Consider the following 72,089-nt stretch of genomic DNA (forward strand, 5'->3'; position numbering starts at 1 on the left):
TGAGCAATTACTTAATCCAGCTTGGAAATGGTCATGTTTTAGCTTTAAAGGGCTGAAAGAGGGAGTGATGGAGGACAGGGCTCTTGCAGCAATTTTTGAAGCAGACAGCAAGTAGGTGAGCTTCCCAGCAGCAGTGTCTATGGTGGCAGGAGTCAAAGGGCCAGAAGAGAGTAGAAGGAGGTCTGTGCATGAAAATGGGCTAGTGACGGGGCCTAAGGGAAGAAGTGCTGCCTAATATCCCTTATGCAATGTGTATGACATCAATGCACAACAGAAATCAGCAGACCACAACAGGACGGGGTAAGTGTTGTTTTGACAGTGTTCAGTACGTTCCTGCAGCACGAGCGGAGGGCAGCTGCCAACACCCTCTTCAGGCAGGGTCACCACATCAACAGCACCTGATTGCACTAGTATGTGTATCCATACCCGTACGATTAGAGGAGATAGAAAAGGACACAGTGAGACGACACTAGATTTTTTTACATTAACCTTTTAATGCACTCAGCAGTAGCACTGGTAAAAGGCAGCCCCAAAGACTGCTTCTAGTCCCACTCCCTCCCTTCATCTCTCCAACCCTGCTAGTCTGGCAACAAGTTAATGGAGCAGGAGAAGCCCATAGCAGCAATTTTAATTGTCATTTCTGCCTTTTGCCACTTTGAAGCAAGCAGAAGGGCTGGCAGCATGTGACTAGAGAAAGGGTATTACCATCTGCCCTCAAGGAATAACTCAGGAACCTCTAAGATAACAGCATGGACTTGTTTCTTATTAATTCCTAACTCCAGGATAGCTGTTGAGAGCCTTTAGGCCCATCTCTGAAGAGAAAGGCTGATGCTACACGAAGAAAATTAACCAGCTGGCATTTAGAAAATGAACCTGCCCGTGCAGCCTGTGGCCCCCCCTTACATTTGGTAACAAGCTGCCTTTCAGCTGCATGCTGACATGGGAGCATCTTCTCCTTGCCACCTATGGCATTAGGGCTCACTGCTGAAAGATGGTACCAAAAGGCTCAGGCAGCTTAGGATGGTTGACCATATCCTTGACTATACAAGCTGTGGCATGGAGATGCTGGGGAATGAGTAGATGAACTAAGACGCTACCACTGACTACCACTCTATCACTGAGAACAATTTTTTATCTTACATTGTAACAATTTAAATTCACCTTCAAAAAACTGGCACAGAAATATTGACTTTTCAAATAATTTATTTGTATATATCACCAAATCATAAAAAGCCAATGCACTGTCCAGCAAAAAGCATCAATATATAAAACACGTTAACTCATTATCAGTAACACTAGAGTGTATCACTTATGCTGAACCCAGTCCAGCTCCTACTAAAGCCAAAGGAAACTTTGTCAGTGACTCCATTAGCAGAAGGATTGGACTCAGAATTTTTATTTGCTAGGTCTTTACAAAGGGTTATATTAAAATGCTAGTAAAAATCTTCCCTTTTGAGACTGTATCAAAACAATAATAAACCTCACTCTAATTCTATTTCTGTCAAATGCATGCAATTAAAGCTCCAAATCAGCATTCATTACACTGCAAAAGACCATACAAATCAAGAGAGATAATATTCAAAAGAGACCAGGCTCTACCCTCATCTTGTCTGGACTGGCGTGGCTCCAGCACGGCTCACAAAGCTAAGCTATATACACCAGCAAAGGATCTGCCCCTCTACTGCTTTCAATGGTTAAACAAATTATGAAAAAGTGTTCAGTTTTGTCCCCAAATACCCATTACACGGGGACCTCTTTAGCAGCATAACACAATAGTTAATCTAGACTCATAAAGCTTTTCCCACATGGCTATAAGAAGAGACAGTAGCTCACGAATACTTAAGTCACAGGACATATATTTCAGAGAGGCTGAAATGCTTTCAGGCTCTGCACTGATTTATAAGCAAGAAAGATCTGCTTCAGATCTTTGCAGATGGTACCACACAAAAAACCCAAACCTTTTAAAACTACAGGTGTTAATGAGCTACTTTCAAAAATGGCAAGTCTACAGAGACTGGGAAACAGTCTTTCCTTCCCCACACAAGCCAGGAGTTGCGCAGGGCAAAGGGCCAGTTGTAGGGTATCTGGATCTGCCAACACGGAAAGAAGAGGTTTCCAAAGCAGCCCCTCCAAACCTAGTGGCAATGCCAGCACCTTTACACGAGATGTCTGCACAGCTGACACAGGTGGCTCTCTCCAGAAGCTGAGTTTAGGCCAACACAGGCTTCAAGGAGCTGCTCTGCAGTTTGTGAAGCCACATGGGCAGGCAGTGGCTGAGCGGGCCAAGCAAAGGCTGAAATTGGTGTCAGCGCTGCCAGCACAGGCACTGCCATGCTGGATCCCTCACATCGCAGCCTGAAAGCCGAAATCCCTCACAGGAAATGCACTGACAGTTCTCCTCGCTACCTATTTGTGTTCTGATTTATGGCACTCTCCTGTCCCCCTCAGCAGTCCTTGTCCCCAGTAGCAAGAGACATGAGAAATAAGGCCTGATCATCTTGATGGCAATAAAACCCTCTCTGAAGTTTGCAGGAATGTTTTTGGAGATGAAAGGATCCAGGGGAAGGAGATGTCAGTGGAACTGCTGGGGTTTTTTGTAGTTGTTTTGTTTTGTTTATAAACCTTCAAAAACCTCTTAGGAGTGTACTTCAGATCACAATATATTGATTTCTCAATTGTGTAGCTTGGGCTGAAAAACAGCAATAGTTTTATTCAGAGAGTATTTGACCAGAATTGCTCTGATACCATCAGTCTGCACTGGCTGTGGACCCCAATGCAGTGGTCCTCCCCCTGGAAGGATGCTGTTCAGCACGGAGCTTCTTGGCATCATTTAGCAAAAGGACTGCTTGCAACTCTGGAAGGCTGTGGTTTAATAAGGAGACTGTTAGCACCTTTTGAAGTCAAATGTGAAACATTGTTTTAACAATGACAGTTAAAACTGTTGCAGCAGCCTAGAAAGTGGAATGGGTTAACTGATGCAATCAAGATCCAGTGTGTTGCAGGAAGATGTGCTGTATTTCAGACACAAACTATTGGACTCCACAGTGTTAACAGGGAAAAATAATTCCCTCTGCTGCAGGAGTGAGGGAGTGAAGAGCTCTGGACTGTGTTATGTGGGATACCATGACAGACAATTTTCAAACATTTCCCTGCCTTAAAATCTATGGTTTAACATAGCACTCATCTAACTCCACCAGGTTCCTTGAGGGACTGCTGGCACCAGCCTTGGGAACCTCCTAGAGCAACATGTCACGCGAATCAGGCCTGGCTTATGTAAAGGGAAGGGTTTGACGTTATACCCCAGAGAGCCCAAGTGAGAACAGGGAAAATCTGCAACACTTTTTCTTATTTTTTGACAAAAGGTAAAGTTTGCCATAGGAGCTACAATTTTTCTCACATTCATAAATACTCTTCAGAACCTGTATACAAACTGGAGTCAAACTTGCCCAAATGTGGGGGGAAACGATGGGAAAGTAAGAAGGAGATAAAGAGTAGTTTTGTCACAGGAGTGCTTACTCGGTTGTGTGAGAAATCACCCAAGACATCAATAGTAACAATGAATCTTCATTCCCACCTCCTGGCAGGTTGTCTCGACCCTCGCTTTACAATGTAGTCAAGCGGAAAAGAGGAACAAAAACTTCTCAAATTGGGTTTCCACCATATACAAATAATTCAAGCTATTTCAGTGAGCAGCTCTTGCTGCCAAGTACTTTATCTCCTTAATAAACACCAGAACCACCAGGCTAAAACATTGTTATTTAGGAATTTCAAGCCAAGTAGAAGAGCTCCAACAGGAGGATTTGAGGGGGATCCAGGATAACACCATGGTAGCAGCATTTGCCGTGTAGATGGAGGCTTGTGTCTTCCAAGGCAGAGGGGGAGAATAAACCTGTGCCTCGCAGTTACCTGCCAGTGAGGAGGGCTAGGGAAGGACTGTTACAGGCATTTTAACAAGTAGCTCATCGCTTTCTGCCACCCCTATGAAATGCAACTTTTCAGGTAACATATAACCTTCCATGTCAAACAAATCATGGTTGCTGGTTTTTTGTTTTGGTGAGAAAAAAAAACAACCAACCAAACCCAAACCAAAATAAAATCATTATTTGACCAATCAAAGGGGCTATTCACACAGCCCTTCTTGGGTGCCTATGCCCATTTTTTAGGAACAAGGATCTGACAGGACACTAATAAGCATTAAATTCTAAATCCTTTAGCTATCTATGAAAATAGGATTTAGACTCTCACATGGATTCAGTTCTTTTGACTATTGTGTGCAATAACAGTTCAAGCAGTTATAGTAGCTATGAGAGGTAGAAAAGTTTAAGCACTCAGGTGAATACATTCACGTTAATCTATGTTTGCAATAGCAGTTCAGTTACACTCTTTGGCACGGACAAAAGAATCTAAAGAGAAAGCATTGCTATGTAAATACTCTTCCCAACAACAGAATGGAAAGACACTATCAATTACACGCACTGAAATAAGCAGTACTTCCTATATGTTAAGTAAATTGCTGTCTAACCTCTCAGAAACAAACGTTAAGTTTTCTGGGAGAGTGCAGTTGTGTTTTTCCCTTCTACGTCAGGAATACATCAAAGTGCTGTCTTCTATGCAGTTGTTAGCTTCATAAATTATTGAGTGGAATTTTGTCATTTCAAAAAAATTTAAAAAACTTTTAGGTGTGAATACTAAAATACAGCGCAGATTAGTTTTCTTCTTTCTTACGGAGGACAAAAATAGAAACATGCACTTCAAGGCGTTAGGACCACGAACAGAAATAATTCTAAAACAATTTCAGTGATCATGAAGCTATATGAGCATTTTCTCACTGCTTGCAGGTGTGGAAACTAGCGAGGCAAAACCTGCCTCTCTTCCCAGATTGCCTAAGCATAAGGAAAGGACATTTGCGGTCTCCAAAGCAAACATTCCAATGAGATAAAAATGGACTATTTCCATCAGCAAAGGAAATGGTCTGAGGTACAAATTTAGGATCTGGATACAGACAGGATTCCCATTAGTTAAAGGATGTTCACACCCAGGCCATCGATTTAGAAGAAAAGATGAAAGTTTTGTCAAAATCCAGTTTGGTTTGTCACAAAATACCATAAGTCTTGCCAGTATGAATGACTGTCTGGATTTTTGTTCAATTTATCATTGCAATAGTAAAAGTGATTTTAGATGCAATATGTTTGAGGTGGGGGGCTTTGAAGAAGGGAGATGATAAAAGCCACATTCACCCAAACACCAGGTTTGTATGTACTTTCTTGCACTGAACATTTTGCAGCTGGCATCCATTCTGAATTTGCACATTTGATATTGCATTTTCTGAGACCCACCACAGAGATCGATGTGTGATTTGAGGTTCTGCAGAAACTCTGTTTCCCACATAAAGCCTATGCAATGGCCTGTGGCTCACAATTCCCTAGCAAGTGGACCCCACGTTCTGCACCCAGATCAGCCTGAAGAGACTCCTATGCACATCCTCCATTTCTCAGGAGATGGTCTCCAACCATCAGCCTAAGGGCTAAGCTGCGTGAGGTGCTAACAATTGAGATTGGACCAACATGCAACGAAGACTAAAAGATTCTGGAGGACAAATGAAGGTGAAGCATGGCTTCTTATCTGACTGACGAGAGCCTTCAGGTGTCCAGGGGAATCCTGAGTGTCCTCTCTCAACCACTCATGCATTTCACATGCAACAGCCATTGCATCAAGAAACCCCAAAGCCCTCAAACCAGGAATCAGTTTGTCCAGTCTAGCCCTTCACTTCAGAGAATAACACAGCCCAGGTCATTCTAACCTGCTGTTTACTTCAGGGATTTAGAAGAAACAGGGCAGGTGCACATGTTTTCTTAAGGTGAGTTTTCAGGTTCCTTTAGATACAGGGGGTTAGATTGGTTAGATTCTCAGACACCATAAATCAGCTTAGCCCTTCTGTCCCTCAAGAACTACACACTGACTTGCTACACCAAAAATCTGCTTGAGTTTCTTCAACCATTAAGACAATAAATAAGTTTTCAAATGAATTCTCCCATCTAAACTCCTGCTACTGAATAACTGTGTTATAAATAGATCTTTTTTCCCCTTTGTCACCTTATCTTTTCTAAGAGCAAATAAATGACTGTTTACAAAAAGACATGCTGGCTGTTTTGAGCCAGAATATTGTACTGTGTTGCAGAAGAGTACGGTTTGGCAACCAAAGGATTGACACTCCTATCAAAATATGTTCTGTTTGTCGCCTGCAAGTCTGTATTTTAAATGAATTAATAACAGGACCATGTTCATGCCAGGGTCATTGGTCATTTAGGAGTCCATGGTGCAGAATTCCTGAATCAGGGGAAAAGCACCCCTTGCTCATGCAATATAACTGTAAAGTGTGTGCTCCTATTCCTTGCAGCTCCGCTTCCATCCTGAATACTACATACATTAAATCAACTGTGTTTTGTGTTGGTGAGGGAAGGCCTTGAAGGGAAATGTGACACTCTGTTCCTGACAGGACTAATACAGGCTAACATCAGGACATTACCCAGAGATAGGGGAGCAGTTAAAACTTCTGCAAACCCACATTAGAAACCCATCTCAGCCCTTCAGAGGTTGTGCACTGGCCAGTGCTTTCCTACTCCGCTCATGTCACATCCACATCCACCTCTGGGTATCATAACCTATGTATCATTGCACAGATCCTAATGCTAAGTAAGAAAAAGACAGTGTAGAAAGTCAAGGCAGCCTAACAACTGCTCCGACCTAAGCTGCCTGTTAAGAGAAAAGCCTGTATCCATATCACAGAAGAGCAGTGGAATTATTTCTGGCATATATCTGTGTACATTGTACATACACACATACACCACCTCCCTGACACTGAATGCTTTCATGACAAGGTCTGTATACTCAAGCATCCATCACTGGTTATTATAACAACCAGTTTTCTAAGGGACCACAGAAACATTGCCATAGCCCATATGTGTCCTTCAGTTTTTAAAGTAAATCATCATGCTCTTATTTTTGCGATTCCTATTGCGAGTTCGCAGCTGAAAGACGCCTCATGAATTAGTGGGATAAGAAGTTATGAGAATTTGTGCCCTCATGAGGAAATTCTATTCCAAAAAATGGCTTCGATTGTTTCTCCATTATGAAAATAATAACAAACAGCATTGATCTAAAAGCTCAGACGACGCTTGTTAGCTCACATTTTTCTAACCCGATGTGGACTGCTGGCAGGGAATTGACAGGGAAATTAACCACAGATGGTAGCCAGGACACAGGGAATACATTTGATATAACAGAATAATTGTGTGGCAACACCCCGGTGCCTCAGAAAGCAGCATCCAGTTGCATTCGACCAAGTAAGACTCTCCCTGCGTTACTAGCAATTTTCACAGGCCAAAACAAAGACCTTTTGACTGTGGTTTTAACATCACAGGGAACACAGTGACTAAACAACTGCATCCCACATTGTCCACCAGAATGGCTCACAGCTTTGTGATGGGCAGCAGCAGGAGGGGCTGCATGGGCAAAGGCCACAGAGATTTTTCCCCTTCCACCATGTAAAAATAAATAAATACAAGTATAAATACCACACAGCATTCTAGTTCTTTGAATACACCTCTTGCTAGAGTGTTCCCAGAGGCCTGCTTTTGGAGATGGCAAATTAAAGAAGGCATTGAAATATCACAGACTCAAAGAAACTCCTACTGCAGCCACACTCTGGGCTGGTTGGCAATGGATGACTAAAAGCAGGGGTCAGAAATGTACAAAAGAGAGATGGGTGTGAGAGAGAGCATAGGTATATATGTATGTATGTGTGTATAGATAATACCACTATTCTAACACATTTTCAGCCCGGCATCACCACATTGGCCCGAGTGCCCAAGCTTTAGGAGAAGAGGTTGCAGACAGCTAAACGCAAACAAAAAAGCCCAAGTGGGTCCAATAACTGGGCGTTGCACAATACCCTTCCTCCCCTCAAGTCAGCCAGAGAGCGTCTCACTGCGCGCTCTGCCTTCTCACCTGAGCAGGGGCTTCCTTCAAAACTAGCTTTGCTTTTAAGCATCACTGATGCTTGCAAGCTGGGTGCCAGCCTCACCTCACCTGGTCAAGTGAGGGAAGCTGGGGAAAACAGACTGGGATGCATGTGGGACTCAAAGAAGAGCCTCAGCCTCTTTTCAATTTGGATGTCAACTCCAACAGCCAAGATGCTTGCATTCATGGGCACTATAACGCAACTGGGGTTAGAAGAATTCACCCAGGTAAATGAATTAGAGAGGCTAAGCTTTGATGCCAAAGTTAACAGGTGAGTCTGTACATGTACTTGTGTTGGGCTGGACTTTCCAAAGGCTGAAGTATTTCATTCCTATTGACTTTTACTTTGAGGTGGGATCCTGGCTGCCCCAGGTGCTTTAAAGATCCCACTTTTTCTCTATTGGGCTGTAGAACAATGAAGATAGTGTTAGGCAGATACTGTCAGGGTGACAAATGCTAGTGAAAATGCTAACTACAAAGTCAACAAGAGTAGAAACCCCACGACCAGTGTTTGCTGCTTCTCATGTAAGTGGAAAGGAGGAAAAGACCCTGAGACAGGAGAAAAGAGAGGTAGAAGAGAGCATGAGCTCCGGACAACCTCACCAATGAGCAGCATCTTCTTCCTCAGAACCAGAGACAAGGCTTGAGCCCTGGTATCTCAGAGCAAGGATGAGGAGGAGGCACTTGCTATCTTCTGCCTCCTGGTTCTTCAAACCCCCAGGCAAGACCAGGAATGGCGATCCCAACCTACATGTTATTTCAGCCTAAGCCTGATTTGGCACATACATAAAATATATTCTACAAAGCAGCAGCATGGTTCCACGTGAGGAATAAGGCATGCACTGAAGTAATTTGTGAGAAGAGACATCACTGCTCAATTTTAAATACAAAGTGAGACTGGAAAAAGAAGCAGTGTCTTTTACAGTTGGAGAAACAACTGGGGAAACATAGGAATCAGGCTAACTTTCAGGACCCAAGCTCTTCTTCAGGGTATGAAGGGGAAGGTCATGCCCTGCAAAGATCTTAGGTACCTGCAAGAGTGTATCTCTTTTTAGACCAAATGAATAACAAAGGCACTCCAACAGTCTTGATCTCTGAATTTTAAATTGGTATTAACTAACTTGATCTCTGATTCCCTCTTCAGGAACTCCTCCTCTGATGTCAATTCACAACTACAAAAAAAAGCCACCACTGTAAAGCTTTCAACGGAATTGCATTCCCTTGTGGACAGAAATCATGCTGAAAAACAAGATCTCTCTACAGATAGCTGTGGCCAGCTGGGGCTATAAGCGATGTTCACAGGGCTGGCTCACTGCTTAGAGCCCATGGAGGTTTTTTCCTTAAACCTATGAGAACAATTTGGCTGTTAAACGTAACATTAGTTTTATGCCCTAACATGCTTACTAATTCAGGGATTTGTTATGACTTCAAATTCTGTTTCAGTCAAATGCTTAAGCTGATACTTAACTTTAAGCATCAGATAGTCCCCAGAAGACAACAGTAAATCTGCATGGTTGTGCTAGCCCCAGGCTTGAGCTCTGACTGGGTAGAAGCCTGCTGTCTTCTCTCCCCTCCTTCCTATTTACCAGGCAACATAGTTGTGCATGGTTTGCACTCGTGTTGCAATAATTTCAGTCTCAACTCAAACACAGCTGCCACAGGCAGTGTCAGTGTACTCCCAAAAAATGTTCTTCAGCCTAAACTTAACTGCTTGCTTAAGTTTTCTGCTGAATCGGGGTCTTCTGTGCAATGTGTACCTGGGGATAACTGCTTAATTCTAGCACAGCTTTAGTTCTCTGCCATGCAAATCCCACATTCATCTGAGTGACTCTTCTTAATTATCGGATCTACTTCTCATCTCAACCACCCACCTTATTTGTTGAAGCACTGGCCAAGCAAAAGTGAAAGCAACAACGAAGTCACTAGTGAGCTTTGTAAAAATAACAGTTCTTCTCCCTTTTCACAGCAAAATTCGTCAGCTCTGGAACTCCTGCCCATGAGTGGGGAGAATGGACCCCTTCAACACTGAACTACCTATAAAATAACTCAGCTGTTCAAGCTCCTTGCTATGTTTATAGATATATAGAGATACCTACAATGCAAATGTTTACAGTAATTTTGCATACCCTATATGAAACAAATATCACAAGTAAATTCTAATACTCAAAACTGAATAGTATACAATGTTAGGGACCAAGTTACATCTATAAATGTACAAGCATTAATATCTATTCAGCCTAATTTCTTAGTATGCAAGCTTCATCAATGGCTAGCTACACTACAATTCAGGAGTCATAATGAATGTTGGTCATGCCAAAATCTAAGAAGAAACAAAATTACAAAAATTCTCCACCATCCTTCAAAATGATACACAGCTTTTGACAGATACTGTAATAATATAGTGGTCTCATGAAATTCCTTAACACTGTCCAATACTAAATATCAAGTCTGGAACACAGGTCTCTATGTTCTAAATGAACTCAAAATCAGAGCAGGAGCAACAGGTTTGTCAGCACTGCGTCCATACATAGCAAAAGCAGAGACAGTGAGAGTCTGTACGTGGACCAGAGCTGCAATTACCCAGAATAAAGTGAGAATAGAGGCAGCTTTACTGGCAAAAGGGAGGAGAGGGAGACAAGAGGGACTGGTCACAGCCCCAGTTACAACTTGTTGCAGAACAGTTTGAAGAAATAGCCTGGACTCTGTAGCCTGGTCTTGCCAGCTCAGTCCTCAAAAATGGCCCTGCCCCGAAAGCCAGTGATAGCACGCAGGAGCTCTGCTAGCAAGAGCAGGTTACAGACTGTGCCTGCACAGGACAGAAAGTTTGCTGTGCCAATGGCATGTGGGGCCGTTCATTCTCTGTATCCTAATATAAGTATTTCTGCCAAGAATTTGTCATGGAGGAAGTGGGTGATTCGCAAGTACATCTCTTTTCATGAAAGAAAAGATCTCACACACTCAACACCCTGACTCAACTTCAGCTCACACTACTGAATAATAAAATCTAGATCCTGCCCTGGAAATTTGCTTACACTTTAGATCATGCCACTTTTCTCATCTTGCAAAGAGGTTCGTGAAGAGGATCTTCCTAGCAACAGCTCCTTCTCATGGATCAGGCTATCTAGCAGGTCCTCCTGTCTGTAGTTGTGATAAACCTTCAGGAAAGCCAGAATGGTAATTCCCAGCCAAGTCAGCCAGGCAGCCCAGAGACCAAACTAGAGAAGAAAAGAAATGATAAAGAGGTCAGTACTGTATTTTAAAAACAAAAAGTCAACTGTCCAGGTGAATATCAAAATCTCAGCTGGACTAAAACCCATGGAGTCACACCAAGTTACACCCAGTGAGGTCCTGGCCCCACTGTTCCTCAACTCTGTCAAGTTATTGCTAGCTTAAAAGGAAAAACTCTTTACGTACTAGAAATACTGAAGCAAAACTGTGCTGAGTACAATAATGAAAAAAGAAATATATATTTCTATTCAAAATATTGTTGAGAAAATCTTACAAATTGAACCTTCACATTCTGGGGTAACTGGTTCACATTAGCATGAACTCAGAGAGCAAGAGAAACCCACTACAATGCATCCGAGTGCCTGGTGGCTCATTTATACCTGGCATGAGAGATCTGGGCTTAAAGCCTCAGATCTGCAATAAGTCCCATCACTAACTTAGTCTCTCTTGCTTAACTTTGTAGAAATAATTACTCTTTGATTGGTTCCGGCACTTGAATGTTGGCCTCCCTGCCTCAGAGGAGGTTCATTTGTAGTAAGGCTTTCTGGCAGAAATTCCATTTTAATTCTGCGACACCTTTAGCAAAGAAACATTAATTGAATAGTGTATTTCAGTTTAGACATACTGAATTTTTAATTATAAAAATACAATTTAAACACTTCCAGACAGTAATACAGCTGTGTACTCTAATAGCCAATTTAGATAAGCAAGGGCCACTATTTTTTAAAGGGAGTTTATGTTCCTATATATCTTAGACACTTTGGAAGTTCTCTTAAGTATTTCTGCCCATACTTAGAACTATCTCAGTTCACTAGTAAAAAATATTTTTGAGTTATTCTACAAACCTTGGAAATAAGGAGATATTAATTTGGTTTATATGACTATATCTAGAGAATTGGAAGCTTTGCATTCATTTCTTAAGCACCACTTCATTAATGAAATACTATCCTAAAGGCATTCAGATATCTGCTACTGCTGTGCTCTTCTCAGTATATTTGATATGAAAGAATCTACTTAGATTTAGCCAAATTCAGTGAAACTCCCAGAGCCATTCTATTGTGTTGGAAGCATCTGAATGGAGGAAAGTGGACAGAGACAGGGACAGAGACTGCTTCTAAGTAAAGCCTACTGTAGGAAATTATTGCACTTATAAGGAAATGTTTGCCTTAGCCAGTAAGTCTAGTCTATTTTGGGGGTTTTATTTCTACTGTTTCAAAGAAACTTATTTGCTCTCCATAGACAGACCCATTCTCATACCTTCATCCAACTCTGCTTACCACACCCTGGATATCAGAAGACAATATTGCAGGATTTTTTTTCCCTGCTTGGTCCTTTCTTCAAACAGTCGCAACCAGGATTCACTTTGACACTACCAGATTCAGCTTTTGAAGCCAAACGGTATTTCCCTGGAGCTGTTATACTCCCAAGCTCTTCATACTTGGGTGTTTGCAGAGCTTAGTGGCTGTACCTTACATTCTAGCTCTACCCAGGGACATCTGGAGGGACATGGATTGGTGTGGGGAGCTGCATCCGACAGCTTGGGCTGATCCATGTACGCTGTGATATGCTAACTCTCCTCCAACTGAAGTGCTATGTGCATGGACCTTGACTTTTTAGGCGTGGCTCCCTGTTAGTGAAATGCCTTCTCTTGGCTAGAGATTACCAACTGTCCACCCTGAGATCACAAGGTGGACATGGTAATTTAGCTCCCATGAACTCAAAGCTATAGACTGATAACAGGTTTATTTCTGCTATCCTCCCACTAGCTGGCAGATTAGGAGCTAATGGCAAAATCTGCTACAAAATACAGCTTGGCCTTGGGCTAGCATCATATAAAGGGGTCACTTTTATGGCATATTTCTGTCCTACATGCAGATATGTCTGAGCTGGGTGTCTAGATGCCAGTGCTGGCAACAAAGACACAAAACTAGCTTGTGTCCAAGAGGCACGGTTACCCTCAAGGAGTGCCCCAGGCAAGCTAATGCCCCTTTCCGTGCGGGACAACATAAGCAGCATGTGTATGGGTGCAGCCCTGCATGGATGGGGCCATCCTCCTTGCAGAACTAGTATGTGCTCACATGCACAAGTGCTCAAGTCCCAGTGTTCACTGACTTTGATTGTTGACTTAGAGCTAGCATATTCAATAGAAAGGTCTGACAGACTTAGAGGTCTAGTTTTCAAAGGTTCATCAGAAAACAGCCCTATCTAAATGACAGTAATCTTTAATTATTTTCAATAGTCTGATATTTATATAGCTCAGGCGATCTCAGACAAACCCATGGAAGGCAAAGCTAATAGCCCCATGGTCTGGTACAGGTCAGACATTATTCCAAACAGCAATGAAGAGCTCCAGGACACCAGAGTGTTATGACTTTTGCAGAGCTCGTCCTTTGGAGAAACGATACATTTTCCATCATGAGTAACAAGATCAGTGGCAGAGTCAGGTTTTGACATGTCTGCATTCAGAACTATCTCTTTTGAATTTAAAATGCAAATGTGCCCATCATTATCATCCTGATTCAGCACCAAGTGAAGCCAGTGGAAACGTTCCCATTGATTTCAGAGGAATGGTAATTCAGCTCCAGCAATCCCAGATCAATGAGCAAATGGCAAATGAAGTGGAATAGAACCATGACCTAGTCTGACCTACCTGTGCAATAGCAAACTGGTCGTAGAAAGCAGAGTTTTCTAAGTTTAGTTCAAGATCTATATCCTGTAATTCTTCACAGCTACCCAAGGAAGGCATTTGGAGGGGAAAAAAGAAAATTATTTCAGAGATGCCAAACAGGCAAACCAAATATAAAATGAAGCAACATCTTAAATGTGTTTCAAACAGTCACAATGGCATATTCTATTAAAAGATATTTAAGTTATTGCAGTGACCAGGTTGCTTGCCAATCTTCTCTAAAACTAAGCTAAAAGAGGCATGTAATTACTTTCTTTAAAAAAAAAAAAAGTATAATTATGTAAGTGATAACACCAATCTTCCGTAAGTGGAATTGTAATAGTTATTATGAAAACAGTACACTTAAACCCCTCTTCTCCCACTACCCCCAAGCCTCCCATATATACACATCTGGCATCACCCCAGGTTGGTTGCTTCACCCCTCAATGAAACAAAGTGTATGAGCCTCCGTTACCTTTTGACTTCATCAGGAAAAGTCTCAGAAGAAGGAATTGTGTGGGTGTTTTTGTTTCGGATGCTCCAGCAAGGAGACGATACTCTGATGGTAAGATAGAGGCTGCCTACAGATTTTACAAATAACTTGGACTTTTACTGGTGTGAAAAAAATCCCAGGATTTTGAGGTTGTCTTTCTATCTCTTGGTTGATTTCTGCAGCCTCTTCTCTCTCCTTTTCAGTGCTGTCGGTCATCTCGGGTTCTTATCCGAATATTCGATTAGACGTTTTTTGTAATTGAATTTTTAACCGAATATTCGAATAATTCGATTAATCGTTGCAGCCCTAAACAGAACATTTACTATGGCATTTTACAACATATGACAATGTGCAACATAAATGTATGCTTTAAGTAGTACGTTTATTCAATATCATATGACATAAAATGTCACCTTTTCCTCTCTCTTCATTGTTACTTGTTTGACAGGAAAAAATCTGCCTCAACTTATCATGTTTCCTCTAAGGAGCGTAAGCATCGTGGGATACAGTAGACCATTTTAGGAGCTGTACATTTTCTGCACTGTAAGAAAGTATCGACCATCTGTACTTTGCACTTACAAAGTACTTTCCATTCTGCGGCTCTCAGGGCATCCACAGCACGCTATGAGGCCAGCATCTTTACACCAAATTTTGGATGATGGTGCATTGTGGCACAGGATGAGTGAGTTGCCTGCTGTCACACAGGGGGTCGGTGGCAGAGCCAGGACAGCAAGCCAGGAGCCCTGACTCCCAGTCCCCTGCCCTGCTCACAAGACCACACTCCCCCCATTCCTAGAGCATTTCCAAATCTAGCTCTCCTTTGGAAGTAAAAATTTTTAAACAAATGGATTTCTTTTGCATATGATCATGACTCTTAAAGAGACCATGAAATGCCATGGAAACGTACTTTTCTTTGTGGGTACTAAATGCAAAAAAAAGTTTGATTTGCTCTTTTTGTTCCAGATGAAAAAGATCTGGATTTCCACATTACAGATGCCTTCTCCCCTTTGCTCACCTTGCGTGTAATAACTACAGTTTGTAACACTGGTGTTCATTTGTGCATATATGAAAAAAAAAGGAAGAAAATGTATTCTTCAATACTAACCTATTCGGCATACTTCCTTTTTCGGTAATTGCATCACACCACATGTTAAATCCTACACTCACTATAGTGCTAGCAATAAATGTGATAAATACCACAAAGGCGCTGATCAGCAGATTCAGGAAGGCATAAAAGAAAGAGCTGCAATAAAAAGGAAGAAAAATGTAACTCATAAACAGCTGAAACACTACATCAGCAGTCTCTCTAAGTAGCATACACTGGGCACAAAGATATCAGTTTCCATTTGAAACACATCTGCTTTAATTAAGAACACCTAATACCTGAAAAACTATGGATTATGATTTTGAGTCACATTATCTTCATTTGTAAGTGCTCTTGATTTTGATTTTTTTTTTTCACTGTAAGAGGATGGGACTTTAAATCATAAATACTAAGTGGCGATTGTTCATACACAGCATGGCTTTCATTAACTGTAATGATGAAAATCACCATTGTTAAAATAAATGTCATTAGCTCAAATTATATAGTAACTGGAGCTAAAATTATTTCATGACTAAAGTGATAATTGGGACAAAAATTGCCTAGGAGAGGGAAACTAAAAATAAAACAACATAGTACTGATAGCTGTAATCATTTTAAGCAATGTAACACAAGGTACTGCCATTATAGGACACGAATCTCAGTTTTATGGGCAATTTGCAGAGCACGCCAGCTTCTCCTGGGACTTCTCTGGCTTTGGTGTCAGTATGTTATTTCTGCCAGCTGAATGTGAATTTACTTCAGCCCCGTTAAGTCTGCCCAACCAGGGCCAGCCCTAGGCACGTGCTGTGTTTGGAGTGGTAGGGTGTGGGATGCTTACAGTGGTCCCATTAGGCCAAGGAATTGTCTACTCATCTTCCAACCTTGCTGCTTAACTATCTCCCTTAATTCTAGTTAGTGAAAACTTTCTAATCCTTTTATTCATCTGACCAAGTCCTTCACTACTTGAAACTGCTCTAGGTGGTACTTGGAAAGTCTCATTATCTAAAAACTGGACATCTGCTCTAGATTAGAGAAAGACTCCAACTGCAGGAGGCAGGTCATCCTATTCAGGTTAGGTGGTAAGGATGGATATGATGAATTTCCCACTGGTGCCACTCTCATTATGCTGAGGTTAGAAGGAGTCTACTCACCCCAGAGAATAAAAAAACAGTCATTTCTTTTCCCTGGTGGCTCATTAAATGAAAAGCCAAGAGGCTTTTTGAGTTAGTGTTTGAATCCTGGGAAGGTTGTGGGCTGGTCAATCCTAATTTGTACAGGTGATACGTGGTGAGACATATGTGACCTCAGGAGGACTTCTTTAAAATGAGATGAGGAAACAATTACCAGTGGGGTTAGAATGTTTGTTTCTGGGTTGACGTGGCTTTAGAGGGGCTGTCTAGGCTCTCTCCAAAGTGACAGTCATCCCATCCCAACACTGATAGAAAAGAAGTGAAATAAACCACCTCCCTTCCAGGAGTGCCCTTACAGACTGTAGTGGGAGCTGGATGCCAGGACACCTGACTTCTAGATGAACATTGAGATGAATCCTACTTTTATCCTTTGGCTTCACTGGACTTGGTGGACAAGATCAGCTCACCTCCGCAGAGTGCTGGGGTCACCCATATAGCAGAGGAAGCTGGTACAAGCACACCACGGTTTTGCATGTTCACTGTCCCTGCCCTGATTTCACACCTAGCCTAGATTTCATTCCAAGTGTTGTTAAAGCCATATCCACTGGGTGTACCTTAGCATGGTATGCTGGCCTGACAGGCCGAAAAGACTTGAGCTGTCCACTGAATAATAACAGAGTTGACACCAGAATTAGTAACAGCTCTAGAAAAGGAACAGTTCCCAGGAGTATTCAGTAGATCATCACCAGCCCGGGACCTCTCGTCCTGCCTCTACTTCCTACCCTGAAGCACAGAAGAGGTGCCAAGGTCCAGAATCAGACCTTCCACTGACAAAGCAGGGCTGAGTGTTGCACTTGATTTGCACCGGGCAAGCAGTAACCAGCACCATGTGCTGGAGGTTCCTCAGGCCAGGGCATTCTGGTACAGAACTGTGCTAATTTGGCTCTCTACCTCGCCAATTTTTTTGCTTAGATCAGAATTTCAAGCTCTACATTCCAGATTGAGTGGAAGCCCTGTAATGATAAATGCTTACACTCAAAGTAGAAGTTGCTTTGCAATCCTAGCAGTGAAGTATCTAAGTTGTACCTCTACCTTTCAGCTGAGCTGAATAGTTCCAGGCCCAGAGTATGGCTGGCAGCCAGCACTTGCTTTCCTACTCGAGCAACTCGAGCTCAGTCTGTCCCTGAGGCAAGGGGTGCTGAGACCCTTTTAAGAAGAATTTTCAGCAGTCTTAACTATCTGACAGCAATCATTCAAAGCCATTGCACAGGAAGAATGGCCACCTTGCTAGGATGCATAGGGTGCTAACCCTGACTGCCTCGGGCCGGCTCACCCTGCAGCTGGCCCAGCAGCAGTGATCCTGTTCAATAGGATCAGCAGCGATGTCGTTCTGGTTCTTCCTCAACTGCCTCTAATCAGAAATGGTAATTATCATTTATGGTGAGGAGCTCACATTTATCTCTCCATCCAAACAGACCTGTTTGGACGCCCATTTGAAGCATTAAAAAATGGCTGTCTAAAATCAGAACAGCATGTGTCCTGCCCGCTTTTCAGACAGACAGCAGCAGATCTGGTACAGGACAGACCTTCCTTCTTGCTAGGAAACTGCTTTTTTCAAGCAGCTCCCCTCTCATCCTGTTTTACCCTTCTGTGATGCTCAATGGTTATCTCATCATGCCGACTTGCTCCATCTTTGCTCCCCACCACCCTGCAGCCTTCTGCCTGGAACAATTGTGAACAGTGTTATACAACCACTAATGCTCAGCCCAAAGGAGCCTGAAAGCAACTCCTAAAGGGACAATTTTCAGGGGCCTGCCCAACACTTTTGAACTAGCCACGTTTGGAAGCAGGCCAAACATGTGATCCAAATTTCACTATTACAAGGTTGTATTACTATTGTACACTATTACTGCTGGTTTCTTCCAAAAATTAACTAGTTCTGAAGTGCAAAACTGAAAAAAGCATCTAGATTCAGCTAAACCTCTACAGGTATCCGATTACCTGAGGAAGCTGAATTCAAATGTATTAAGAAGTACAGTTATATTTAGAACTTGTAAGGTAAGTTTTAACATGGAAATAAGTTTCTAGTCTATACTTACTATAGCATGTTTTAGTATTAGGCAGCTTGAGAGTGGTCGGACAGAGCCATAGAGACAACACTGCTACCAGTCCCCAATATTACCAACATCAGGTTGTTGTACAAGCCCAGATGTGAGTAACAGCCATTGACTCAAGAAACCTCTAGTCCAAGTAAACCTGGACACGAGTGATTTACCCTTGGCATGGTCCCCAAACCATGAGAAAATTACTTTCCTAGTCTAGCCAGCCACCAGTGCGTGCTCCTGCCTTCCCACCTCTGTGCAGCTGGGTGCTTGGACGGCCCTGGCCCCATAGCACCCGCAGGCTCGGTTACCTGTGCCAGGGCCCCTACCCAAGGTGGCAGGACAGGCCACCGGAGAGCCAAGCACAGAGCACAGCGCTCCCGAGCTGCTGCCTGGACCACCAAGCCTCTCACTGTTCCTGCTGGGGTCTGATGCCCCTTGGTTTGTCTGAGCACAGTAACCTGCTGCCAGTGCAGCCCTGCGGCTGCTGCAGGGAGTGCTCAGTGTTGCTCTCGTGTCGTAACCAAGCAATATTTGTTCTCTGCAATAGTTGCCATGTCCACCACAAAAGCAGGATAAAAATAGAAGGGGACCACCAACGGCTCCCTTCTGCCCGCCCCACACAACCATGTTCTTTCAAGGTTTTTCAGGTACCCGGTGTACATCCTGAGAAGGCTCCCCTTTGCAGGGACGTGTAGTGGGACCATGGTCAGGAGGCGCCTGCGAGCCCCAGCCTCCAGCATCACCCCACGGCCCCCAGCACCTTCCATGCCCACTGCAGCTGAGCTGGCCAGACACTTCTCCCAGACTGCCAAAGGGCAGCGGGTGCATAGCGGTGAATCTGGCCCCTCACCCCAAATCCCTGCAGAGGACCATCCTCCAGAGAGGGCCCTGGACACAGGTGGGGCTGTACGTGGTGTGTGTGCAGACAGATGCAGGGAATACACCGCCTCACCCCAAACCCCTCTAGGGAGCAGGATGATCTGGATGGTGCAAAGCCCAATGCTTCACACCCAGGCTGCTCCCACTTGCCCCAGCCTGCAGGAGGGATGGGCACCCCCTGCCCTCCCCAGGGATACTTACTCCTCGTGCCCTTTGCAGAGGAAGAAGAGGGTCCTCCAGGCCTGCACTGTGGCCAGCAGCAGGGAGAGGAGCCCGGTGAAGATGCTGAAGCGGCAGGCGGCCTCGGGCCCCCACTCCTGCACAGTGAAGCGCTGCCTCTCCACCGTCAGGTTGGCATTGAGCCACATGCCCTCGGTGAAGAGCAGGCACCGGCCATGGAAGTCGTTGCCATTCTCGGAGAGCGGCACCACCACAATGAAGCTGAAGAGGAAGGCCAGGAAGTAGCAGATGCACTGAGCGAAGAGGAAATTGCTGAGCGCCATGTCCGCGGCTTTGCGCAGGCAGAGGGAGGGAAGGAGGGAGGGATGGAGGGAGGGGTGCAGGAGGGAGGGATGCAGGAGGGAGGGATGCGGGGCGGAAGGGGGGGGAGGATGGAGGGATGAATGAAGGAAGCCTGCAGCAGTAGGGGGTGGGGAGGGAGGATGCGCAGTGCAATGCAATGCAATGCAATGCCTCCTCCGGGCACGGCTGCTGCCTCTCCTGCGGCCCGAGCTGCCGCTACTGATGGCTTCAGGGCTTGTGGGGGGAGCAAAGAGGAAGAGCTGCTGTGGAGGATCCTTCTTCTTCAGGAAAATGTGGCCGCTGATACACCCTGGCACCCAGGGGGTTAAATCAGTCCGTGCCTCCCCAGCAGGGCTGGGTACCACCAGCTCTCAGTGGGGTATCCCCCTAATGACATAGGACACTGATGTCACCCATGCTGGTGGCCGTGACATGCACCCCTCCACTGCAAAAAAAACCAAAACAGCTTCATCCTGGCTGCTGGATCCCAGCAAGTTTTGGCCCCAGTTTCTAAGAACCTGGCTACCAACCTCAGATGGTGGCAATAAGGGACAGGGTGCACAGCCACCCCAGGACCTGGAGACTGAGTGGTTTTGTTCCTAGCCCAGCTGGTCACCCCCCAACAAGCTATTGCATGTGGCAGCAAGGGCTCACCAGAAGTGGAATAACTTTTGTTGATCCTTGGTGTCAGTTAGGGGCTGCCCAGGGTTGGGATCACCTGCGTTGCCCCTCCTGGCAGACGGAGTGAAAGAAAATAACCCTAAGCTCCAGGTGGACATCGAGCTGAGAACGGACCAGCACAGCAATGGTACATGCATGGCAGGGACAGTTGCCGCTCACTTGATTCCCAGGGGTGAGCATCCACCCTGCTCTGCACTGCCGGGGACCAGCCCCCTGCCCCGCACCACTCTTGGAAAGGCATCAGAGCATCCCTTCAGCTGTAGGGCCCAAAACTGCATGGCCAGGATGCACGAAAGGAAAAAGCATCAGAGAGAGTATTGTGACTTGTGCCCAGTTCCCCCCTCAGCACAAAAATCCAAATTAAACTGACCCCAAATTAGAGTTTCCTCTCAATCCCAATTTCATTTTTCCATCTAAACATAAATCCTCTTTCCAACACAAGACACCGCAATTCATCTCCAGTTCCAGGTAATTTCCTAATCCAATTTCCTAGCCATATCCAGTCTGAGATCAACTGCAGGTCTCAGATCACTTCTTAATCCCAGGGCTGTTTTCGCTCATTTTAGGCACTGTGCCACTTCCTGGGTAGTGCTTAGTGGAGCAGATGAGGGACTGGGACCCCAAATATACTGCACATGGGATTTCAGGCTTGTGTTTCCATTGGGCAGCAAAACAATTATTTTCTATGCTGTTAAGAGATTACAGATACAGTCCTGAGGCAGGCGCTGGGGGGATTCTCAGAGAAGACATTAACTCAGCTTCATTGTAAATCATTTGTAATGCATATTATCTTGAAATCTTGCGCTATCTGTACAGGGAAAGTATTTTTTGTGCTGCTGGAAAGATCAAGAAGATCCTGCTTCTTGAATAAAAACTTTTGTCAGTATATATGAAATGTGTCACGCCATCTTTCTGATCCTTACCCAACTCTGATCATCAAAAACTGTATTTCAGTTTTGCAAGATGAGTTATAGAGCACTGACCTGACCCTGTGGGGCTAGACATGCACTCCTAACAGAAAAGATTTTGCTGATATTTCAGTCTGGTAGTAAGGAGGAAAGTTTATTGCTCTTAACCTTGCTTCCAAGAAGTGCAGGGTTCCCAAAGGGTTTTGTCCTTTATCTGGAAGGAAATCAGACCTGGATTGAGCTGGAAAACTCTTTTCTTTGAAACCTGACACGTCAGATTTGCCAGATAATGTTTTCTGAAGTTAACTTGGGAGGTCAACACCAACATAAAAGCTCAGTTATTGCTTACACTGGAGCCCACAGAAGGGGCCAGCAGATGCCAAGGGCGCTTTGCCTCGGGCAAGCCCAATGCTCAGATCTTACCACCAGCAACCACAGGGCTCTGTTGCAGGAGGGTTACTGCAGAGGTGAAACGTGAGGGTCACTTGTAGAGCATATGAAGCTGTCTTTGCTGGTGAACAAACTCAAGCGAGCATTTATCGGAGAGTTTCAGAAAATACAGTTAAGCATTTGCAAATGTTAACAGACATGTAAAACAGCTGCACTGAGGAGGCTGACAGCTACTGAAGCTCAGTACTTGGTCAGACGGAGCGACCACACACTGGAGCGAGCAAAGAGGTAGAAGTCAAACCTGTCAGCCGTCACTCATTTGGCAGCTGCCTGGATTTCTCATACTCTTCTCTCATGTAAATCCTAAAAAAAAAAATTACACTAGGCTGGAACTTGGTCTCTGAAATATACAGCTGGTTTAGTGGAGTAAATTTGATGGTGTTTTACAAAGAAGACTTGAATTGGCTTAGTTTCCTTAAAATGGTGAAACTGGGGGAGAAAGGCACAAGGCAAGGTGAATGATTATTCATTCTTTCTCATATCATAGGAAATGAAGGACATCAAATATACAGGTCAGGCAGAAATTTTAAAACAGAGGAAAAGATGCACATATTTCACACAGCACATAATTATTCTGTGGCACTCATCACAGGACACTGCAGAAGCCAAAAATAAATACTGGTTCAAAAAGAGATTAGAGAAACTAATGGAAAAAAGCCCATCAAGGGCTGCCAAACACGGAGCTGAGGAAGTAACCTTCAGCCCGGGAAGTCCCTGAGCAGCAGGTTGCTGAGAAAGTAGAGCCACAAAATGATCATTCTGCATTTCCCAGAATCGTCCATTCTTCCCTAAACCAAATATCTGCTATGTGGTGGTGCCACTGTCCTTGGAGATGGGATCCCAGGCGAGATGGTCCTTTGGTCTGACCCACTATGGCCATTTCAGGTTCTTGTTACAACAGCTGATGTTACTAGCCTGCTGTCTCAGCTTTGCCATCAAAGTAGGGAGAGCTGTTCCTTCAAAGCATCCTCCCATACCTTAGCTTCTGTAAACGTCTTTAGGAGGGGGTTAACACTGGAGCAGATGTGTGGTCAGCGTTTGGTCCCTTTTGCACTGTGGAGGAAGCCAGTGGGGTAGTGCTTGCAGTTGCCCAGGACAGAGAGAAGAGATGGACATGTGATGAGAGGAGGCTGCACATTCCCCCGGCTCTGGTGGTGCCAGCACAAGGATCACAATAGAGATGTCTTCCTACTGCAGCCCCACCATGACCAACAGCATCTTGAACACGACATCCCAGACCTCCTGCCCGCAGCTCAGAGGGGGCTTGCCTGCTCCAGGGCACCCACCTGGGCTTTCTGCACAGGAATTGAACTCCCATCTCCTGTAGGGAAGAAACCCCAAGGGGACCGTCTGCTGACATGGGATTGAAGACGACTTGCTCAGCATCAGGGAGGGTGAAGTCCAAAGTTTGTAAATTCTATTTGTCTGAAAAAAAGTCACAAAAAAACAAAACAGGCTGCAGGATCAACTGCCATGGCCACCTCAGTGATAAGCGAAAAACCAACCTGGATAAATCAAGATCAGATGTACCGTATTTGCCTGTATTCCCTTCAGCCCCATATCTCCTTCTAGTCGCCTGGCTAATCCTCTGTGGATCAAATAACACTGTATGAGTTGGACTGATGTGGAATGACTGATGGGGACTGTGGTATTGTCTGTGCTGCTCCATGGTCCCTCTCAAGTCATTAATTATGCCATCTGACATGAGCAGTGCTCTCAAGTTGATATTTGTGAGGTAAGTAAGTGATGAATTTCCCCTCCTTCTGATAGCTCATTAGGACATGTTTTATTATGGGAAAATTTGCTGAGGAATTAATTATTCAGGCAAAAATATTTTTGTGAGCAACTTTATTTATTTATATATTTATTTTACCTTGGATATATCATTTCTGTGGTCAAAGAAAAATAATGGCTGCATGTCTAGAAGGTGGCTACCATCTTGAAACCAGTAATGTGCTGTTTATTTCTGGAGAGGAGGCACAGAGTCACAGCAGTATCTCAGCAAAAGGATGCCCAGGGAGCAATATGTCTGTATTCTAGGCAGAGAGAAACAGTCCAAATGGCCGCTTTTGAGCCAGCCCTTCAGTCACCCAAAAGCAACTTCTCCCTGATCTACTTGAGCTCAAATGGCTGCCTCAGCCCATTTTACCAAATGGTTTAGCAAATGCAGTTTGCCCATTTAATGCAGCAAACCAGCTCCAGGCTCTGGAGTCTATTTTATTCAGACTCTCTGGTCTGTTTTATTATTATATTAATCCATTATTATTATTCCACAAGTCTTCACCTATGGAATTTGTCCTCTGAAACTAATAGAAAGGATCCAGGCATCCTACATATCATCTTATGGTAGTTACTGCAAGTACCACTTTTTGGGAGAGGCTTCTCGTGGTAATCACTGTCTTTAAGAAGGCATCTGCCACTAGTTCAGAGGGATTATAGACAAAGTACCCAACTGTCAGCCACCTGTCACATCTGCGTTTCTTCACAGCTACTACTGCATCATGAAACTCTCAGGGCATCTCATTTGGGAACGCCTTGACATTTTGCCTTTTTTTTTTTTTCTTTTTGTGCAAGCATTTTTTTTTAAGTATCTCCATTCTGCTAGGAAAGCTGTTTTGTCTGCGAGGAGATTATGGGCAGAGAAGGTGCCGTGCTGACAGACATTAATGGTGCGGTTATCAGGAAGCAACTGAATGTCATTAATGTGTCCGGACACAATAACCTCTGTATTTTGATACCCAAAGAAAAACAAACATATTCAAATCTATTCACATTCTGAACTGAACAAGGCCAGGCTGTGGCTAAAATATAAATTTAAAAAAAAAAAATGCTTGAGCTTTTCAGAGCATCATTAACCCTCAGCTCTGATTGACTAGGGCATGTCAGACTCCACACAGCACCTTACAGCCTGTCAGAGCTATAAGAGCTAGCAGGGGCATGGTCCCAAAATGGCACATTATTTGCTCAACTGCTTCTCCTGTCCTCTCTTAAGGAGGACAGAGGTAATGACAAGGGTAGGACAAACTCTAGCAAGGCTCTGACCCCAGGTTCTGCAGAGGTGAAGAGTGCATCAAAAAAACAAGCTTCAGGAGTGAATGTGTATTTTCTTCTAGCACCAAAAAGATGTTAGAAAAGCATAGGAGAATTGGAGACTGCTTAAAAGAATAAAAGGAATGAAAGGGAGGAAAAAAGATGACAGAAGAGAGATCAGCAAATTAGGAACCCACGGAGTCCAAGCAATCAAAACCCAGCCTGAGGATAAATGTAACTCTGCCCCACTTTAGATTAAATGGGGTCATTACATATTACATCAGTATCTTACATTTGCAGCTTAACCTCTGACTGCCAAAGACTGCAATATCACCAGATCCAGAAGTCAAGCAGTCACTGAGGTCTTGTGCATCTGAACAGCACTGGATCTGCTCAAACCTCTGCACTTCAGTGCTTGTGCTTTCTGCACTTACTGATGTTCAGCATCCAAAAGCCCCTTATGGGCATACCACAAAGTTTGTCGCAGTGTTCTGCTCTATTTCAACCGCTTTTCTCTACCTGGTCAGTTACTGGGAGACACTATTTCCCTTGATAAAATGGCTATCCTGTGCCTCTTTCTAACGCCCCTGCCCGCTCTGTAGCATGAGAGGCACCGAGAAGAACCCGCAGGCGAGGTTGTGGCCTCACCAGCCACACAGCAGCGAAGTCCTTCATGTTGTCCATGTCCCCTTCTCTGTTTCTGCCTCTTGCAGGAAGGTGTGTTTAACAGGGGTAATTCTTACGACATGCAGAAATCTAGCAGCAGTCTTGGGGAAGACCACTGAACTGTTTTATCCTCAGAACAAAACTGCCTTTACTGGTGATTGACACTTTGCAGAAGTGAGTCTGGTGCCCAGAGCCTGGTGTAGGGGGTGCCCAGCACTCGCAATGCTGCCACTCTGACTCTGAGCCCTCTGAAAATCATGCTCAGGTTTTTTTCCTGAAGATCTCTCAAATGTTTCCCAGCCCTGATATGGCTTTGAAAAAGAACTTCAGCCTTTGCTTTTTTTTTTTCATTTTCTTTGTAAAGTCATTTTTATGTGCAGCCACTAACTAATTTGTAACTTAAGATCGAGTCATTTCCTTGGGAAATTCTCAAGGTCAGTTATCAACAATCCACCACAAGGACAGCTGAAAAGAAGCAAAAAAAAATCCCTCTGTAAACGACATCATGCTTTTAAATGAGTTATCATTGTGATTAAAAAGGTTGTAGGTTGCAGGGGGAGACGTATCACGGAGTATCTCTGCTGTTCATTCTGATTAAACACGAGTCGAATCACATTTTAGAAAAAAAAATGCATCTCAAACCCTTGTCCAAGTACCTGGGTGCTACAAATCAGCATATCTCAACTAGTTCCAATGCTGCTGCACTACTTTACACCAAAGGAGGTTCTGACCCACCTGTCTTCACCAGTTTCTGTTCCACTCACACAGACATATATACTAAGAGCAGCTAATGGGTAGCATGCCAATTAATAGCATGTAGTTGCTTTATGTGTGACATATTGTACCATGCATTGATTTTTAATCTGCTCAAACTAGCATTTGTCATGCAGGGTGAAAGTCTGATGAGAGAAATAGCCTCTTCATTTTCCCTGACAACTATTAACACTGAGCTAGTCTTCAGTGCTCGTGCCGCAGGCAACTGCTCCTGCCAAAAATAAATGCAAAGACTGAGGAGAGAACCGGTTTGCAAAATTAAACTCTGTCTCAAAAGTGAATAAATCAGGATGGAGAGGCACATCCTTAATTCCCAGAGACAGGAGGAACTTCACAGTGACTGTTTACCTCTGATGAGGCAGTGAGCAAAAAAGAAGCCAAAACATTAAGACGGGGCTTTGCTACTGCCTGTGGATGGGACAATGCAGCTGTAATGGGGGAAAGTGGACTTAAACTGATTCTGGAGCCATAGATCAAGGGTGAAGTACAAGGGTCTTGTGGCTTCTCCACCACACAATCATGTCATAGCCCGCACTCAGCATCCTAAAGACTGTCAACCTGAGTAAAGTCCCACCACCAAAATGCACGCTGGGCAGGTAGCTGTGAAAGCTGAGAGCCAGCCCCAATAAAACACAAGACACAAAGACTTAGAGGGAAATGAGACGGCTATGGCCCTCAAATAGCTCTGGAGTGTATTGTGGCCTCATTAGTCACATTGCTCATATGTGAGATAGAGACAAATGTTCCTCAGCTCAGCTCCTCAGCTGAAGGCACTGGTACTAACCTAATTACAGCCAGCAGGAGGTCTGACCTGGTACATCATCTCTCGAGGCTACTGAGAAAGAAGTGGAAATAAATTAAAAAAAAGAGCCCCAGATCATCATATTCCTGGCTTGGTGCAGTTTTCAACTCAGCAGATGAAACCGCATAAACCAGGCGGTTTTGCAGAGCTCTGTTTCCATATTTCAGACCAAGCCAAAATTACCTGCCAGCTAACTCACACTGGCTGGTCCCAGCTTATCCTGTGCACAGATGTCGGGTATGCATCAGTTGCTGTCATTGGATTTAGTTATTGGTAATCAACAGAGAATTGGATAGATCTATTTGGTTTTGAAAACAATAAACCCATGGGCTTTCTGAAGGTCAGAGGACTCCCAAATGTCTCACATCATTATTGCTTTCTTATCATTAGCTTCTCTTGTAATGTTACGAGGTGTTTGCAAAATGTAGTCCCGCTGAGGCTTTAGAAACATTAAAGGTTCAACTACTTATTCCCCTTCTCATTAAGGTATTATTTGTTTGTAATATACAAGGTTCAGTTATAAAATGATGTGGTGGACTTTGTATTTAAAGGTCTGTACAGGGAGGATAACACTCACTGCTTGGGTAAATCCCGAGGTCCCCAGAAGTTACTGCGTAGCTGAGATGCAGCTGTATTATGCATCATTATTGCCAGGGGCCTCAAAGGTTCTGCAGGATGCTAGGGGGAAAAAAAAAGAAAAAGAAGAAGAAGAAAAAAGGGTAAATAAAAATAGAGTAAAATAATGATTAGCAAATCAGAGATTCACATGTGAGCTCAAAATTAACTACTTTGTAGGTTCAAACAGAGGTCCCACCTTGTGTCAGGGGCACATGCATTTTACATTGATCAAAGCAGAGCTTTGAATATTTGACATAGAAGATGAAATATAGATCTGTGATTTGTAAAGTAAAAAGACAACAACAGCAATAATGAGACATCACAACAGATCTGAATGTCACACTCCTGGGTGCAACCATAGTGATACCTTATCTTGTGGCAGAGATGAAAAGACAGGGAATATGAGCTCATTATTGTAACAATTACTTTAATAAGCATGTAAAAAGGGGATTTGGTGGGGGTTTTGCCATTTCTTGTCATATTTGGTATTCATTTTCCTTGTGATTGACCAACAGTTGATAAATAATGCCTTTTACTAAAATGCACAGTATGAGCAAGATTTTCAGAGGTGCCTTGTGATGTTTGGATGTCCCACTAACACTGTCTCTACACAGACAGTAACAGACAGACCCATTTGACTCTGTCTGTACTCTCAGCTTGCCATAACTAGGACAAATTTGGCTAATATTTTCATTTTAGAGTCTCCTGCTAAGAGATGCAAGACCTACTAGCCAGGACACGTTGTTACATGGCTTGCAGAGCAGAGGTGGACTGTGTCCAGCCTGCTTGGCAGGGGAATTCATGTCTGTCTGCATCCTTCTCTGCTGCTACATCCTCATGCCTACCCCTCTTCAGAACAGGCAACTGACCAATCTCCAAAAATACCCCCTTCTAGGAAACTCAGACTGAGAATGGAAAAATGCAACACTCCAAAAATCAATAATCTTGCCCAAAAGATTTCTCTCCCCTCCTTCAATAGCTACCAACCACAGTGCAACCCAACTTCTGTGGGATCTCCAATCCCTACCTCTCCCCAAATGCACATGTCATGGTAGAAATGACAAAATAGTGAAGAAAACACAACAAACAGAACAACTGTTAGTGACGATGCTGAAGGAGGTCTAAAAAATTCACTTAATATCAATTTCTCCTGCTGCAAAGGCCAGAAATGTCCATTGACAATAGCTGGCTGAACTCACCGGGCTATTCTTTTCCTGACCAACTCCCATGTAAATTCTTGTTGTTTAAGAAAATGCTCTATACCCCCAATAAGTATAAAATTTGTCTCTTAATTAGGAAGTTTCTGCATTCTGGAAAAAATGCTATATAAATGTGAAATATTTTTATTAACATTTAATGGAGAATTGAGTGCTATATTGACACTAGAAAATGGACTGTATTATTTTTATACTGCAGTATGCAAATACACTCATTGTTATTGCAGATTAGGAGACTGAATTTGCTAATGTTTTTTAATAATGTTTATTATATTTCTCTGACAAAAATACCCATTAAAATACCACTTAAAGAGCATGAAGACCACAGATATCTGAAATTAATTCTGATATTTTTTTTAAAAAGCAAGTTTTAAAAATTCAAATCTGCATTTTTCTGGTTTTACAAATAGCCCACCAAATCAATATTTCAGGAGAGTGAATCAATATTTCAGTACACTGTGATATAAAGTAAAAAAAAATTGGTCTATTAACATCTTTTTATTAGCGTGTCAATTGCCGTGCACAAAATTTGCACATATGGGTAAAGAAATTGTTTCCTGAAAATGTGCAAATTGCTACTTCACTGAATGTAAATGAAGTGCTAATTGCTCTTTGCAAACAATATTTATGTAAATTATGCCCTACTATTACATAGCAGTGCGGAGTTTACATTTACATTTGTCGCCTTTTTTTCTCCATCCATTTGACAGTGCCTGGACATCAGGACTTGGGCTATTACTCACTTTCTTTTCAAGACATTTTATGGAGATGTGAATGGGTGAAGAATGGGAAGACCTGCAGACAGTAATACATCATGACCTAGAGGGGCAGAAGATATAAATCTATTCTGTTATTCTGGTTCATCATTGACTAAGCAAAGTATTTACAATTAATGATTTATATCAAATTTACCTTTTATTCTGTTTGCCTTTTGACCTACGATATGTTGAGAAATTCTCTAGAAAAGCCATTTAAAAAAACCCTCTGCTCTCCAAAATATACAGAAAATAACTTAAAGTAGCAGATACCACCAGACCAAACATTGAATTCAAATCGATATGTTTGGACTTTGGGGGGTTTTTTTACTGATGTTAACCTAGTTTTAAGAGTTTGTTCCTTTCTTTTTTTTCCCCATTAATGTATCATTAATTCAGAGACATCAGCACATCATGTCTAGAATTTCCCAGTCTGTCATGGTTTAACCCCAGCCGGCAGCTAAGCACCACGCAGCCGCTCCCTCACTGCCCCCCCACCCCTTGGATGGGGGAGAGAATCAGGAAAAAAACCTCGTGAGTTGAGATAAAGACAGTTTAATAGGACAGAAAGGAATGAAAAACAATGATAATGATAATGATAATATGACAATAGTAATACTAAAAGAATTAAACTATACAAAGCAAGTGGTGCACAATGCAACTGCTCACCACTCATTGACCGATGCCCAGTTAGTTCCCGAGCCGCGATCCGCCCCTCCCAGCCAGCTCCCCCAGTTTATATACTGGGCATGATGTCATAAGGTATGGAATAGCTCTTTGGCCAGTTTGGGTCAGCTGTCCTGGCGGTGTCCCCTCCCAGCTTCTTGTGCCCCTCCAGCCTTCTTGCTGGCTGGGCATGAGAAGCTGAAAGATCCTTGACTTAGTATAAACACTACTTAGCAACAACTAAAACCATCAGTGTGTTATCAACATTATTTTCCTACTAAATCCAAAACACAGCACTATACCAGCTACTAGGAAGAAAAATAACTCTGTCCTAGCTGAAACCAGGACACAGTCATAAGCAAGAAGAGCCTTTAATCACTTAAAGAATATCTGTTTGGTAATATTCACGAACATCGACTGGAAATTTTCATCTTGAAACCTTGAAAATTCCCTGTACACTTATCAATATTTTATTTCCTGAGGTGAAATTCTTCTACACTTGATATTAGTTTTACCACCAACTCCAGTGGTGTTCAGATTAGCCTTTCATAGTTTAGTTTCCTAAAATTTATTCTCTGATATAAAACATGATTTTTTTTCTTTTTATGGTGTTTTTTATCGGCTACCAGCACTTCAAGATCTCAAAGCTGCTACCAGCTTGCTCCCAAAAAACAGAAGGCAAAAATTCAGTGGAAGGAGTTGCGTTTACTTCTTTTCAGGTTGAACGGATGGGACACACCACCATAGCACTGAGGAGTCAGACACAATCCAATTTAAAATAAATATCACTGGAGGAAGGAAACAAATATGCCTGGGCGAGCTGGCCAGGACTCTCACAAATGATAGGAATTAGCTTTTATTGCTCTCTGGAAGCAGGCGAGCTGCCTTCCCCAGGCACTGCCCAGTGGCCTGGGTTACCCTTTCTAGCTCCACTCTATTCCTGGCTCTGAGAGTGGCCATTATCACTCATGTCCACAGGATAAAATGTCAAATCCTTCCTCCTTTGGTAGCACTGACAGGTTGTGCTGCATCTCATGGCCACAGGGTTCACCCCAGCCCAGCCAGCCCTCGGGGAGCCGCTCTCCCAGCAATGGGGTTTCAGTGGCATTCACCTTTCTGTGCCAAGGGCACGGCAAACTGGTAGCACATCATGAAACCCTGTCTCACAGGACAGAAGGAAAAAAAGAAACAGAAAAAACAGTGCAAAAGTCCAAAGCCAGCCTTCAGTCTGCTTTTAATTTTGGGAGAGTTTTTTGAGACAGGGAGGATGTGTGAGGCACAACCCAACATAAGTGGTGGGGCTCCAGGCTTTTCATTTTGGAGCGTCTCTGAAGGTTTCTCACTTTGAAAAGCTCTCTCTCTGTGAGTGCTTTCACACCCAGTCACTTCTTTCTCTCAGGAGAGATGGGAAACAGCAATATTCTTCCTTTTTCACAGAGCTTTCCAGGATGGGTTACCTGAACTTCCCTAAGGAAATATTGTATCTTTTTCTATATTGCTGGTAGAGGGAGTCTGTGAAATACAGCTCTTCTAAGACACGCATAAAACCTCTTCCTCCAGCCTTAGAGATTGCTTCTCTGTCTCCAGGGCTATCCAGTCTTCAGGTACTTTCCAGGGAAATTCTCAAACATCCCTCAAATTTAGCTCTAGCTTGGCACTCAGAATTTCTTAGGGCTCGGATACATAACTGAGTTCCTCTGGCTCAGTGAGTTACCTCACCCCAGCTGAGCTGCAGCAGCCGCTTCTGTCCACACCATAAAATGTCTTAATTCAAACACCCTAAAATGTTTTAATTCAAACTTTCTTGAGAGAGCTTTAAGCTAATGTGGTTTACACAAAACAAGACTCCTTTCTTCTTCCTGGTGCCCTTCTTTCCGAAGCTGAATGCGAACTGCTGGACTTTTATCTGCATTTGGGACCACAGGTAGGTGCTTGCCTCTTTAGCGCTGGCTTGACTTCAGTTTTCGGTAGCTGCCTCCAGCAAAACCAATCTGCACAGGTTCTTCGTAATGACAAAGTGTAAACAGACTTCCCTGTATTTCATCAAACATATCTTGCACGAATATGAAAAAAAGTGTTAAAATGCTGCAGTTTAACTCACACTTGGAATGGGCTTGGTAACCCCCAGAGTTTTCCAATTCCCATTTCCTTAATTTTCTCCAAAGATCCTGCCCTGCTGCTGGAGGTGGGTCCCCTGGTAACACATTCTACCTTCAGTGAGTCAGGCTGTGTTTATGATCACATTTTTAATTACTCCAGAGAACATATGTTAATGCTCATTCATTTTCAGATTGGGGAACGTTGTGAGAGTCAGGAGCCATATGGCTCCCATCTACAGAGACGGAAAAGGTGTGTCAAATTCCTCACTTCATTAGCTCCCAACAAGATTAAATTTACATCGAAGGCCGGGCACAGCTTTGGTGCCAGCAAGATGAGGGCTGGGACCTGCAGCCAGCACAGCACGTGCATCTCTTCAAGCTGCACGGCTCTCTGAGCGCGGATCGGGGCTGCAGGGCAGCATGAGCCCTGTCTGCAACCCCTGGCGTAGCAAGCACAGCCCTGTCTGCCCGTAGGACCCGTTTCAATAAATGCTTAAATTTGAGCATGTCGTGTCAAACGCTTGTCAGCTGCTTAAGCACTCTGTATAATCAGGGTGTTTTAGCCTGTTTTCTGTGTGGGTATGTCCTCTTTGGGCCAGGAAAGTGGTGTGAGAAGCAGAGAAGGAGTTGCACTCTGAGGGAGAGTCACTGGAGTTTAAAGCCCTTGGGTTTAAAGCCACGGCTTAGAGGCTTCAGAGTTAGTTTCCTCTACTCCCCATACCTAAAAGAGACCTGTCAGGGACAGTAACAGCAACATCTGACTTTGACATTTATCAGTCCAGGTGCATTGAAGTGCACATCTTGTCCACAAAGGCAAAATCAGCACCTTCTCAACAGATGAATAACATTGATGCAATATTACATCTAGTAACAGTGAGGTAATACTACATGTAATCACATCCCCATTCCTTCCATTTTGAAAGTAATTGTTTTACTCTTGTTTTTCTTTTGCTGTCAAGGAAGACACAACATGAAGAGCAATCTGAGTTCAGCCCTTTCGCAGGCCCCCAGGACAGAAGTGCTGGCAGGATTCCTACCGAGGCCTGATCACTTGCAAATGAAAGTGGTTGTAGAGGTGCCACCAAGGGCACATTTTGATCTTCAGGTTTTTATTACTGGTGATGATATGTGAGAAGACAAGGACGTTGTTTGCTCTCAGACCTGAGATTGAATTTCTAGTGCTGGCAGTTAGGGAGGAAAAAATGCAAACATATCCTTGGGAACACACGGCATCTCATATGGCAACCAGGGGAATACAAAGTCATATTGCTATTTTTAAAGCAGATTTTCTGAGTACAACTGCAGTTTAAAATATATGTATAAATAGCAATCCCTAGAGCCTGCTAATGCCAGTCTCCTCCTGAACCAACAGCTTCCAAACAGTCTTGGTAGAAGGTGTCAGATTCCCTAATACCTCTCACACTGCTGTAAAAAACAGAGTCTCACACATACACAGACACATCCCGATGCCAAAGCAGCTATTTGGGATTTACACTGCAGTCACTGAGAACAAGCTCTGACCCACAGTGCCCAAGTGCAAGGGAAATACATGTTTCCCAAACACATGAATATTTTATTATCCCATGACAAGGCCTCCGCTCTCATCACCCTGGAGCAGGGGGGATGCTGCCAGCTCCACTTGCAGAGCTGGCTGTCAGTCTCCCAGCACATGCCAGCTCTCAGCATAATCACCCCGCTGCTGCAAACCTCCAGTATGGAGACAGGAAAGGTCTCAGAGATGGGGGAGCATAAAACAGGTCCACCCCAGAGGATGTTTGATGGTGCTTCACAATTAGGATTCCCAAATTCACTCTCTCTTTGCTCTCTGAGGGCTACCTGGGCAAGGGTGCTCTCCCTCGCATGAATTGCCATCTACTCCCTCCAGTGCACCAGAGGAGCAACTTCAAACCGAAGCAGCCTCATGTTCTTTCTTGTTTTGTTAAAGTGATTCAGGCTTTCAGGTTATCAATATTTTTTTAAAAAAGAAATCAAGAGAAGGAACTGGTTATAAAGAAGCAGTCCCCTAGTGACCCAGGCATTGCAAGGTGTTAGATGCCCAGACAGCAGTGGGATTACCTACTCCACAGAAGAGCCTGTGCTCAGTGCCAGGGGATAATTAAACAGGGAGGAATGGGATTCCTGAAAGCTGAGAGAGTTAAGAGAGAAGCTGTCTGAATGAATGAAAAGAAAATGTTCTGCATTTCGTTGTTGTTGTGCTAATTCCTGACCACTGGGAGAAGAATTACCTGGAGTGGTAAAAACCTCCTGTCTCCCTGGTCCGGTTTGTGCTTAATGGATAGCGTGAGTACTGCAGAGGCTGTTTGCATTGCCTTTCTTTCCTCTGTCAGGCTGCAATTGTATTGCTTTGTTTGACTTTGCAACAGAAGTTATTAACAAAAATGTGTTGCGAGTAGTGCTGCTTTGCTGATGTGACTCAGGGTCTTCAATCTAGTGATAACTTCTCCAGTGTAGGATATAATTTGGAGGCCAACCCTGTCAAAACCCAGCATGCAAAATTCCAAGACATTGTGTAATTGATATAATTTATTCAAATGACAAATTAGACTGCAGGGTTTTATTTATTCCAGTAAAGTCTGCCTCTTTCCTCCATTTCCATTTCTAAGCTGTAATCCTGGAGATGATTTGAAACAAATATATAACCTATTCATCACTGTTTGCAAACATCCACCAAAAGCCAAATTTAGCCTTGGTTTTAGTTCTAGAGCAAACGTACAAATGACCCATTTCCAAAGGAAGGTGTAGCTTTAATTAGCCTCAACCTCTAACATTTTACAGGACATCATTTTCCAAAAGCCGCTGTCTCTCTTGTAACCTTTTAAGTTTAATTTCCAGCCAATGATCATAAGCTAAACCATTTGCCTAAGCTCATAAACTTTTTTTCCCCAGTGTATTTAGTGAAGCTTGGGTAGGGTCCCATATTGTTCCTTTAGAGGAGAGTTTATTCTTCTCTTCTAAGCACCTCCAGGAAAGGTTCACTGTGACTGGTGAGGGCCAGAAACCTCAACAGAGCAGCTCTTCCCAGAGTGCCTCCTTGGCCATCAAATCAACTCCACCACAGGACTGTCTTCCAGCATCCTGGGTGCTGTCTCCTCAACCAGACTTTTCAGAGGTCACTTTTTCTCTTCCTTAGAGGGGAAGAAAGTGGAAGGAGGGAAAAATACATAAGCTAAAAGGACTCTCAATGGCTAAGGGCCAACTCGTAGAGATGTGCAATAGATAATTTGCCTCATAAAATCGTATTGGCCATAGACAGAAACTTCAAAAACTCACTGGACTTCTCTTCCTCTTAGCATCCTGTCTAACTCTGTGTTTTTATTTTCCCCATAACAGTAGATAGCTGCACTTCACCCCCACATATGGAACATTTAAAAAATTTCACCGATGATTTCTATTGGCTGAGCTTTATATTGAACAATTTTTTTGATCTCCGTAGTCAACTGCTTGTGGAAGAGACCACATTATTCAAACCACAATGATGTATTCAATTAAAAATATCTCCCAATTGACATATCTGGGGGTTTTTTTTGTTTTATATAAGGCAGATAGGTAGATGTCAATCAGTCATCTGTTTTCCACGCTAAAGAGTTCCAGTCTATTTAATTGTTCCTCTATTTGCCTTTTTTTGTATCTATCTTCCTTGCTCCATAGGATGCAGGGCACAAACATAAAAAGCTTTCATGCATAGTAAGACAGCCTCAAAGCTCATTTCCACCCCAGATTCCCCAGCAGTGTGGCAGTAAAAACCCTCAGCCAGGAGACACAGGAAAGGAAGAGATGTGAACAAGAGCTTTGCATTTCCAGTATCTCCCTCACCTTCCCCATTTTCAATGAAAACTTCAGAGACCTTGGTTACACACTGTTTCAGAATAGAAACACTGTGAATAAGAGCGAGTACCCTTTCCCAGCCCGCTCTAATAAGCAGCTGTGAGGTAACTACCTTCGCTGGTGGGGAGACTGACTTCCTAAAGTCCCTTCTTGTACTCCTGGAAAAGCAGCAATTTTGCTCTCATTGTTCCTGCAGCAGAGTTCATATGAAAAATGCTCAGCAAGCTGCCTCTGGGTGAGTTTGATTTTGTACTTTTTATGGTACTGAGTGTCTTCGTTTCAAATAAAAAACATTTTAGCTGAAAACATGTAACTGTTCTTTGTGTCTAGAAAACATAATGCTACAGTGCAGTCTTTTGCACTAAATGTGCACCTATAAATATCTTAACCAGGCACTCAGCAACACGGCATTGTTCCTCCTGTAGCAGCAGAAACTGCCTCAAATTTGAACCTTGGAAGCAAGGGAAATGTGAAGTGGATACAGAGAGGGAACGTATTCCTCTCCAGCTGACAACTCAAGGTTACTTCTGAAGTAAATAAAGTGTTGCTAAAGAGATTTCTCTCTCTTTTCTGATAATAAAGTTGCGACACGCTGAATTTGACTGCTTTTCATTATAGAAGAGCTGAACAGGTCAGAGGGTGGGCAGGTTCAATTTGTTGTTTCAATGTATGAGTGCCAAACAGCTTTCTGTTATGCTGAGGGAGTTAAACTAACCTTTGATCTCCATAGGTGCAGACCACAGGGGGAAGGTTTAGCAGAAGGCAGGCAAATTCTCCAGGCTTTCCTTTCTGCAAAATATCTCCCTATTTTCACGGGTTATAGAAGTTGGAGAAAGGACTGAACATCAAAATTTCAAAACGCTAAGAGCCTTTGCATCTTAACAGGATGAAGAAAAGCACTCAGAGCCAAAGTTATCTCTGCTACAACAGGATAGCTTCAACAGACTGTCCAAGCATAGCTGAGAGCAGCTGAAGAGCCCAGGTCCTGTTTCAAGCAGCTGGGCAGCATCTGACTGACCGACATGGATCATTTACTGATGTCCAGATCTACAGAAAATTCTTCCTTTTGCATCTTACAGGCTTTTCCTGTAAAAGAAGGAGTATATAACCCTTCAGGTTGTGTTGTCATACTGCCCGCTATAAAGCAAAGAGTGCCAGGAAGGAACTAAAGGTGAATATTTATCTATGAGATCATTCAGTAGCTGCACAGAGTGACAGAGAGCACTGCACATGCAGAAAGGCCTCCTGTGAAGGAGTTTGTATTGCCTCTATGTGTTGGTAGGAGGTAAGTAAGTACTCTTCTATCTGTAACGTTCAACAGGTGTCACTCTGCCAACTTTCTCCTTTCCAGCAGAATTTGTAGTTACTAATGAAAAAAGAAAATTCAAATTATCCTGATTAATTGATTTTGCCCTCTAGGTCTAAGTACCAGCCCTCCAGGTGGGTACTGAACTGCCCATTACAGCAACAGCAAACTGCTGTCTGCCCTCCTGCTGACTCCCCCAGCTTCACGTTAAGTTTCCCTGTGTTGTACCTGTATACTTAAATGACTGTTCAAAGGCACAGCTGGGCTGCTTTAATGGTTCACTGCCTTGGGGAGGGGCGGTCCTGCTCTCTCCACCCCATCACTTCTTTTCCCCCATCACTTCTTTCCCCCCATTCTCCTTTCCATTCTCCTGCTGTTTCCCTTCACTTGCCCTGGTCTCAGAGGACTTCTTGCTGATCTCATACAACTGGCAGAAAATTAAGGTGGTTAAAAAGCCAGTTAATTTATATATATTTTTATATATATATATAAAACCTTTATATTTGTTTTCTTCCAGATGAGTGAGTCAAATTGGCTCAGTGAAGAGTCAGACAAGCACTAGATCTAGCACAAGGGAGGAGGCAAGGCCACAGCACTAAGCCTGGGAGTAGGGGAAGTGGAATAGGACTGGCTCTGTCACCAGCAGCAAGTCAGTTCAGCCCTACTGGCAATCCATACAGAAAAAGTCCTTCATTCGGTAGGCTAAGGGAGCCAGGAATGACAGGCGAGGAAAACAGGTCCATAAGGACCTAAGCCACTGAGTAGAAATAGATGCTCCTCTCTTGGCAGGCAGCTGCCTTCTCCACCACAGGTCTTCAACCATTGCACACAAACAGCCTGGTCCTGCGATGTGGCTCACTCAGCAAAGGCTGGTGCTAACCAGAGCCTGGGGGCTGGTGCCCTGAAACGGGATAATTGCACCCAATTTCCACACCAAGGAAATGGCAGAATTGCCCTTTTCTGGGAGGGCAATGAAATTTTCTGTGTAATGCAGGGGCGATGTCTCATCTGGGAGTCATCATCTAGGAGAAAGAGGGCCAGAGAAGAGTGCAGCCGTGAGGTCACCACATCCCCGCGTTGCAGATGCTACTACAGCCCTGGCAATGCCAGAGTCACCAAGACAGACTTCTGTCCTCTGGGCTTCCCTCCCTGTAAGTCCCAGTCCTAGCTCCAGCACTAGAGGGGGTGAAGGACTTTGCCATTAGTAAAAGGTCAAACCAGGAATGACTATTAAATTTATGGATAACAGTGAAATGGGGAAAGGCAGGATCACTGGAGGTCAAAGATGTGGAATGAGCAATTCCTTACTGAATTTTTTTAGAGCACTCCTAGGTTGCATGGAAAAAACAATTAAGTGGTATACTTGCAGTACCTAATATTTTAAGTTTGCTTTAATAGTCCTTTACATCATTATGATCAGTGCTGTGAGTGCATAAATATCTCCATCTCTTCAACATTTCCTTCTTGACAGGTTAGTTTTCTACCCACAGAGATATTGATGAGACACTTTTGTGCTCCAGATATGTGCATTTTTCTGCATTTTCAAATAGGAACCACCATTATCTTTTTGCAAGCTGAATATTTTTTATACATCATTTACTAGTGACTAATGTGTGCTTCAGCCATGGGCTCCAAGGACTGTCATTTATCTTCCATAATGACCACAAGTTCTTAAACAACCAGCAACATACTGGCTGCAAAAGATGATCACAGAAGACTCTTAGTTACAGTGAATGCAAACAGAGCAAAATGTATATTGATATATTTCACTTTGGAAACAAAAAAAACCCCTTCTTTCTCTTGTGTGAAATGCAATATAAAGTAAAAGAAGGTTTCAAATAATGTGAAAATATACAGTTTTATTTCTGTTTCTGAAGTCAGTTCATCATCTGGAAAAATCCAGTGTAGCTTCAGTGAAAATCAAAAAAAGCCTACAACAATAAACTTTCTAGTGTGCTGGCTGCCTGTGATTTCTTATGGCCACTGAGTATTTTCTACATAAAGATTATAAGCAACAATACTTGTACATATATTTGGGACAATGCCACTGTGACCACAGGACACAAAATATTAACGTTAAGCCAATGCTTCCATATGAAAGCAAATTAGATGCAGTTTTCCACAGCAAAACATGTATCCTTTTAAGAAATCAGATGAGCCATACAGCTTTTCGAAGCACAGCATTGCAGAAGCTGACCAAGTTTGTGCCAGAGCATGCAGCCACGTCTCCTGGATGGAAGTTAACGAGCAATGAAATCTCCCCTTGGGTTAAACATGAGCAAGAGCAATGGTATTACAGACAGAGCTCACCCTTCAGGCCACACAAGCTGAATTTTGGGAACTCTGTCCAAGCTATGCCAGTCAGTATGCTCAAGAAATAAATTCTGAGCAGTTCCCCGGATGGTAGGAAGCTCCTGGGTCCTTACAAACATGTTGTATTTCCAACCGTTGTCTGAGTCATTCCCAGTTACAATATGGGCTCATTTTTCACATGTTCCTAATGATTTCAAGCGCTCTATTTGACCTTGATTTTCATGAGAAGGAAGCTCAGTGCTTGTTTGGATGTCTTCTTATAAGTATTTCCTCTTCTACAGTTTTACTGGCAGCTCAACAAACAGTTTCCCTAGTGCCAAATAAGTTCCAGCTATGCAACAATTTTTCCACATGCTTTCAGATGCTATAAAACAGCTTTATCTCCATTCTGTGTCTTGGGGTTGAGTTATTTTTTAGTATCTTTCCTTCTATTAATAAAAAGCAATGGAGTGATAAATGTGTATTTTACGCAATACACATCACTATATATGTATATTGCTGCTTCCAACGGTGCAGCCATCTCCTGCTGTTTGCAGGCTCTATACAGCCTCTTCCTGTAAACAGGCAAACCTACAGAAAGCATAAGCCCAGGGAGCCTTTCATCAGCACCATCAGCCAGGTGATGGGACAGGCTGTCTGCAGGGAGAGACCAGAGCCAAATCTAAAGAGAAATCTCTTTAACTTCTTTGGCGACAATGCCCTTTACTAATGTTCACAGAAGTGCAGCATATATTTCCCTGTCAGGCGTGTCTATAATCAATAATATTATAGATAATATTGACATCAGCTGATTACACTAATGGTCACACTTTACATGTGTAAGCTTGGCCAATGTGTAATTTCTGGTTTCAAGTACCTCACAGTTTGCTATCTTATCAGTTTCCAGCTTATTCCTGATGTCCCTAAATGCTTGCCCTATCAACCTTTTCAGAACCGTCTGCACAAGCCTGTCCGTACTAGGGAAGGGTGTCTGATAAAGACTCTGTTTTCTCCTACCTACACAGACACCTTTCATTGCTTTTGGGTGCAGAGGTCCACAGCGGTAGATTAAGGTGAACATTTTCTAAGCTGATTAGTAATTCAGAACAATTCATTTCTGGGTTATATACCCACAATACCTTTAAGAGATCAAAGAGATCTTATTTTCAGATTCTGAGAATTTGGAAACTGAAGACCGTGGAAACTCAAAGTCCCTCAGATAAACCTTTCGCGCCTTTAAACGTTACTAATTGAAAAACATAATTGCAATGAAGCATGTTCTCATATTACAGCTTGTGAGTGTGTTTGCCCACGTATACTTCTTTTGCTCCTCCAAAATATGGTCACTGATAAAGATGGATGGCTTTTGACAAGGAACATCAGTCATTTTCAGAAATCTGATGAGGCAACTGTGTGCTCAAATGGTTTTGCATGAGCCCAACAAATGCTGAGCTTGGAGAACAATATCCTTGTCTGCATGTGTGTTTTGTAGCATCAGTAATACGTACCTTGGGAGCATTTAATCTATAGTACCAACACTATTTATGGCGTCTGGAGTTTTACATGGCTAAAGTAATTACTGTGATAAATGCCAGCAATATTTTAAAATTAACATTGAAGCTTCCTTCGATTTAGAAGCAGAAGACACTTAATTGGCAAAGATGGGATTGCAGTAAATTCCTTTGCTATTTAGGGCCTGATTCTGCATAGCTGATGCACAGAAGGGTCTGTATTTTCATCCTGAAGTCAGTTGGCTTTCTTGACTTCTGGAGTGCTGGAGTGGCCACAAGACCAGGTCTGGTGACTCTTTTCCCTGTTCACCTCCTGAGTGATTTCAGCATCATCTTTTCCTCCTGGTGTAGGAATCAACAACTTTTCTGTGCCTCAGAGCATAACCTACAGCTTAGCTGCCAGATGGACAAATAAGTCCAACTCCATCTATTCCTCCTCCACTGTGGTAACATCATGCAACCAGTATCAGCAGAGAGGCCCAAGAATGGTCCCCAGCTTCCTTCAAACCACGTCCAAAGCACATGAGTGTAAACCTAACTCTTGTCAAAAATGGTTCTTGCCACCTGCAGGTCACTGAAGGATTGGGACAAGTCATGGGCTGACACGTAAGGCAGCTTGGAACCTACGACCACCGTCAATAAAAGAGCATAACCGAACTACGATTTCCAAAGGAGCAGGTTCAGCCTCTGTCATGGACTGCTCTGGTGTTGCAACAGCTCATTTGCAGCCCAGGGGAGTTTTGTCTGAGAAAGGATTACAGGATCACAGTCTAATTTTTGTGTGGCACCCCAACAGATGAAAACACTGTCCAAGACGATAATACTTTCTCTGCACTGGTAAAGGAGTATCCCAACTGCTGTGCTATCAGAAAGTTATCTGAGGAGCGAAACATTATCCAAGACCTTTGGGTCACTTAGTTGAGCCAGCCTAATAGTCACTGCTGGTGAGAGAGGGCAGTCCTTGTCCCTCCTGCCTCCCTGCTTTCTTTTTCCCCTGCTTCCAGCTGTGTGTTTCTGCTTCTCTCTGTGACTGGGGTGGTTTTCCTGGTCCTTGCTGAACTGATTGAGCTCACTAACCTGGCAGAAAACTAACCCAGTAAAAAAGTTGAGTCGACTCATGCAAGGGTCAGGACAGGGCTGCTGTGGGAGTGCAGGTGAGGGGGAGGAGGAAAGGAAGAGAGAGGAAGAAGGGAGAGCTCTTTTTTCAGTGAAAATCAATCATTGGGTCAGCTTGACTGTGTTGTGTGATCATGCCCTCCATTGGTGAAGGGAAATGTCTATGTTTCAGAGGATGACCGAGGGTTGCAAAGTCTCTTCTACCTTCACCCTTTCAAATCTACTGCAAAAGCAAATAAGCTAAGAACTATTTCTGGGCAGTAAGATAATTTTTGGCACTATGTTTTAGTAGTTATCTCTGCAGAAGATACAGATATTCATGCTGGAAAGGCAGGACAGGGAACTCTCCACTGCTCTTAGTTCATCTCTTTCCACAAACATCTACAGTTGTTTAAGCTCAGAAAAAAACAATGGTTTCTTTCTTTTTCCAAACACCTGATCCCACCTGTAGTGTAGCCCTGCCCCATCTTTCAGGATTAGAGCCTGTAAGCACCAACTATTCCTTGCAATCAGTGGAGTATTGCTAACATATAAACTGCATTATAAAGTGAATGCTAAATTATATACAGGGAGAATTTTCCCTTCCCCTTCTTTACCAGCAGTGAGTAAAAGGAGCCCGTCTTTCATTGGCATGTCAAAGAGCTATAGTTCATGCCTGGGAGAAAATTACAGGACAGTTTTTATAGCAATTCAGGCAAGGGATCTCCACTATGCAAATAAAATACAGCACATCCATGCAACACTTCACGACAGCCTTGCTCAGTATTTCATAGCGAGGATGGGCAGTGGGTGGCTGTGGGGAGTCCTTCAGCTCCTGCAGAGCCATCAACAGCCTGCAGATCTCCTGTGTGTTCCTACATGGGTTTCTTCAGCACATGGGAGAAGGCAGGCTGCAAACAGCAGGAGAAGGAGGTGGCACCTGCCATGTCCATCCCTAGACCTCTCTCTCTGTGGTACAGTGCCTGAGCTCAACCAAGGTTTTTAGACATTGAGTTGTTTAGGTTATAGACCATGCTTTCTACTCAGTCAGTGCACTCTGCCTCTGAGCCCTGCTCATAGCCCCTGGTATTGTTAATAAAGAACTTTCCATGCTGTTTCAAAATGAGCAAAAGTTTCAGGCATTGAACAGAGTCAGCAGATACCTGATATAATCATTTATTCAGCTACAATGTCTTCGTTTAACCTGAACACAAACTGGAGGGCCTTTCCCTTTTTTCCTCAGGAATTACTCGTGTTCTGCATTCCAGAACACTTGTCACACTGGTGAATATTAATTAAAAGTTGTAATTAATTAAAATGTCAATTAATTCCTTTATTTTATTCTTCAGGGTAATCTTGTATTCTATGCAAGAGAGAGCAGCAAGTGAGGTTACCAGAATGAAATAAAACAAATCTCAGTGTAAGTACTGCATTGTGGATCCTGAAAGAAGTGACTGTCTGGCCAGCATTTGGTCAAGGGAGAGAGAGAGGGTTAGGGAGCGCGTCCATGAAGGCAGACAGACCAGCACATTGCGACAGTTTGGGGACCACCTATGGCCAATTTATGAATTCCAGCTGTGATTTTATGAGCGCTCTGTGCGTTTATGAGTTGTGATTGTCATTTGGTTTAGGCTCACAGCTTATGTTAAAGAGAGATGGGATTGCGACTCAATGACCATCTCTGAAACAGGAGGTTGTCAGGACCATAAACAGTGAGCAGCCGTGCTTTAGCAGAACAACATCTGGTTATGGCCTCAGCAAAACTATTTTTCTAAATCTAAATTCTACCAAGGTGGAAACCATGCAGGAAATCACCAGTTTGGTCACAATGATCACAAGGAAGGAAGGGGATGGAAGCTGAAACTAGAGGGTTTTTTCAGTGGAGTTGAAAGCTTTTTGAATCAATGCAAATGTGAATGTGGGATAAAACTGCAAGAGTCAGCAGAAGTGCAGTAGTTACTATGATAAGCATGTGCAAAGGAGTTCATTTTGGGATAGCAACAGCCTTGCTCTGTGGTATAGACTTATCCCAGGTGTTGCTGAAACAAAAAAGACATGTTGGTATATTTTCACATGGAAATTGAAAAGAAGTGAACTTTCTATCCAGAATGTCACCAGGGGAATCATGATTTTTTGTATATAATGAGGGAATCCTTATCAATCCCTTCCACAGACACGGCAGCTGATCTTTAGCTTGTTTTGGAAGGAGAACACCAATCACAACATTACCTGTGGGAGTTTAATAATATAAGGATGAAAATTCCCATACATGTAAAATCAACATATCGGCATGTTGTTTACCTGGAATTGTTGATCTTCTACTCTTTATTGTTTCATTTCCTTGTAAAGTTTCTCAGAAACCATAGTTATTGTACTTTGCTTCCTCCTCTTCCTCTCCAGGGGCAGTTCTTTCCAGATCAAGGCAAACAATGAGTTTGCACAGCATCCTCACCAGACGTTATGAAATACTGCTTTGTAGACCTTTCCTGTCAGCTCACACAGATGATTCTATTGAGAGACCTGGGTTGCTTTTAAAAATGTGCCTTTGCCTTTAATAATAACTGAGTACAAAATGCAGTGCAATATAAATACAGCCTTTCCTTCTCTGTTTTGTGTTTTTCAACAGTATTTTTCTAAACCCGGTTACATCATCACCACAGGCAGGATTTTTCTTACCAAAAGAAGTCAGTAATGTGACTTCTATATCTAAGCAAGTCACCTTGACTCTGCCTACAGGCACAGAAGCACTTCCAAGGCATCATTCGTCTCATTCTAAAATAGATGAGATGAACCATGGCCTTAAATACCTTCTTTCCATTCACTGTAGCAGGGGCCTTGCATGACCAGCTCTGAGGTAGACAGAGATGTTACAAGCCAGGTGGCAGGCAGCTTTTTCTGTAAGTTTTTATTGAACAGAGAAAATCCAGGAAACCAGCCTTATTTTTACTTCTAATTTCGCTTCTATAATCTCAGTTCTGTAATGGTTTGGTTTCCCATAATACAGCACATTAATTTGGGTAAAAATACATAATTATTTTTCTTTCTGCAAGTTTTGGATTTATTAAAAAATTGCAGAGATAAAAAATAATCTGAGATTTCCAAGGAGGTTTGCTAGACTGTACAAACTCTATGACATTTTGAAATTCAGACTGTCCAATAACGTGGTTACAGGTAAGCACACAGAAATAATGTGTTGGATTTCTTCATGTATGAATTCACTCAGGAGTTATATTCATCTAACAGCGAAACAAGGGCACATCATGACATAGTCTAAAGATCACCAGCAGGAGTTCAGCCAGCAAGTTTTTCTTAGCAAGACCGGCTCTGCGTGTTTCCAGATCATGAAGAGGGAAGACGCTCTTCAAGGTAGGGATTTCAGAGTTTTTAAGTTTCAAAGACTGAGTTGGGAGATCTGCTCAAACCAGCACTGCTGCTGAGAAAGAGGTGTATGAAACTGGACTACATTAGATGCTTCTTCTGAGTTTGAGTTTTAGTGGCTGACCACTAGAAAATGCTGTCTCCAAAGCTCCAGCTGGGATGTCAAAGGATAGCACGAGACTGGATTTCATTAGCAGGTAGCCCTGTGGATTGGCTGGGCGGATCCTTTCACATATATCCAAAGGCATAATGTACATCTCACATACAAAGGAGACGGTATTTGCAAGGTATGCCGCAATTTACACCAATCTGCTTGCAAGCTGGATCAGGCCCAGGTAGCTGGAGATTATTGGAGTGCAGCTCAGGCAGTGTGTTGCTTTTGCTGTCGCCTCCAACAGTCCCTGTCCCCACAGGTTTCTTCCCTGCTCTTTTGAGACAATCCGCCCTGACAATGCCCACGGAGTAGTGGGAAAGCAAAAAGCACGAGATGATTGTCTTGACAGGACTCTTTAAATAAGGTCAATTGACTGGAAAAGTGAGCACCTGCCTAAGGCTCCTTACTCTGGAAGGACCCGGACTACTTTGCTGCACATTCTTGTAACAGTATTTGTCCAAGCTTCCTCCTGTGATAGCAAAAAATGACTGTCTAATTGGGGAGGGCAGAGCAGCAGATTAGCACACAGTACACTGAATAACATCCCAACATCTGCTGTCACAGATTTGCTGACAGCTGTTTCTGCAGAGTAGCTGGAAAATCTGATAATCCTAAACATGAAATTTCTTGTTATCTGTGCAAAGGCAAGTGCCAGTCTCTAATATGACCCTAAAGGACGATCTGCAGCTTGGAGTAAATGCTGCCAGCTACACCCGGACATCTCCTTCAGCACCTCCTCTGAGAACACACAGCTGGACACAGCTGCACTGGGGCTGCCTCCCACAAGGTGACACACGAGGAGGCACTTTTGGTCCCCAAGGGGTGTTTTTCACACTCCATGGTTTAATTCTATTGGCAGCTTCAGTGAGGATCCAGGTTGAACACCTCTGCCGGAGTCAATGCAGGAAGGACACGACTGGTGTGGAGACTCCATAAAAGCTCTAAAGACTGTGGAAAAAGTACAAAAACTTTCCCTTCACTGGGTCCTGGTTAGCCTGGGTGGAAAATGAGCCACTGCACTCCTGTGCTCTCTGCTTAATGAACCGGTGTCTACTCAGCCCGTAAGGGACAGTGGTGTTTAGCACAAACTTACAGCTGGGTTTATTTGGCAATGAAGACCCACTGTTGCAGGCACTCAGAGGATGCATATCAGCAGGGATGGAAACCAGGGACACGGCTGTGTGAAGACTGAATTCTGCTGCCCCCAGTCTAGGTTTAGCAGAGATATGCTGATGGAGTTTACCAGGGCAGTAGTGCTGTCAAACACTCATTTTCTAATGAGCCCAGTCCTATGCTGAGACCTGGGTATAACATTTGGTGGCTAAAATTTTTTTTAACTTCAATGGTTAAGAATGAGAGCAGGCCAAAACTGTGAAGCTTTTCCCTTAATTACTTTTAAAACCTGCTCTTACCATAAATGACACACAAACACGGATAATAGCAAGAGTCAATCCTAATAACAATTGTGCATTTTGCAAATCACAGTTATCTGCATGGCAGCCCACAATCAGTGGTAAGACCAGAAACGTGTGAAATCCTCAGTACATGCATTACTTAAGAGGCCCATTAAACACAATTCTCATTCTTGGTTTCACAGATTAGTGAGTAGCTGCTATGCCCAGATGCCATTTCATGGCCAGATAACACCGAGGGAGAAGCAGAAGTTCCTTCTGTGGTGGGGTGAACTGGACCCTGTCTGACAATTGGGATCATGTGTAATCATTTAAAACACAAAATCCTAAAGAAAAAGATTTAGTCTCTGTGAAAAGCAGTATGAAAAATTACCAAGCACTGTTGTAGTGGGTCTGTCAGATGAGCAGACAACAGGAATATTTCTGCTCTTGGTGTTTTGCCAGTTAAGGACACAGTTCTGTGGTGCTGCCTGTTCCCACACTGCTTTAGATTTTGGATTTGCCACAGGTGAGTCATGGGGATATTGCTCCAAATGCAACTTTAGCAAACAGGTTGATGCTTCAGTCACTTCTAAGTTTTGTTTTAAACACATGAATTGCATGTTACAGATCCAATTTATGTTTCTTCATGACACACCTCTTGGATGGAGACTGCCAGTGCCCTGACAACTGGTGGCTTTGTTTCCCCAAACATCTTAACTCCTGTCAACAAGGCAAATTTGGCCCTGCCTGACTGCATTGTCAATGAAAACTGCTGTCCTCATGACATTTTAATATACATCCAATTGATGCAAAAGAGACACCAAACCTCACATTTGGTTGCTCCAATGAAAAAAACAGGTGCCAATTTCAGAAGCCTAAATGCTGATTTTAGAAGTCAAATGCATGTGGCTGATGTATTAAAGCCTTCATTTCAAAAAAAGCAAGTGAGATAAAACTTACCCATTTCAGGTGCCTGGGTGTCCATGTTATCTTTGCATACACAGGCACATTCCTCACTCCCTCCTTTTGCCAGCTCTCCAGCCTTTGGGGGGTGTGGGATGTGGAATAAAGCAATTCACATAGGTGTCTCCTTCAAAAAGCAGGGAACTGAAAAACAGAAGGGAACTGCACTTCAGTATTTACATACAGAAATTATCACCATCCCCAAACACACCTGAATATCTCCCATTCGTGTTCATGCTATAGCAATGGCAGCACAGACCGACTCACAAGATCCATGTGGATGCTACAAGAGAAGGTCCTTACTGTGAGGTGAATGATACGGTTCTCTGCACAGGCCTCCTCCTACGGCTTTACAGAGACAGTGACGACGTGTGCTACAAGTGACTTGGGGAATTGGTCCCACACGGTGCCCCGTGGTCACCAGCACCGCAGAGCTCAGCTCCAAAGATCTCATCACACAGCTCGTTTTGACAAGACAACAGAAGAGGATGAATCAGCCCTGAAGGTACTGGAGCGGTGATACCCACGCAGCAAGAGAGTTTGCACGTAGTCTCTGCTCTTTCCCAGCTCTAGCTCACTGCAAACTGGGCAAATATCCCACAGCAGTGTGGAACTGGGGGGTACACTTCAGTTTTTCACAGTGACAAATAAATCTGTTGGAAGTGTTATGCAAACGTAAGGACATATTCCCCATACAACCAAGATCTGATCTTGGAAGCGGAGCAGTCCAACAGAAGTCATCATTACCGTCACATACCTCAGACCATAATTACTCCCTACACACAGGATAATGTTTGGATCTTTCAGCCTGGACAGAGACTTTTTTAATTTCAGCAAAACATATTTTATTTCATTAGTTTATTACAGTAATTATTTTTGTTATTTCACATTCTTAGTGCTTTGTAATTAAGCCAGGAGCTGTGACAGAGCGTGAGTTACAGTGCAGCGAGTCACGCTTGTGTGTTGTTAACTGGGAGCCCGAAGGCCATGTGCCACCGAATGCACAAGGTATGAATTTACTGGGCTGTAAATGATACCCTCGTGTGCCTTATTGAGAAGATAAACCAGCTCACAAAGCAGAGGATTTCAGGACTAAGGATAAAAACCTGCGCTGATCCCTGACTGAACTCAGGAGCACTGCACGAACAAAGTCAGAATATATTAAAAGGATGCTACTACTTCCCTGGTACCCCAGAAACACTACCACAAACTCCTGTTTTCTCCTTAATTTCAGTGGCATACACAAGATACTCTGTAGGTGTAAAGTAATGAAGTTTCAAGACACCAGGTCTTATTTATTGAGCTCTATGGCTTTCCATCAGCAGACACCAAGAGTGGCTCTGGCCATCCAGTTGGGAGGAATATGGTGACAATCTTTCCAGCTGTGAAGTTAGTCTGATTTCCTAATCACAATCTCACAGACCTGAGAGAAGCCAAAGGAAATAAACTTCTGAGGCACATGGACACTTAAATCCCATTTTAAGCATGATTAAGGTTTAAGTGCCTGAGCCTCCCCAGCCTCACTGGCTTTCACAGGCAGTTTGGGTTCAGGATCCTGACAGAGCGACCATCATTTTATGTGCTCCCCTTTTATTTATGCAACTAGAGGTGTGTTTAGCCATAATAATAAAAAGTATACTTTATCCCATTGATTTAGGAAGATGGATCTCAGTTTCAAAATCAAATCAGCGCTCAGTACTTCAGCTTAATGACTTTGCAAAGGTCAGGACACAATGCAAACTGACCCCCTTGTGTGCTTTAACCCATTGCTCACATGAGATAAAATGAGCATTTATACCTCTTTCAGGGGTACTTGTGTTAGTGTTTTACTTTGCATTTGTCCCAGTTAAGAGCACACACACTCAGGGAGACTCTGACTTCCCATGGCCCCAGCAAATCCTTTCCACCAACAGCCCCTGGGTCCCCAAACCACGGTTTGGAAATGAGGTTTAGCCTCCCGGCTGAGCCAAGCAGCAAATCATTATATGTTCTAAATAAAAAGAGAAATAACATTAATAAAGGGGATGGGGTGGGGGATTGGCATCTTTGGAGTTTTGGCCACCTGTGTAACTACAAAGCCAAATTTCAGAGCTCTGTGATGATCTGCTAATTTAGGGGCAAAGCACAGTATGGGAGCAGCATCTCCATAAGCCACACAGACAGTGCAGGGATCACCAGGATCCCTTCCAGACAAATAACCATGCCCATGTGCAGAGCTAGAATGATATTTCTCCCCATGTCTATGTCATTTCAGTCGTCTTGCCTTTTGTCATGGTTTAGGCCAGCCGGCAACAAAGCACCACATGGCCGCTCGCTCACTCCTCCCCCCCGCGCCTGGTGGGATGGGGAGGAGAAAATGCAACGAAAAGCTCATGAGTGGGAGACAAGGACAGGGAGGGATCACTCACCAATTATGGTCACAGGCAAAACAGACTCGACTTGGGGGAAAAAAAGAAATCAATTTAATTTGTTACCAATCAAATCAGAGTAGGATAATGAGAAATAGAACCATATCTTAAAAACACACCTTCCCTCCACCCTTCCCTTCTTCCCAGGCTCAGCTTTGCTCCTGATTCCTCTACATCCACCCCCCCCAGCGGCGCAGGGGGACGGGAATGGGGGTTTTGGTCAGTTCATCACACGTTGTTTCTGCCGCTCCTTCCTCCTCGGGGGGAGGACTCCTCACACTCTGCCCCTGTTCCAGCGTGGGGTCCCTCCCACGGGAGACAGTCCTCCACGAGCTTCTCCAACACAAGTCCTTTCCACAGGCTGCAGTCCTCCATGAACTGCTCCAGCGTGGGCTTTGCCATGGAGTCACGGCCTTCTCTGGGCCCAGCCACCTGCTCCGGCGCGGGGTCCTCCATGGGCTGCGGGGGAATCTCTGCTCCGGCGCACCTCTTTCCTCTCCTTCCTCACTGCCCTTCGTGTCTGCATGGCTGTTTCTCTCACATCCCACTCCTCTCTCCACTGCAGGTCGTTCAGCAGTCTTCTTCCCCTTCTTAAATATGCTATCACAGAGGTGCTACCACCATTGCTGCTTGGCTCGGCCTTGGCCAGCGGTGGGTCCAACTTGGAGCCGGGGAAGCTTCTAGCAGCTTCTCACAGGAGCCACCCCTGTAGCCCCTCCCCTGCTACAAAAACCCCGCCACACAAACCCAACACACCTTGGAAAAAACCAAACAGAAACCAAGACAAAAACCCTACAACAAACCCAAGTCTTGTCCCTTCACTGTGTCTCTGTAGGAGGCTGTCAACACTCCTCCTTACCACAGAGCTGTCTTTGTGGCTTTGGGAAACAAACACGTCATTTATGTTCTTATGAAGTATTCCTGTTTTATATATGATGCATTCAGAGCAATCAATCTTCTATCTTGGTGGCCTGTTTAGAGACTTAGGGAGCTGGCATTGATTAAATGCCTATAATAGAGAGCATTAATTTACCCGTCAGTGGAAAAATCACCATTGTAAATTGTCCCAGTCGGTTTGTATATCACCAAACGATACGCAGCATGTTCTGGATGTATGTACTGAACTGCACTCATACATAAAGCACATTCAATTAGCAGCACCAGCATTGCTTCAGTCGGCCATAGACAAGAGGTCTGGGTTTGATTCTGCTGCCCTCTTTAGGATTTGGGCCTGGGACTCCCCAGACTAATAAGAAAGGAAGTGCAAGATCACTCAGTATCTGAAGTCCCATAGGGAGCCCACAGTATCCCACGGGCCTGGGAAAAAATTGGCATATTCCTTCCTTTTGCTAATCATGCTACACTGTTTGTAATCTAGTTAAGATGATTTTTTTGCCATAAAGGGGAGAAAAATGTTCTGTGTTTGTGGAAGTACTGGAGGCTCCTTCATCTGTTGAGTTCATGGTCCCAGCTGAAATATCACATATTATTCACATATTATGCCCTTGGAGCACAAGGAAGAAGATCACAGTGCCCTAAGGGCAGGCAGGAACTAGTTTCTCTTGAGCAGTGGAGCAACATTAGATTTGCATTGCCCTAATAAAAAATGTTCAGACACAGACCATATGTAGATATCTCAAGAGGACATAGCCAGCTCCTTATTGGGGCTGTAGGGGAGGGCATGAGGGTGAGAGAGGAACAAGCTGCGTGAGGAATAACTGGTTTTAGCAGAAGGAAAAGCAAGGAAATCCCCTATATAGGCGACCTGGGTCACTGAGGACAGAAATGCTCAGGAGTGGGTGTTGGGGGATAGGCAGGGAGAATGGGTGAACCACAGCAGCAAGGAGGAGGTGAGGAGCAAAAGAAAAGCTCACGTCTGCTTAAAACTCTCACCCTGAGGCTTTGTCCAGCCATTGCTCCACTTCATGCCAGGTTCATGCCCCCTGCGGCACTCATGGCACCCTCCAGCTGCTGCAGCCTGCCTGCCTCCTCCCCAGCCGTGGCACAGCTGCAGCAGCCCCTGGATCACAAACTCCCATCTCACAAATCAGTAAATACCTAGCAAAAGAGAGGTCAAATTCATCCTGCCTTTCTTTTTTTTCAGACATCCCGCAGAAGGAAAGGACATTCTCCCTGTGAGCAAAATGGACTGTTCCTGCCTCAGTATTTCCTTTACAAAGGCAACGACTTCAGATCCATCAATGTTTCTCTTCCTAGCCTGACAGCACAAGTGTGGTTTCCCCAAGCCCGCCAGCTTAGCTGTGTGCCCACTTCCCACCCTCGGGCATGCAGGAGCTGCAAGAGCTCGAGGTTTGGGGATTGCAGAAGTAAAGTTACTTCACCCAGACCTCCCAAGGACTCCCTTACTCAAAACTCCTGGCACGAGAGCCAAGATGTGATCTTTCTAACTGTCAGCCCTGCAAAATTAATCAGAGAGATGAAAATCCCCTCTGCCATTCATCACTGCTGATAAAGTTCCTGCCACCAGAACTGAGCTCCCACTTTTGCTGCTGATGCACAAGGTGGGAGGTGACCCAGCTCACTCTTGCAGAGCTGCCATGGCTCTGCCACGCAGGTGCTACAAAAAGCTTGTACACATCAGAGACCTGCACAGGCATGGCTTCAAGTTACATATGTCTGGTAGGATTCCCTGAGTCATGCAGAAGGTAGCATCCTTTCAGAGATTAAGGTGAAGGTTTTGAAAAAGGGTTCATGATTTCAAGTGGGTCTCTTTCTGGGTGACCAGTTGAGCTATTTTTAAAGGCTCATATTTTCACAAAGAACTGAAGAGTATTTGGTAGCTTCTGGAAAACAGATCTTTTCAAGGGCAGAATAAACCTTTGGGTACAAACACTACTAAGCTCCACCATGCTGAGCAGGCAGGTGTAAGCCCAGCTTGAGGCTGGAAGCTGTTGAGTGTCATTAGTTGCTGGGAAGTAAAGTGGATGGTTCAGTCTTAGTCCAGTACTGATGTGCCTGTAACAGCTTCCAGGCTGGGGCTGGTCTCATCCCACCGGCTCTGACCTCTCAGCTGTCTGGGTCCAGCTGGGGAGAAGCTGAATATCTGAAGCTCAAGGCATGCAGTATCAGCTGTCAGGTTTCCACAAACCCAGCCCAAAATTTGAGCAGTCTAACACCAAGTGCCCAGCATCTGCTTCACACTAGCTGCAGTCCTTGCACAAAGGGTTAATTTTATTTGCAGAACTCGATGCTATGCACAAGTAAATCCCAGTGCATTTTTACCAGCATGATTTATAAGCCAGGTTTAGAAAACTCTGGTCTCAGAAGTCTGTTGTCAGAGTTAATGGAGCAAGAATATAAACTGCAGCATCTTAGGGTTACAGTCACCTCTTGATAGCATCCTCCTGACAGTTTCAGATCCAGATCTCTGCTGCGTTTGTCCAGGCTGCAGTCACACCTCCAGCTGCGGTGTGGAAATGCCTTTCCTTATGGCCTGCAGGGCCAAGATGGGACACAGATTTCTTCTTGAACTTCCCATCAAAATGCTGAATCGGTTGCAGCAGCCTGCAGTCTGCGTGACTTTCCCCCTTTCCTATCATCCTGCAGAAATGGAGCAAACAGAGCTCTTCAGCCTGTAAACTGCACATTGCTACCCAAAATGGAGGAATGGAGGTGACTGGCACAGAAAGGGAAAGGAGCATGGTGTTTTCCATGGCGATGCCTTGTTTGCACCCATGGAGAGCAGCATGGGTGTTGCCAGGCCTCCCAGAGGAAGGATCCCATGTAAGACCAAATGCTGTGCTACTAGGTGAAGACACTCATGTTGTATCTGTGTACTTGAGAGTGGCTCAAATTACCTCATAGAAACCCACTTAGACAAGATTGTTTCATCAGCTGACAAATTCGCTGAGCCGCTAAAGGATCTTTTGCCTGCTTAATAAAAGATTCCATAATAAGGAAAAAAGAAAAATGAGAGAAGAGCTCTCTGTACAAAGGAAAGGCAGGGAAGAACTGAAAAATCTGTATTATCCCCAAACTTGCTCTCTAGCCCCAAGAAGCACGGACAAGATATAAGCAGCAGGACAAAAAGAAACAACAGCATAAAAAAGCCACCTGAGTACCAAGAATGAAAAATGTGTAAAAAGCAAAATCCTGGCTAATAATGAAGTCATTGACATGTCGTTTTCTGAATTATCTGGGAGCAAAAAGAATGAGAAATGTGCCAACTTGCACACCGTGGTCCACATCGGGAAGAAGGGACAGGGTCTCCAGCATCATATGCTAGCGCTCTCCCTTCCATGTCAAGATCAAGAAGCTGACCATGTCCTGGGCTTGAAAATCAATTCAGTCCCCAGCCAACAGCAGTAATAAAATGAGTACATAATGCCACCTTCTGGCTATAGTCGAGGACACAATAAAAACGTTGGCAGAAAGATAGTGTTCTGTCCCTCCTGCTCTCGGGTGGATGATATATATCACTTGCTTGTGGAAGTCAAATTTCTTTTGCTGACTTAATCCCAGAGCCAAAATTAATCAGACATCCTAGCCAACAGGATCAGGAAATGCCATAAATTATGCTGCCTGCAACCTAACAACAGCATTAACAGCACGAAGAAGGTGGAGGCTTTTTTTGATTAATCACTGTTTAAGTTGCCTAAAGGACCTATGAAACCTCCTGCTGGCTGACACAATGAACAACATTTTATATTAACCCATATAAGGAAATGTCTTTAAAAGTGATGGATTATGCAGATGCGAGACGGGGACTGTGTGATGTGGTTACCTAGGAGCTGCAGGCTGCGTGACGGGCCCCTCTGCTGCTCCCAGCCCACAGCAGCCCTCCCCACCATCCCCAGCCTATCCCAGAGAGGACACTTGTCACCCCAGAAGCTGAGCACCCTCAGGAAAAGCCACACAACACAATGGGTTGGATTGAGTTGGCTCCAGGCAGAGCTAGAAACTTTATGCAAACAAAACCACTGGCAAATTTCGGCTTTTTTTCTTTTGTACATGAACCAGCAAGATCAGTACCTAGGGGAGGGATAGGAAATGGACATTTCATCTACCAGGTTTCTGTGGCACCCTGCAGAACAGCGTCCCTCTTTTTTGTGCATGGAGATATTGAGAAGTCACCACGGCTTCCCTTAGCCCCAGCCGGGTGCCGCTGTGCTGGCAGCACATCCTGCACTGGGGCATACAGAGTGGACAGGCTGAATGGAGGGTCGTAACAACCCAGCCCCGAGCACATGAACTTCCCCTTCTGGAGCTGTAAATACAGCATCCCTCATCAAACCTCTTGTTTTCCCTATTGTGCAGGAGCATCTATACAGGAGAAACCCTGGTTCCTGCTGCAGGGGATATGCTGAGGTTCCCATTTTCTTTGGTCAAGATTTTTCAGAGCAGCTAGCACCAGCCTTGCTCTGCTCCCACTGAAGTGAGTTGCCTCCCATCCACTGCTCCTACTGTTTGCTCTCCTGAGAAGTCTCAGCACTTAGAAAATATACTTTTATTCTCACTCTTTTGCTTAAAGAGATCCACTTCTTGGGGTGATGGGTTTTCAGAGCATCCTCCACTGTGCTGCATTGCACACCATCATTTTAAATCTACATAAAATGGGCAACTAGCCCTTCTCAAGTGGGAAAAGCTGCATTTTACACTCCTTTGTAACTACCAAATATAACATATGCAAAGCAGATGAGAATTAAGTCCCAGAGTTGAGACAAACTGTTATTGTTGCCAAAACCCCACTGTCAGATGAGATCATGGCTGGACAGATCCTTTAGGAATCTGCATAATTTTAGGTGCACACTGATCAATACAGCCAAGCAGTTTTCTCATTGCTCTTCATCAGTGAGCATTTCTACACAGGCTGAAAATTTCCACTGACATAATCTTTTGATGGTAAGTTATCCAAAGTGGCAGAGTGAGAGTTTCACAGAAGAGACAGAAGTCACCAGTGGACTGAAACTCCGCAAAATGTTTCAGAAGGACTTCTTCTAGTTAAAATTCATGATCTTGGCATGAAGGAAGTATCTCAGTCTCCTTCCTAACCTCCCAGGCTCATGCACATCTCCCCATCCCTACTGGATGCAAGGCATGGCTAGTAACTTCTTCTTGCTCACTGATTTAATTCCCTTTCCATGTAGTCAGGGGCTCCTGAAAGACATATTCCCCTGCTTGTCACTTTTCTGGTATGATGTCCTGACTGTTATTTACACCTTGATGCCAGGCTTGCCGCTTGACCCCACTGCCATGTCTGGGCCAGCTTCTGACGGGCAGTCCCTCACCCAGCTCCTGCTTTCCTCCTGGCTCTTCCAGCCACCCTGACTCCTGCACCAAGCTCCCACTCGTCCTGCCATTGGGACCATCTTCAAACGCCTGTGCTGTTTTCTTGCTTTCCAGAGAGAGGAGGCTATAATTATCCATCAATCACTCCCATGCTGTCTGGGAGCTTGGTGAAGGTACAGGCTTAGACACGCCTAGAGCAACCAGACCTTCCTCCTGCAGCTTAAGGCAATGGCTCTGGGGACAGGCAGAAGAATCAAGACAAATCATCAGCAGGAATTACTTTAATCCTGTGAAGAAAATGAAGTGGCAAGAAAATATGTCACTTGAAGCCTGACTGAGAACATCTCCACAGGAATTTAACTGGCCTGAAATGACGTGCACCTGTTTCAGACCTGACTCATCTTCACCTTGCTGAGCACTGACAAACCCTGGAGGCTGCATCCTCCACGGAGAAGCGTCTGCTTCCCTTTGAGACTTGGAACACCCCAAGCCTGCCAAGGAGGCAGAGAAAGTAAATAAATCAGTGATACAACAACTTACACCTTGCATTAGCATTGCCAGGGAAAGGGAAATGCCTTTCATTTAAAAGGCTGACTTTTCCCTTCTGGAGCCTTGATTTTTAAAACATGTATTTCACTCTGTGCATATTCACCAGCTTCAAACAAGCCTTTCCAGACCTCCTGGCCAAGGACTGTGTGAAGCTCAGCTGCTCCCACCACAAGAGCTGCTTTTAAGTGCAGTAACGCATCGGCGTGAAGGCGGCAGGCTGTGCCGCAGCTCCTCTCCTGCAACTTTGGAGTCATTTGGGCTTGCCTTGCCCCCTGGGAGGCTGAGGGTGCCCGTGTCAGATGCCCTCCTCACTGGCTCTGCCAATTAAATTAGACAGGCCAATGCTTTTGCCTTTACTAATTGATGCAGCAAGCACATAATTAAAGGACTCCCCATCGCTTTGCAATCTTATCCGGCTATTTGACCAGGTGGAGCACCTTCCTCTCAGCCTGCTACCTGCTTTTCCAGCTGCCAGTCATTAAATGTCACCCTTCTAACCAGGCTGCGGGATGATGAATGCTCTCCTGACTGCTCTGCATATCAGCCATGCAGGAGGTCAGATACCCCCTCCGCTGCCGTCTCCCGGTTCGTCTGATCCGGCAGATGGATCTCTCAGTGTCTTTGTCTGCTCTGACCTACTTCTCCCTTTCATCGTCTGCCGGCTGAATCTCTGGGGTGTCTGACTCACCACAGATGTGGGGATGCTGTGCCTGCCCACACACATCTCTTCTCTCCTGGCAGCGAATTAACCCTTCATTTTAGGTATGGGGGTGGCCTGCACTGATTTCCCCAGCCCAGCTGTGATCTCTTCCTCGGTGAAGCCAACAAATACCAAAACCATCTGCCCTCAGACCACTTCTAGCATGCTGGCAATGGCTCTCCCATGTTTCTCTGTGGAATGGGAGTCTCAGGGCAACAAGGACCGGTTGTCTGGGAAGACTGCTGGTTGAGGAGTCCCTAGGGTACTGGCATGGACATCCCTCCATCCTTCCCCTCTCTGGTTGACAGAAGGACTGAATTTGGATGGAGACATTTCTCACATCCTGCAAGACCGTTCGGTGTCCTGGAAGGTGACAATGAGGTGCAGGGGACACTGAAGACAGCTACGATGGCAGATGCAGGCTGGTCCAAGCGGCTCTGACCACAAGGAGCCCAGGCAGCGCGGAACAGAGGCTCCCAGGCTGAGCCTGGGGCATTGCAGAGGAGCTTGAGCTGGGCTGGCACCGCTGGAAGGAGCCTGGGCCAAGCCACCAGCCCTGCCGTATGGCTGTGAAAGGCCGAGTTGTGCACATGGCTGGGGCTTTTCTGAGGTCTGCCAGAAGGGTGACGATTATCCATCCTGCTGTGACACCTGCAGGAACCCACTCATCCCCTCTTTTACAGCCAGGAGACAGAAGTGGCAGCAAGCAAACAGTTGCTATCAACTTCTTGCTGCAGCTGTGCCTTGACCAAGGATCAAGCATGCAAAGCTTGCACTGAATTCACCAACTGCTTTTCAGCTGTCCCTAGCTGGCAAGAGGAAGCATTGGAGGAAGGAAATAATTTTTACTGCGTTACCGGCTGTCTTTGATTCGTGCCGCACAGTTAATTTGGGGAACTATGGAACTGAGGAGCTGTGTAAGTAACTGCTGCTGTGTCTCAGCTATGGCAAATGCACATCCTCTGCCCCACAAGAGTGTACTCTGTCTAGACATCGCTTTAGAGGAGACTCTGCTATGTGGCCTCTGAACTGTGTGTGTTGCAGGAAGGAGGATCCATGGAAATCCTTTTTTCCTTGCAAACTCCCCCGTACCAGGGGCTATTCCCAGCAGCAGATTTGAGCCTGGATTCTCTGTACAGGGCCAGGGGGGGGGAGAGAAGGAGATCTCTCTCCAAGGCACTCATTTTAAAAGGTGAGAGATGGCTCTGAAATGCTATGTGATGATATATCCTAATATAGAAAGAATCCGTAGAGAAGGTTTTACCAGGAGTCTCTGAGTCTTTGCACCAGTACCATTAAGGGCTGGACGCTGACAGATATCCATTAGCTGAGCTGCAGGCGCTGAGCCAAGTCTCTGAAGGATTCGGCCTGAGTCCGGGCTTAATTTTCTTGCTGAGAAGTGCCTGTGTTGAGTCTTAGCATAGATGCATTTAACAGGAGAACAACCAGGCACTTCAAGACTTAATGCAAGAGTACATGCACAGAGAAAGCAAATGAGAAGAATTTTGATTAATTGCTGTGTATTAATTTGCCGCTGCAGTGGATGGAATATTTGCTTCAAGCTTTTCAGAGAGACAACATGAAAATGTTTTACACGGCTGACTGGCTTCGCAGTCAAGCCCATTTGCTGTTGGTTAACTCTCAGCCCCGCGTTAGTGAATGAACAGGACAAGCAAAAACATCTTTTCACTTCCTAAGGCAGCAAAGCTCGCTGATCTAGCATAAAAAGAAGTGAACTATAACATTAGCTAGTTCAGATAGACTCAGAGAATGTACAATCCCCCTTTAAAAGCCTGGCTATTGCACAGATCCTCATTTTGTGCTTTTTTTCAAGGAACATTCTCATAATTTATACCCAAACAACCTAATCAGAGATAGTGTCAGCTCTGGAGAAGGAAATGCAGAAACCTGGAGCTGAGCACAGGCAGGTACTCTGAAAGCAAACACTTTCATCTTGTCAGGAGTGGTTTGTTTGTGTCTTACCCAGAACTGCGAGGAACCATAACCACAAATACTTCACACGGTACTTTGAATTTAATAGCTCACATGGGCTACTGTCTGAATTACTGCCTTTTATTTTATGACTAAATTAATATTATATACACAGGAGCACATTTAAAATACCCAACAGGGTAAAAGAAATGATTGCTGTGTTGAAAAATATAAATTTTTATGCACAGAAGTTATTAGTAAAGCCACATTCCCCAGTCCATTAATGTGCACACATTTAAATTTCCCTTTTTTTTCCTTTTGACCTTTCTTTTCAGATACTACAGCATGTTATCTTAAAGCTTTAATAAAACAGTAATTCACTCATGCTTTTTATGGCCTACTAATTTGTCTGTTGTGCCATATATTGGGTTTCATAACTTTTATATGCAAATCAATAAAAACTCCTTTGATATTTCATTTAAATCATTGAATAATTAACACTTCCCAGCACCCAAGTCAGCTAAACTGTGAAACGGAGAGCTAGCACTCACAAAACTTCAAGTAAAAGAGAGTAAAACTTAAGACTTGGAGAAATCCATCTTATTTTTAAAAAGATAATTAGAAAAACTGTGCTTATGAAAATGGAAAAAAGGGGAGAAAAATCTCATGCCTGGCAAAAAACAGCCCTGGATGTGTATAGTAGTTGCAAATGGAAAAAAAGGGAAATGGAAGCAGACAAAAATATTGGTATAAACCTTTTTGAATATGTTATCTGAGTTCTAAGACATGGAAAATGCAGTACAGTGCTCATGGTTTGGGATTTCCCAGCTCCATCCATCGCACCAGGGTTGTACCTGGGCTTTGCAAGGGCTTTGCAGCGCAGCCCAAGCTTACAGCAGCGGCACGCACCCAGGCTCAAGGCGTGCTGCTCTTTCCTGGCTTTAACTCTCTTCCCCACATAAGCAAAGCCGTGGGACTGTTCCTGACTCCTCCAGGCATGACGGTGCTCCTGGCTTCCTTTTTAGGCTGGTTTCTCGCAGAAACAAGAAGGCTGCGATCCTACCACTGCGTATAGGTCTTCTCCTGGTAGCCTCTAAATCCAGGGGCCAAGTCTACATTTCATAGAGTGGTAAGATCTCAAAAATATGCAAGTTCCTGCAAGTGTCATGAAAAATAAGAGGTCAAGCAGTGGCAAGGGAGGCAATGCAAAGGCTGAAGTCTGAGCCCACGGAGAAGCCAGATAGTCCACGTGAGAGAGGGACTCTGGTTTAGGCATGACTTGGTGTTGGGCTCATATCAGGTATCAAGCTGTCAGCCTTGTTCCACAGATCTGTAATAAAAAACCTATCATCTCCTGGTTAGCAACATCCCACTAGTTCTGAAGATAACCCTGGGAATGTGAAGCCTGTGCAAAGGAGTCTCTGAGGCATGCCAGAGTTTGCAAATAGCCTGAATCCCAAACATCAGGAGGTGGCTCTTCGGTATCCTCCTGTCGTGGTTTAACCCCAGCCAGCAACTAAGCACCACACAGCCGTTTACTCACTCCCCCCCGGTGGGATGGGGGAGAGAATCAGAAGGGTAAAAGTGAGAAAACTCATGGGTTGAGAAAAAGACAGTTTAATAGGTAAAGCAAAAGCCATGTGCACAAGCAAAGCAAAACAAGGAATTCATTCACTACTTCCCATCGGCAGGCAGGGGTTCAGCCATCTCCAGGAAAGCAGGGCTCCATCACATGTAACAGTTACTTGGGAAGACAAAATGCCCTCTGAACATCCCCCCTTTTCTTCTTCTTCCCCCAGCTTTATATGCTGAGCATGACATCACATGGTATGGAATACCCCTTTGGTCAGTTGGGGTCAGCTGTCCCGGCTGTGTCCCCTCCCAGCTTCTTGTGCACCCCCAGCCTCCTCGCTGGTGGGGTGGTGTGAGAAGCAGAAAAGGCCCTGACTCTGTGTAAGCACTGCTCAGCAATAACGAAAACATCCCTGAATTATCAACACTGTTTTCAGCACAAATCCAAAACATAGACCCATACTAGCTACTATGAAGAAAATTAACTCTATCCCAGTGTATTGGGTTTGCATGGCAAGGTTTTGATAGCGGGGGGCTACAGGGGTGGCTTCTGTGAGAAGATGCCAGAAGCTTCCCCTAAGTCCAATAGAGCCAATGCAGCCACCTCCAAGAGGGACCCACCGCTGGCCAAGGCCGAGCCCATCAGTGATGGTGGTAGCACCTCTGGGATAACAGATTTAAGAAGGGGAAAAAACTGCAGCCAGAGAGAGGAGTGGGAATATGTGAGAGAAACAACTCTGCAGACACCAAGGTCAGTGAAGAAGGAGGGGGAGGAGGTGCTCCAGGCACCAGAGCAGAGATTCCCCTGCAGCCTGTGGTGAAGACCATGGTGAGGCAGGCTGTCCCCCTGCAGCCCATGGAGGCCCACGGTGGAGCAGATATCCACCTGCAGCCCGTGGAGGAACCCGCGCTGGAGCAGGTGGATGTGCCTGAAGGAGGCTGTGACCCCATGGGAAGCCCGCGCTGGAGCAGGCTCCTGGCAGGACCTGTGGACCCATGGAGAGAGGAGCCCACACTGGAGCAGGTTTGCTGGCAGGACTTGTGACCCGGTGGGGGACCCACGCTGGAGCAGTCTGTTCCTGAAGGACTGCACCCCGTGGATGGGACCCACGCTGGAGCAGTTCGTGAAGAACTGTAGCTTGTGGGAAGGACTCATGTTGGAGAAGTTCATGGAGGACTGTCTCCCATGGGAGGGACCCCACGCTGGATCAGGGGAAGAGTGTGAGGAGTCTTCCCCCCGAGGAAGAAGGAGCAGCAGAAACAACGTGTGATGAACTGACCGAAACCCCCATTCCCCATCCCCCTGCGCTGCTCGGGGGGAAGGAGGTAGAGCAAATTGGGAGTAAAGTTAAGCCCAGGAAGAAGGGAGGGGTGGGGGGAAGGTGTTCTTAAGATTTGGTTTTATTTCTCATTATCCTACTCTGATTTGACTGGTAATAAATTAAATTAACTTTTTCCCCAAGTCGAGTCTGTTTTGCTCATGATGGTAATTGCTGAGTGATCTGCCTGTCCTTACCTTGACGCAAGAGCCTTTCGTTTTATTTTCTCTCCCCTGTCCAGCTGAGGAGGGGAGTGATAGAGTGGCTTTGGTGGGCACCTGGCATCCAGCCAGGGCCAACCCACCACACCCAGCCAAAACCAGCACACTTCATTGCTCAGATATTATGCTGCCCGCACCACTACACAACAAAAAGCCAGCTCAGCAGTTACGGGACAGGATTTAGGTGTATGGTGTATATTTTATTAAAGAGAGAGAAGATCTGATGGATGCTAAGCCTCAGCCACTTGGGAATCTTTATCTGAGTGAGGAACAAAACCTCTTTTGCACTGATCAAGGCAGTTAAAAAATGTTCCCATCCTCTGCTCCCTGGACTGCCTGCATCAGCCAGAGCCAACTGCTCCTTGTGTACACAGGAAAGGAGACAGCAGAAGTTAGCAGTGCAGTGGCTCATTGCTCTGAGCCTTGTTGGGAGTCACACAGTAAAGACAGAGCCTTACTCTTACCACCTGAAGGATGGAAGGCCTTGGTTCTGCGAACACCAGCTCACAGCTGCACAAGCATCAGTTTGGGCATTAGCGTTTCATTGCACTAGAGTACCTTCACTTTATTGCATATTTAAAGGTCCTCGCCACTCAGTCTGGTGTTGTGCTGTGCCAGTCCAAAACTGCCTGGGGAGTCCAAAAACCAACTCAAGATCACTGCACAGTCATTAAAACAGAAATCTTTTGAACTTTGCACACCAGCATTGGTGGTGGTCTCCTGATTTTTACCTGCCGTAGATGCAGAAGAAAGAATTAACTGAAAAGAAATTAAGGACAGACTTCAACTTTGCTTTTGCTTAAATAATGAGTATTTGTTTAATTAAGATCTGTGGCATCACATTAAAAGGAGAGCACCTTATTAAAATAAAGATTTGGATCAATGAAGGATGCATGGCATTAGCATAGCTTTTTCTATTTGTTTATGTCAACCACTGACAGAGAAATCCATTCTCCAAAGGAGCGATAGCTTACTCAGGGGATGCTGATTTAATTCTCTGTCCATCCAGAGTTTTGCCCATGATATCAGGAGGAGCAGAGAAAGAGCAAGACCCATGTTGGCCTGCCATTTCATCACCTAATAGTGAGGCCAAGGACAAGGAAAAAAAAGTCTGATCTAAACAGGCTGGTCCACACATTACTGAATGCTTATATTGCCTATAGAGAGCTGGGACACAGGGCTAATCATTAAGCAGATGCATTCAAGGTTGAGGGTGCACTGTAAAAGCTGCCTGGTTTTACATCAGCATTAGAAGAGTGCTTGACTACTTTCATCATTATCTTGGAATAATTTTATGTTAATTCGTTAAATGTCAATTATTCAGATGCTTCTATGCTGCACTTCTAGCTTCCAAGTTATTTCTTTTAAATTGTCGCATACGCCATTTAACAGGTTCTGTGCTAAAGGTCCCATTTTTTTTAATATTGATTTTCTTTTATATCTTTTCAGTACAGAATTAGCCAGGGCTCCCACTCAGAGTCCTATCACTGGTTTGTCTTTATTACTTCTGGTACATTTTCAATGTTTTACATTTAAATTTGTGCACTTTGTTTTATTGTGCTTGTAACCATCTTAATTTATTTTCTGTCTCCGTTTCTTCCTTCTAGTTAAAACGGACACACTCAAAGGCCATCCACTGTTATTGAACCAAAAAGCACACATCATCCACGGGAGTTCATTGGGGATATATCTGGGGCTATTGCATAGAAGCCTGAGTCATGTACTTGTCTTTTCAGACCTTACAGATTACTAATCTCTGAATTTTGGGTGAAGCCTGGATGGTTTTAATCAACTCATGTCTTTGTATGCTCCATCAATCTCAAAATGGGTAAGAAAATTGCTTATTAAATTCTTTAACCTGTAGTGTCCCTGTAATTAGATGAGGCCCAAGAAAAAAGTACTGCAATAAATGTTTTATCTGCTTGTAAGGGACTGAAAGAGCTAGCGCCCGCCAATGTCTCAAACATCTAGCAAACCCGGGTGCAGTCGGCATAGCAACCAGGGACTTCAGCGCGGAGCCGGCCGGCATGGACACAGGGGCCGTGCCGGAGGGCGTGCGGTCCGGCGTGCTGGCAGACCCTGCATGGCAACGTGGCCAGGGGTCACACAGAGTTTATTTGAGGAAGGGGCTTGCAGCTCCTGGAAAGTCCCTACCACCACCCCAATAAGCCGCACATGCTCAGTGGATAAAGAACCATCTGGAACACTACCATATATGTTGAGAACTGTCTAGAATGAACCCATGTAAGTCTTCAGGAGGTGTGACGGGGGGGGAGGGGGGGGGGCGGGGCGGACAGAGATTGGACTATAAAAGGCACAATTGCAAAGAGCTGGTGGGTGTGTGCACCCGCCACCAAGGAACTGCAGACTGAGGAGCAACAGGATGTGGCTGGATCCATGGTGGTGACTATCATTTGCTTATCGGCCTGAACGTTTGCTTCGTTTCCTCCTGTCACTTCCTGCCTCTCCTATTGCTCTGTTTCTCCGTGCTTGTTCAGTAAAGAAAAACAGCCTGATTGGCAGCATTTGACCTTGTTTGCGTCTTAATCTCATTCTTGGCATCAGCACGAACTTTCCCCGGTTCCAAAATCTAAACTGGAGCCTGACACTGCTCCCCATCCTTCTTAAAGCCTTGAGCCTTCAAAAGCTTACACAGGTGTGTCCTGGTGAGCACTGGGCCTCACCTCATTGACTTCTAAGACTGTAGTTACAACAGACCGTGCGGTTGGGGGATCACACCGGGACCGTACCAGGCGACAGACCCTGACTCCCTGCAAGGATGAAATGGCCTGATGTACTTTACTCAGGGTTTGTCTCACCAGCTTAAGTCCGTAATTACTGGCTTAAAAGAAGAAAGCTGCAAAGCACAAATCCAAACCCAAACCACAGCACAACTGGACCTCCCTGACTACCCCAGAGCGGGGATGCACCACAGGCGGTACCACCAACTCTTTGCATGAGATTACACAGAATACCAGAGCTCTCTTTTTGGCTTGAATCTTTTTTTTTTTCCCATTTAAAAACTCACAGATACCTATAAACAACATTCTACCCAAAGGTGCATTCAGTTCTCAGAGCATCTTAGGTCTATTTACCCCTTAGATGTTTGCTGCACCACTTGGCAATGTCACCTCATGATACACCACCCGAGCTCGAGTGTTGCTGAAGCCGCAGCTCAGCAAAATTACCCCTTTCCCAGCTGTACCTCCAGCCATGTCCTTTAGTCGCAGGTCCCTGACGGTGAGAGCTGCTTCGCCTGCTTCCCTCTCCTGAGCCCAAGGGAGCCACAGCCCAGGGGCCCCGAATCACAGCAAGGCTCCAGCAAGAGCCGCTTGGGAACCAGGAGAGCAGCAGCCAGCCTGGATCGCAGGGGACAGCGCCTCGTTTAACCACGGCATTGAGAAACCCTCGCAAGCGCCCCAGAGCAGTAAGACGACACGCAGTGAAAACGGCAGCAACTGGAGCAGCCAGCGAAGTGGTGTGGGGCTGAGCCACGGCTCTGCAGGGACTCACCAGCTTTTCACCCTCACTTTCTTTGCGGAAGAGGAAAGCTCATCTCTGTAAACCTTCTTCCCAGGTGGGTTTAGCAACGCACACCAAAAAGCGATACACAGGGACGTTATGGACCTACGGACCCAAGATGTTAATATAAAATGACTTACAGTAGCCTGCAAAAATGGCAATTGCGGGTGAGCCTTCAGGCTGCCAAAAGGCACACAAATGCGAAACTACCACCACAGGCCAGATAATCAGCTGGTCTAAATGAGTACAGCTACTGCAGCCAGCAGAGCTGTGGTGACTAGCTGAGAAGCCATCCTCCTCCTCTTTGTATTGGAAATCAGTCAAAAATGTAGCGGGGAAGCACAACTGGGAGTACAATGATGCCCCGGTTTTGCCGAGGGCTCTTTTCAAATCTGTTATCATCTCCTCATGGGAGGAAAAAAAAAAAAGAAATTAATTCATCTTCTCTTTGAGAAATTGCAATCAAAGCAAAAAGCAAGATTAACCCAGGTTGTCTCCTGCTCTAAAATTGTATTCGTGTCACTGCTTGACCAAAGTCCCAAACAAACCCAATTCTCCAAACAAATAATGACGGCTTTAATACATACATTTAGCAAATGCAAGGGTTTTGCTTTGCTATTAAAGTTTAATTAGTAATTAATATTTATGCAGTCATTGGCTGGAATTCTGCAAGTTACATAAATAAATATTAACTTGTGGATTATTTTTTTTAAAAAATCCTTGCATCTGAAATTTATTTGTGTGACTCTCTATTACTTATTCATTAATTCATGTATAATTCCAACTCCTCTTCATTCCAGATGGAGTGGGAGGGAAGGGGGGAACTCCCTTGGGACTGATGTGCATGGTTTTAATTCTCAATTTAGTCTCCATCACTACAAATTAAACGTTTAAAAATTCTAAACAGAGTCTTTAGCGATGCTGACATGTTCAAATCCATCAGTCTGCAAGAACTGGCATTTCTTTAGGTATATAATGGTACAAGTTCAGAGCAATGCACAGCACCTGAGCAAAAAGGCCACCTCTTATATCGTGCTTTTGGCCAGTGAAGGAGTCCCTGCAGCCGAACTCCCACCGAGGTCAGCGGGTGCTTCGCCTGCTCCAGCGTATGGGTTAGAGGAAAAATCAAGGACTGAGGCTGCAGCAAGCTTCTGAATCTTGAGCAATGAAAATGTCAAAGGAGCACCTTTAGGGTGGTTATTTTGCTATTAATTTTTAGCACGCCATCAAAAATTTCCAGGGCTTCTCATCCCAGAAACACCTGACTGGGAAATTCAGGCTGGTGAGAGCACATGATCGCTTTGGCCACGGAGATGGCCCGGTTGTGCACACCATCCCAAGTGCCACACGTGTGCTTGCAGCCCAGCCTCAGCCACCACGCACAGGGGAGGATTGCTGCTGGCTGAGGGGCCCTGGGAACCACCTCTCCATCATCCTACCATCTCTGGCTAGACATGTTTTGGCAAACAACTCTTGATACGCTTTGCCTGGCTCCCTGCAACCGGGATGGCTAAGGGAGATAACACTGGAGAGATAGAGAGGAGTGCCAGCTAAAAGGCACCAAAAGCCAGCTCCAGTCTCCCTGGCTCAGTATTTAAAAGCAAGGGGTTGGGACTGGTTTCTTCCCCGCCTTGCCTGGGCCATTACCAAAGCCCAAGTCACAGGTGACTCTTCTCCCTGGGGTCCCCGTAACGCTCTGATGTGTGATAGCTCTCAGGAGCCCCTGATTCCCACAGCATAAATATCAACTGAAAGGAAACAACAAATGGTACACCGTTAATTAGTGCAGGGACTAATTAAACAGTTAGAGAACAGTCCTTGGGAACAAATAGTGGTGCAAGGGATGTGCAAGGGATGTGCAAGGGATGTGCAAGGGATGTACAAGTGACCCAGTGACACTGTTGGGCTCATCTCACAGCTCCAGGACCACGTGAGGAGCAGAGGAGGAGAGGAACAGCACTATGGCACGTACATCTGGATGGCAGGGACCTCTGCTTAACAGCGATGCAGCACAAAAAGACTTGGACAAGAGATTTGGGGCCAGATACCTGAGAGACCAGGAGTCTGTTTGCACGTGTGTGTGTATTGCCTCCCTCCTGGTTGGATTTGGGGTCAAAGGACTGCTGCAGCCTGGCTATACAGGGCTGGGATGTGAGGAAACCTTAGGGTCTGAGATGCACCAAAGTCGGGCAGGAAGCAGAAACCTTCTGGGTACTGAAAACCAGCCCATTTGGCTTCCCTTAGCATGGATATCTGGCTGTGGACCATGACCGTTCAGGCAGCCCTTTGCAGCCAGAGAAGGGGAGTGAATGCAACTCAGCCCTTTTAAGATCACAGGAAGCAAAGAGGCTACATACATCTTAAATTTCTCCAGCTGTCCCACTCCAAGGACTGGCCTCTTTAAGCATCTCTCTGCTGTTCTTTCTGAGATAAATTTCTAAGCTAAATGAAGTAATTTCTGAGTAGTCACCTCCTGCTCTCCAAAGAGCTACCTTATGAACTTGTGCAACCTTAAGACCCCAATAATTGGGGGCTATAAATTGTTAAGAAACAGAGATTCTTCCAGTTTAAACTACACTATGTAAGCTGCCTAATAATCACATAGCACCGCAGGGTAGGACATTAGACAGGAGAGATGGGGGGACATTAAGAGATGGTATTGGCAAGCTTTTAGGGTGGATTTTGCACATCTTCTGAAGTGGATATTAAAACTCACAGTCAGCCATTCAAAAAGTCTGCAGAGACCAAAATCCCAGCAGCTAAAACGATGCCTTACTTATATCTCTGCTCCTAAGGGAACGGAAATAAATCGAGGTGCTGGCTTACACCCACAGCAATCCCCAAGGCACTGTCAGCCCTCACTTCTTTCTTAACCTATAAGGAGTGGAGTCTCTAAAAATATCAGCAAACTATCCACATTTTCTTGCAACCACTTGCTTTTTGTCTCCGTAGTTGAAGGGAATTGATGTCTCCTGGCTTGAGAGGCTCACCAGAGTAGCGTTAGCATTACAGTATATGAGGAGCAGAGAACTGTTTATTTTAATCACGAGGCTGCTGCCTGGCACAGCCAGCTCCTCTCTCTCTGCTGCTGTATTCAGGAGCTGTGTGGATTCAGACACAGCTCTATTTTCTGATTTTTCCATCCCATTTCATCAAGGCAGTGATGACTGGAAACACTTGGTAGTAGCACAATTTCTGCCTCACACTACCTGAATTCTGCTGATAAGATTAAGCTATAGTCCAAGACCTTATTGGTTTATATGTCACAGGTACCACGCATCTCCTAGAAAGCAGCATTGATGCTATATGGATTCCCTCTATTACAAGTGGGTTGCCAATAAAAATGCAAAAGTACCTTGAAACAATGCAATTTGAGGAGATGTCAAAGAAATTCCATCTAGGTCTGTAAAAGAGTTTATATATTACGGAGTAGGAGATAGCAAAGCTGTAGCGTTATTGAGCCATTTAAAGGAATATCCCCTATTGCTGCAGAGAGCCCACATTCATCATGTGGGCTGACAGCAGTTCTAGCTTCGCTCCACCTCACACGAGCAGCATGCTCCAAAGACAAGGGATGTGAATGCACCAGCCTGCAGCAGCGTGCACCTGCTAGCTGGAGTTTTGGAGGGGCTGCAAAACTCTTTCTAGGGGATGGGAGAGTATGCAGAGAGCACCAAGGCACCTCTTCCCTTCTTGAGTCCAAAGTCAGCCCTACAAGGCTGTGCTTTCTCAGATTTGCTGGCTGTGCTGTGATCCTTAATCAGCAGCTACTGGCTTCTTGCTTCTACTTCTTTTTTCTTTTTTCTCTTTTCTTTTTTCCTTTTTTTTTTTTTTTTTTTTTTTTTTTGTTTGTTTGTGGGGGTGCTGCCTCCTGGAAACAGCAGGCTGGAAATCTGTTCTGCCTCAGAATTTGGCTCCCACTGGGCTGGGAATTTCAATACTGTATATAACATTGTAAACATTCTATTTCCCTACCTGATAAAACTTCCGGGTAGATGATGCTTGGCACTAGAGACAACCTGAAGGCAGTTCATGTCTGAAAAATTAGGTACATCTTCATACACCTCCCCACTTCATCCAGCTGACAGTTTGCAGGTCAGATTTGACCTGCCAGGTTATTTCTCTGGCTCATCACCAGGGCTTGACAGGAGACAGAAATGACTATTAGGGCAACATGTGCCATGCTAACAAGTGAATACTTTGATCCCTGCATTTAGTGCTGGGGACCACCCTCACCTCGGTGTGGCCAGTGGAGACAGGGAACCGAGCAGCTATGTACCGTGCCCGTGTAGAGCCAGCACCTAGAAGAGGGTTCACACAACCTCAGACAAGTCCCAGAACCGTGATGTGCTGTTGGGAGAGTTGGGCATCCCAGGCACGAACGAAAACCACCCTGACTGAGTCATGAAAGCCCCAGCGGGACACTAAGCCTGGCCTGCCCCGTGCCCTGGGCAATCCCAGCCGCTCAGTGCCTCAGTTTCCCCAAAGGCGAGCTGGGGACTCCTGCACCACTGCCATGCCCAGCCCTAACCGTTTCCCAGAGCCAGGGCTCGAGTGGGAGCTGCCGAGCGGCTCCCCCGGGCAGCAGCAGCTCCCGCAGCCGGAGGTCCCGCACCCCGGCCGCCGGGGAGCGCCGGGCGCGGAGCCCCGGCCCCGCCGTGCCCGGCCCGTCGCCGGGCTTTCGTCTCCCTCTGCTGTCACAAGCCGGCTACTACTGCAAGTGCGGTTGCGCCAGGGGACGGGAGGTTTTCAGCACACGCAGCCTCCGGCAACAGAGGGGACGGGGAGAGCCGCATTCCCACTGGGAAGGGCTTTCCAAGCGCCTTTCCAAGGGCTGGAAATTAAGGGGAATAGAAAAAAAATACATTAGATTATTTGCCAGAAAGT

The 72,089-nt window shown here is 44.7% G+C and overlaps 1 protein-coding gene across 1 annotated transcript; it reads right to left on the bottom strand.

Moving 5' to 3' along the window:
* Window positions 1–11,054: 11,054 nt before the first annotated feature.
* TMEM179 (transmembrane protein 179) lies at window positions 11,055–20,106 on the bottom strand. The gene is made up of 4 exons (XM_050898362.1): window positions 19,805–20,106; window positions 15,511–15,648; window positions 13,898–13,976; window positions 11,055–11,234 (listed from the first exon to the last, which is right to left on the bottom strand). Exons 1-4 carry the CDS (start codon window positions 20,104–20,106, stop codon window positions 11,055–11,057), a joined length of 699 nt encoding a protein of 232 aa, XP_050754319.1.
* Window positions 20,107–72,089: the final 51,983 nt, after the last annotated feature.

The sequence above is a fragment of the Gymnogyps californianus genome, chromosome 5 (genome assembly GCF_018139145.2).
Source record: "Gymnogyps californianus isolate 813 chromosome 5, ASM1813914v2, whole genome shotgun sequence".
NCBI classification, from domain to species: domain Eukaryota; kingdom Metazoa; phylum Chordata; class Aves; order Accipitriformes; family Cathartidae; genus Gymnogyps; species Gymnogyps californianus.

Excerpts from the sequence above, each read along its gene's own strand:
- TMEM179 (XM_050898362.1), bottom strand. The coding sequence starts at position 20,106 with ATGGCGCTCAGCAATTTCCTCTTCGCTCAGTGCATCTGCTACTTCCTG. Across the intron at positions 13,977-15,510 it reads AAAGGAAGTATGCCGAATAG|CTGTGAAGAATTACAGGATA; the intron begins GTTAGTATTGAA and ends TTCCTTGGGTAG. Across the intron at positions 11,235-13,897 it reads ACCAGTTTGCTATTGCACAG|TTTGGTCTCTGGGCTGCCTG; the intron begins GTAGGTCAGACT and ends TTTCTTCTCTAG.